At 49.4% G+C, this 55,863-nt stretch overlaps 1 protein-coding gene, 1 long non-coding RNA gene and 1 pseudogene across 3 annotated transcripts; 2 read left to right on the top strand and 1 right to left on the bottom strand.

The window, feature by feature from the left end:
• Positions 1 to 4,921: 4,921 nt before the first annotated feature.
• On the top strand, positions 4,922 to 7,838 carry LOC138415252 (uncharacterized). The gene is made up of 3 exons (XR_011247166.1): positions 4,922 to 5,195; positions 5,394 to 5,586; positions 7,158 to 7,838. It is a non-coding gene; the product is annotated as an uncharacterized lncRNA (long non-coding RNA).
• Positions 7,839 to 13,377: 5,539 nt separating this feature from the next.
• Positions 13,378 to 30,847, top strand: SLC4A1 (solute carrier family 4 member 1 (Diego blood group)). 2 transcript variants are annotated; one of them, XM_069543594.1, is made up of 20 exons: positions 13,378 to 13,730; positions 18,330 to 18,412; positions 18,526 to 18,643; positions 19,579 to 19,643; positions 20,494 to 20,674; positions 20,767 to 20,902; positions 21,322 to 21,445; positions 21,599 to 21,680; positions 21,850 to 22,046; positions 22,514 to 22,724; positions 22,934 to 23,140; positions 23,289 to 23,437; positions 23,552 to 23,746; positions 24,841 to 25,014; positions 25,461 to 25,550; positions 26,048 to 26,214; positions 26,704 to 26,957; positions 28,010 to 28,179; positions 28,271 to 28,447; positions 29,134 to 30,847. In XM_069543594.1, the coding sequence occupies exons 2-20, from the start codon at positions 18,398 to 18,400 to the stop codon at positions 29,212 to 29,214; spliced, it is 2,793 nt and encodes a 930-aa protein (XP_069399695.1). In that variant the 5' UTR covers positions 13,378 to 13,730; positions 18,330 to 18,397; the 3' UTR covers positions 29,215 to 30,847. The 2 variants fall into 2 exon arrangements, with proteins under 2 accessions (XP_069399695.1, XP_069399696.1); XM_069543595.1 differs by lacking the exon at positions 25,461 to 25,550.
• Positions 30,848 to 54,582: 23,735 nt separating this feature from the next.
• On the bottom strand, positions 54,583 to 54,900 carry LOC138415249 (small nuclear ribonucleoprotein F pseudogene; annotated as a pseudogene).
• Positions 54,901 to 55,863: the final 963 nt, after the last annotated feature.

The raw sequence follows: 55,863 nt of genomic DNA, 5'->3' as shown, positions 1-55,863 counted from the left end.
CAAATAAAAATAAACAACCAATCTCTCTGATAGTCACCCAAGCACAAATTAACACTTCGGAATTTGACAAATTAAATTTCTCCTAATATTTTAAACATGAATTACCAATACAATGATGATAAAAATTGGTAACACTGAATATTGTCTTTATTATGCCCAAAGCACTGTTTGACGTGCCTTACATATATTACTTCATTAATCCTCACAACAGCCCTTCAAGAAAGGTAAGTATGATGGCTCAGATGGTAAAGAATCTGCCTGCCATGCAGGAGACCCAGGTTCGATCCCTGGGTCGGGAAGATCCCCTGGAGAAGGGAATGGCTACCCACTGCAGTATTCTTGCCTGGAGAATTCCATGGACAGAGGAGCCTGATGGACTACAGTCCACAGGGTCGCAAAGAGTCAGATACGACTGAGCGACTAACTTGTTCTGTTTTGCAGCTGAGGCGACTGAAGCCCAGAGAGGTGAAGTCACTTGCCTGAGGTCACAGAGCTGGGAAGTGTTAGATTTGTACTCAGTCACTTGAGCTATAGAGGTGTTACTATTAATACAATTACATACTATAATGAAAACACGGCTGACTTCTCTGAACACTTAAACGATTCGCAAAACATGCACAAATATGATTATTTCCAAAAGTATTATGTCTGGTTATCAGGCAAATTGAGGGTTCTATTTGGAATGGTCATTTCCTGATGATCTAAACTCTGTGTTTTGTGGGGTTTGGGGGCTGCGCCATGTGGCTTGCAGGATTTTAGTTCCCTGACCGGGAATCAAACCCAGGTCCCTGAAGTAAAAGTGCAAAGTTCTAACCTAACCATTGGATTACCAGGGAAGTCCCTCAACTCTGTTTTTAAAGCACAAAATGAAGAGAGGGAACTTACAGTCAGCAGGTAGAGGCATCTTATGTCCGTGCTCATTTTTTTAACTTCATTTTCTGCCCCCTTTGGGCACAAGGAGGGCCATTTCTCCTGCACTGGCCTGTCCAGTGCCATAAGCACGTTTTGACCCGCAAGGCATCCTGTCTGCGGTGCCTTGCTGTGTCTTACACCTGGTTTATTTCAAGTTAGCCTAATTATATCTTTCTTTCTGATGCTCACCCTGTCCTTGCCCAACAGAAGTACTTCTCAGTACAGCCCCTTGACATCCTTGAAAGTTTTCTGGCTACCCCAGGACATGGAAGCCACTATCACCCTGGCAATCATATCTCCTTTGGTCAAAGAACTTAAGTGTGCTTGCCAGTGCAGGAGATGTAAGAGACTCAGGTTCAGTCTCTGGGCCAGGAAGATTTCCTGGAGAAGGAAATGGCAACCCACTCTAGTAGTCCTGCCTAGAAAATTCTGCAGACAGAGGAGCCTGGCAGGCTACAGTCCATAGGGTCCCAAAGAGTCGGACACGACTGAGCAACAGCACACACACAAACACTGAAGAGCTTAGTGGAGCCAAATCCAGGAGTTGGGCCACGTTTGGTCTGAGTGACATCTTCCAGCACCAGAGCCTGGGGTGTGAGAGGATGCCCTCTGGTCATGCAAGGCTTGGGATCTGTGGGCATATGAGGCAGAAGGATGAGGGTGCCCATGCACCGCAGGTACCTGCAGGCCTTCTTAGCAGCCACCCTTTAGGGCTTCCCAACTGAGATAAACAGATCCCACTCGCTGTGGGCTCATTCCTTCACAGACACACCTGCTATATTGCTTTGAGCGCATCTGTTTACCTCTCTGCTAAGCCACAAGAGGGAATCCCTGCTCCCTCCTGGGGTTTGCTGGCCAAAATGAAGTGATTTTTTTTACACAGGAAGCTCCCATGGGTTCTGGGCTGTTGCCATTGTCCGCACAGTCTCAGGACAGCAGTCTTTACTCTCCCCCAGACTCTGAGGTTACCAGGCCTGTCTGCCTGGCTTTCTGTATCCCCAAGCACCGAGCAGGGTTCCTGACACATTAATAGATGCAAAATAAATGCTGTGGACCTGCTTCTTAGATGAATAAGTAAACTAACTTCCTCATCTTCTCAAAGTTGAGGCTTAGAAAACCGCATCTCATCCAGTTATCCAAAGGAAAACTGAGGCACAGAGGCTTCCCTGGTGGTCCAGTGGCTAAAACTCTGCGTTCCCAGTCCACGGGGCCCAGGTTCAATCCCTGGTCAGGGAACTAGATCCCACATGCCACAACTAAGTGTTCACATGCCACAGCGCAAACTCCCACATGCCACAAATAAGAGCAGGCATAGCCAGATAAATTAAATAAAAACTAAGGCACAGACTGTAAACCCTTCCCCCATCCTTCTCTCCCCTCAAGTATCAGAGCCAGTGTTGTTTTCCTCCCAGACAAGATGAGTTAATGTGGGCCCCTCCCAAATCGCCCAGCTGACAACACTGGATCCTGAGATAGAGGCCCAGGCCTGTGCAGACACTGCTTTGTACTCCCCACCCTGCCCCACCCAGGACCCTTCAGCACTAACAGTCAGGCCCCACTTGAAATTAACCAGTGGAAGTGTAGAGCTGAGGCTCTGGTTCCTGATTGGCTGCTCCAGGTCTATTCAAAAAGAAACAAGGGGGGAGTTTGGGAGTTTTGGAGTTTGGGATGAACATATACAAACTACTGTATATAAAATAGATAATCAACAAGGAACTACTGTATAGCACAGGGAACTCAATATTCTGTAATAACCTGAATCAGAAGAAGAATGGATACGTGTATAGGTATAACTGGATTACTTTGCTGTACACTTGAAACTAACACAACAGTATAAATCAACTTGAATATAAAATAAAAATTAAAAAGTGCTGCTTAAAAAAAATTAAACAAAAAGCAGTTTGCACTTTGGGGCTCTCTGGCCTCATCCAGGCTCCCAGAGGGACAGTTGAGTTATTAAGCTGGGTCTGCTGGAGCTGGCTGGCTTCCCCTCAAGGAAAACCAGGGGCTCAAGGGAAGAACAGAGGTTTCCCTCCTGAGGTTTCCCCAGAGTTCAGCCTTCCTGCTGGGAGTGGGGGGTGGGCAGCTCAAGGTCCCCTGATAGGAATAGTTCCCGAAGGAGGAGAAGCAAGGATCAGGGTTTGGGTGACCCAGTGGCCTTGCTTTCCCCCTTCCCTATCGGCCAGGCCTTTGGGCATCTACCCTCACCTGCCAGGAGCATCAGACCTCAAGGTCCAACATATCGAAGGACTGTGGTGCTCACTGGGGTTTTCTCTTAACCACCAAACCTACCATTTAGCAGACCTTACTATGTGACTGCAGCTGTGCTAAGCGCTTCCTGGACCACATCTCATTCCACCTGCACAGCCTCTCCAGGAGACTGGATGTTATGGATGAAGAGTCTGAGACTTCAAAGACATCTGGAAACTTACTCAAGGTCACACAGCTAGCAAGAGGCTAGACCCAGCTGGTTTGACTCCAAAGCCATTGGTTTAACTACAACTCCTCCCACCACCACCCCCCCTGCCCACACACATACACACAGAGACACATACCCAGTGGGAGACACACCCATGAGCCCAGGCCCCCAGAGACAGACTCTGCCATCAGCTGTCAGGCAGAGGCCCCACACATCTGCTTCAGAAGATAGAAGGGGCCAACAAGGGGTGGAGCTGTTCGCTGAGGGAGGGGCAGTCCCCCAAGTCAGGCTGGGCTCTTTTCTGAAGAAGCCATCTGACCTCCTCCAGCAGGGATGGAGAGAGAAGCTTTCACAGACTGGGGTGCAGGCGAGGCCCAGACTGACAGGGAGACCCACCTGCCTGGAGGAGGGGTGGGTCTACCGTGGATCCCAAAGGATATAAGTGAGAGTCGGGCCAGGGGCTAGACAGAGGGAGGGTGGAAGCTCATACCCTCCCACCTTCTTCCTCTCCCCCAGGGTCCACCAACACCTGTCTTGTCACACAGACACTCACTAGTGAACACAGGCACGGCAGGCACAAATCCCACCCCCACCCCCCCGCCTCCCACCCCTTCCCACCTGGCAGAAGTGGCTGCTCTGTAGTTCTATTTCATTCCATTTTACTTTTTGAAATACACCACGTACCATGTGGGATCTTAGTTCCCCGACCAAGGATCGAACCCAGGCCCCCTGCATTGGAAGCACGTGAAGTCTTAACCAGTGGACCATCAGGGAAACCCCTGGTTCTGAGTATTCCAAAGGGTGAGAAAGAGGGAGGGCAGAGGCAGTTTCCAACTGGGTGGCTGGCAGCCTGGATAGCCGTGGTCAGTCCCTGCCACCCCTAGTCCTGAGCTCCTATTGGGTGCAGGCCCGCCCTGAAAGCAGAGGGTGACAATCACAGGGGGCCCCGCAGGGAGGGGAGGAGATCCCCGCAAGAGGACTGGCAGTCGTCTGTGCTGGGTCAACCGAAGGGTAGCTGCCTGGACAGGAGGAGGGACTGAGCTCAATTTTAACCTCTAACTAGTTCAAGGGAGAGCATGGAGGCTAGGATCAGTTGGGCAAGACCTGGGATCAGGCGCAAGTTCACAGACAGGAAGACCAGGCCAGGAGGTCAGAAGGAAGAATTTGGACTTTTATCCTTAGGAGCCAGGAGTGACTGGTTGCGGTGGCGGGGGTGGGGTGGGGTGGGGTGGGGAGGGTGGGTAGGCATGTGTGGTCAGCAGGTCCCTGGAGCATGTGGGAAGGAAGAGATGACCCTCTCTATAGGCTCTCTGCCCACACAGGGTTCCCCACTCCCGGATCCCTGCTCCCATGCACAGAGGCCGCAGGACGTGTTGTCTCCTCCGTGGAGGCCCCCTGCTCCCTGAACTCCAGCAGGTTCTCCCCCAGCCCTCAGGCTCTCTGCATCTCCCCGCAGGTCCTTTGGGTATAGAGCGCCCCACCCAGGCCTGTGTCTGGGGTCACCTGGGCCCCCAGTGGTGAGAGTAGGGTGTTGAGCCTCTCCCAGGGGATCCAAGGAACTCTGGCCCGCCCGCCCTGCAGGCCTGGGTCAGTCTAGAGGGCTGCAGTTTCCAGTCTGTTGTAGCCCCGCCCCTGCCCTGCTCCTGGGCCCTGGCCTGCATGGCCTTGAACTCTCACTGACCCAGAAGAGCCATTTCCTTGAGAGGTTTCCCTCCCTGTCCCCATCCCAAGCTGTGGACCTCGGCTGTCTGTGAGCGAATCCTGCTCCGGGTGGCTGCTGATGAGCTGTGTGACCTCTGGTTACATGACCTCTCTGTGTCCTCCCTTTCCTCCAGTTTTGTGAGGATCAACAGTTGCACAGCCGGTGAGTAACGATAGCTGACCTTAGGAAAGGTGGTCTTTATGCCCTGCAATCAAATATTGCTGTCTGGATGAGGAAGCAGAGGGTCAGGGGTTGCTACTTAATGGGAAAAAGATGAGGTGGAGAGATTTCAGTGTCCCACCCTGGGCTGGGGCTTATTCTAAGACTAAACTCTTCCTTTTTTTTTTTTTTTCTTTAAAGATTTATAAAAATGTAGACCTGATACTGGGAAAGACTGAAGGCAAAAGGAGAAGAGGGCGGCAGAGGATGAAATGGGTAGATGGCATCACAGACTCAATGGACGTGAATTTGAGGAAACTCTGGGAGATACTGAAGGACAGGAAAGGTTGGCGTACTACAGTCCATGAGGTTGCAAAGAGTCAGATATGACTTAGTGAGTGAAAACAACAGCAATTTTTAGTCTTTTTTTTAAAAGTCTTTATTGAATTTATTACAATATTGCTTCTGTTTTGTTTTGGGTTTTTTGGGGAGGTGGCTGTGAGGCATGTGGGATCTTAGCTCCCCAACCAGGGATCGAACCCATACCTCCTGCATTGGAAGGCAAAGTTCTAACTGCTGGACTGCCAGGAAGTCCCCAGCTCTTCCTCATTTCAAAGCCCTGTGGTTTCTGGGGATGTGTGAGCACCCTAGAGCTGCTGTCTCCACTTGTGGTTTGTGCTTTTGTGCTTTCACCCCTGGGGCTAGATGGTGGGATTAGAGATGGATGAGATAGTCCTGGCAAGGCTGGGAAGATGCAGGCTCCTGTGGACTAGGTTGGAAAAAGGTAGTGGCCTCAGGGGTCAGCACACAGGGAACAGAGATAATTTGGTCAAATGTTCTACACTAGAGTACCACCTTTCAAGATGCCTCTTCCTTGGGAATTCCCTGGCCATCCAGTGGTTAAGACTCTGTGCTTTCAGTGACGAGGCCCCAGGTTTGACCCTTGGTCTGGGAACTAAGATCCCACAAGCTGGACAACACAAAGGGCTGGGGGTGGGGAGGAATGCTTCCTCCTTGAAGCCTTCCCTGACCGCTTCATTCTCTTACTAAAGAGTTCTTGGGGCCTAAGAAGCTGCAGCTTAGCCTCAGTGAGCTGTGTTCCGTGTTTCTGCATACAGTAGGGGCCGACCATCTAGTGACCACGGAGTCTTTTTCAAAGAGCTTTCCCATGTGTTATCTCATTTAATCCTCCTAACAGCCCTGGGAAGGAAGGATGAAATGTGCCTAATTCAAGGAGGCATTTATCTCATGGATCCTATGTAACAGCCTCACCTAGTGAGTAGCAGAAAGGTTACAGAAACTTATCCCAATCATTTTTTGTGTTTATCCCATTGAGGCTAAAGGCAGCGTAAATGAGAGTTTGAGACAGAATTTCCTAGGGAAATGGCATTGACAGACTCCAGGTATTTGTGTCCTGGCTTCTAACTAATTCAGGGTGGAGCTGCAGGATCAGGGAAGCCAGCATGTCACCATCTGTAAAATGGGAATGAGAATGCATCCTTCATCTAATATTGTGAAGAGCCTTTCAATCTTTCATTTAATAAAAATTCAGAGCCTACCCTGTGCTAGGTACAGTGATGGACAAGCCTAGCAAAGAATTTGTCTTCAACAAGCTACTCTGTATAAAATAAACAGGCTACAAGGATATATTATACTCCACAGGGGATATAGCTAACATTTTATAATAACTATAAAGGGCATATAGTCTTTAAAAATTGTGAATTACTATGTTGTACACCCAAAACTTACATATTATTATAAGTCAACTATTACTACAGTAAGTTTTTAATAAGTATAAAAATAAAAAGAACTTATCTTCATGGAGTTCATGGTCTAGTGGAGAGAGAGAACAATAAATTGAATGGGAAATTATCACCTGATAGGAAAAAGCAGGTGATGTGATCCTGGCTGAGATTACTGGGTGTCCTCTCATTTTCATTCTCTCTCTTTTTTTTTAACTGCAAGATCTTGATTCCCCATCCAGGGAATGAACTGGACAATTCCACTCCTCCTTTTCCTGTGTAACTCTGGGCAGATGGCTGGCTCCCTTGAAGCTCAGTGTAGCCATGAGGTTAAGTCCTAACTAAAGGGATGTAAGCAGAAGCTACCGCTGGGAAATATCCTTAAAGAAAAGGGCATGTCTTCCAATTGGTGAGAATGCAGCAGTGATAGCTGAAGCTCACACAGCCATATTGGACCAGGAGAAGGAAAACACCCTCTGATAATGCCACAGATGGAAGATACCTGGGTAGGGTTCCTGATCCTATGGGGAACCAGCCTAGACCTCCTGCGCTGTGCTGTGCTGTCACTCAGTCGTGTTCTACTCTCTGCGACCCTGTGGACTATAGCCCACCGGGTTCCTCTGTCCATGGAATTCTCCAGGCAAGAATATTGGAGTGGATTGCTTTGCTTTCCTCCAGGGGATCTTCCCAACCCAGGGATCAAGCCCTGGTCTCCCGCATTGCAGGTGGATTCTTTACCACCTAAGCCACCAGGGAAGCCCAAGGACACTGGAACAGGTAGCCTATCCCTTCTCCAGGGCAACTTCCCAACCCAGGAATCGAACCAGGGAAGCCCCTAGACCTTCTACTTCCAGGCTTTCACATCAAAGAGAAATAAACTTTGGTCTTGCGTAAGCCAATACAATTTGAGACTTTCTCTCATACATGGCCCATCCTGATTTTCCTTGACGTGGGATAGAGTGGTTGGAGTTTTCTAAAAGATGTGGGGGTAACATTTGATTTGAGACCTGAATAGGCAGAGGGAGGTTGGGGAGGAGCATCCAGGCAGGGTGGGGAGACCCAGGCAGGAATGATGCTGCTGCCCAGACAGAGCAGAAAGGCAGCGGGGAGAGGAGGGCAGCAATAGCCCGGAGCAAGGAATGTGTGGGGGGAATTCATGAAGGATTTTACCCAGGGGAGTGATGTCTTCTGATTTCTGTTTCTCAAAGGTCACTCTGAATGCCAGGTGGCCCCTGCATTGTAAGGGCCCCCAGTGAATCCAGGAGGCCAGGTTCCAGGGTCCTGGGGTGATGGAGGAGCAGGACGGTGGACCTGGGGAGAAACAGTAGAGATGGAGAGAAGAGGATGGGACCGTGGAGGTGGAGCCAATAGAATGAGCTGTGGTTGGATGTGGGGTGAGGGAAAGAGAAGAATCAAGGAAGTGCCTCGATTTGGGGCATGAGGAACCAACCAAAGACTGGATGAGGCCAGACTTTGTTTCTTTACCTATTTGTGTTTAGAGGTAAAGGTTAGAATTAAACAATATTGTGAACACGTATCACCCATATGGTCTTTTTCAAATGGTAATTGTCTCGTCCATGCTTTCAGCTGTGGGCTAAGGGACTGATTTTTGATTGATTCCATTCAAAGTCAACACATATAAACTATCAACTTTGGGCAGAGCTGTGGGAAAGGTTTAATGGACTGAGCAATGGTCTCTGTCCTGAGGGCTTACAATCTGTGGAAGAGAAAGACAGGGCCATGCATGGATCATCCCAGTAGAGCCCAGACCAGCTGTGGCACAGGTGGGCTTGGGCTGAGCCATTTCAAGCTGCCAGGGGTGAGGAGTGTGGGAGGAGGGAGGCTTCACAGAGTCGGGGGTGCAAGAGCTGAGCCCTGAAGCTTCAGTTCAACAGATATAGAAAGGAAAGGAGCCTCAGGACAAGGGAACAGCATGTGTAAAGACCCAGAAGCCTAGGGAGTTCCCTGATGGCCTAGTGGTTAGGATTTCAGGCTTTCACTGCCATGGTCTGTGTTTAACCTCTGGTCATAGAACTGAGATCCTGCAAGCCAAGCCATGTGGCCAAAAAAAAAAAAAAAAGACCTAGAAACCTAGAGAACACAGAACCTTCTGAGAAGAGCAAGTGTCAAAACTCTGAGAGCTCACAGCCTCAACTTGAGGCCCCTTGAACAGATTCTATTCCCTGGGCCACCTCCCATGCCACCCCTTACCCCGTGATCTCTGGAGAGGCAAGTGAGCCTCCCAGCTCTCCAAGGCCCCCCTTTGACTTCCCTCCTCCTCCACTCTTGGAGAAACCCCACCCATCCTTCAAGACCCTGCTGGAACCCTCCTCCCCCTCTTCCTGGAGCACTCAGCTCTCAGGGGATCCTGTTGACTCCCAGTACATATCTCTGAGTGTCTTATATTTGCAAGATCTGACCTGGCTGCCCCCAGACAGACAGAAGCTTCCTTGCAGGATGCCTGCCCCCGCCCCAGGCCAGCCCAATGTGGGGGGGGATGCAAGTCAAGTGGTACAGGATTCCAGGAGAGGAGAGCTGGACCAGCTCACCTCGGAACACAACTTTCCAGTTCCAGTCCAATTCCCCTGCTTCCCCACCCCCTCACCCCTCACCCCTTTCTATAAGGATGACTGGTCCATTCACAGCCACAAAGATTACTGCTCCACTTCCATTCACCCGACACTGCTCTCATCCTCAACCCGTGCCGTACCTTATAGCTCTGTTCCCCCCACCTGAGAAGGCTTGCTTCCATTTCTCTTGATGGATTTTTCTTTAAAACTTTATTTTTTTCAGATTATTCTATTATTCTGATTGTTATTTTACCCATTTCAATCTTTTTGGCTGTGTCGTGAGGCATGAGGGAGCTTAATTCCCTGACCAGGAATTGAACCCGTGCCAGCTGCTGTGGAAGAGCGGGTTCTTAACCACTGGGCCACCAGGGTAAGTCTCATGGACTTTCCTAAGACTAAGCTCAGAGGACCCCTTGGAGACATCTTCACTTCCTAAATTACTCCTCTTCGGGGCCCCCATTCTTTGTCCACACCCCTTGTTGTCGTCACACTCTGGTTATGTGCTAACACCCGCTGTCTCTATTGAACTCCTTGAGGATGGATGCTGTGTGGCCCTGGTCACCTGAGCCACAGGAGACCTTCAATCTCCATGGCTCATTTTCCCCATTCACGACTCAGACCCTTACCTGCATCCAGAGCAGATTATGTTCTCAAGCCCCTTTCCATCTGTTATCCCATTTGGTCCACACAATGGCCCAGAGTGAAAACCAACACGGGAGAGAGGAGGTAGTCAGCTCAAGGTCACTTAACCAAGAGCAGAACCACCTGCCGCAGCAGTTCCCACTGAACCTAAATGTCCTCCTAGCCATAGGGCATGTGCCTTTAGGGCAAAATCCTAGCGGTCTGAGTCCCCAGTCCGAGAAGGCACAGGAAGTCATGTCTTCACTAGGCAATACCCATGAGTCCAGGTCATCTGGTCAGAACTTGTCCCCTCCGCCAGTCCCCTTCAGTGGTCACCCCATGCTATCTGGACATCCACTCACCTTAGCTGCCACTGCTCATCATGGCTGCTTTGCTCTGGACTTGGGCCCAGACCCTCCCTTCTGTTCCCACAGAGGAACTGTCCAGCAAGGCTTTCTTTGCTGGGTTTCTGGGGAGAGCATTGGAGGATTACCTGCTGGGGACTGAAGAATAGGTGTGAGATTACTAGGTGGGTCTACCTTTAGTGGTCACTGGCCCACCTAACACCTTGCTGCCACGCCCATTGTAGGGGGCAGGTCACCTAACCACCATGACCCCACCCCACCCCCTCTCAGAGTCTCAGCCTCTTGTTTCTTCAGGCCAAGAGAAAGGAAGCAGCCTTCCCTTCCTCAGTACCCTGCCAAATCCTCACTTCTCACTGAGGACTGACCGTGTCCCAAGCTGACTGAAAATAAGAAGGACTCCTCCCTTCAGGAGAATGTCACAGTCAGTCCACAGGGCCTCCCTCGGGGACAACCTGTCCCAACACATGGATCTTTACTGCGTGGTCTGGAATAACATCGGATGGGTCTGCAACCAAGTCTCCAGGCGACTTCCGCAGACCTGGCTAGGGGCTTCACCCTCAGTTCACCTCACTCCTGCCACATTTGACCTTGACACTGACTTTGATGAGCCCAAACTTTGACAAAGGCATCCACGGACCTTGGAGAGGGACCAGGTAAGTGCTTCCCTTCATGCTGTAGAAAATGGTGGGGTTGGGATGGCAAAAGGGGCTGTAAGTGATGAGGATGAGGGGGTTGTGGGGTGGACTGATCCAATGTCCTCTCAAGACGTCCTGGAGCTCTGCTCAGTTCCCCAGAGTCCAGGCCTCTGATTATCTCCATCCAGCCCAGGGGTATGGCGAGGGGAAGGGAGCCTCTCTCTTGTCTTATCTCCCCAGTGCCTGAATTGAACTGACCCGAGTCCAAACTGGAATAAAATGAGTGAGAAGAGCCATCACTTCTTCCTGGAAAATCTTTAAAACAAGAGAAATGTGATGTTGGGCAGATTTGGGGGGAACATCCGCCAAAGTCAAGGTGACAAGAATGATCAAGAGTACGTGGTGTGAGGAGGAAGGACCAGAGGCCCATCTGCTCTGAGGCTGCCTGGGTGATTTTTGGGCTGCGAGGGGCTGGTACCTGCAGAACAGCTGGGAAGATTCTCCTCCTAAGCCAGATATTCCCATGTCATCCCGCCATCTCCTTGCCTCCCACCTAGCTAGCTGCTGGTCCTTTCTGGCCCTGGGAGAGGTGCTCTCTGGCTGCCTCCTTCACTTGGCTGCCTCTCAGCTTCAGAGATAGGCAGAGGGCTAGGTGCCTGGGCCCTCTGGGCTGTGCAGGGAAGGCAGGGCCTACATCTGGCGTTCATTCACTGCCATGCACCACAGGAAACAGCCCAGTCTGGACCGGGCCTTGGGACACATGCCACCAGCTGGGAAACTGAGCACCAACGTGGAGCACTGGGAGGCCTCCCTTTACCAGGACCTCTGCTTCTACTGGCATCAAGGCCAAGGGTGGCAGGAGGGAGCCCAGGGCTTGGCATCAGGCAGAACACCAGTGGAGGGGCCTGGGGGAATTCGTCCACCTCTCCACCCAGCTTCCCCATTTGTAAGAGGGAAAGAGCAATAATAAACAGCGCCTTCCTCAGAGGGGCTTGCAGAGCTCAGAGAGAGATGTGTGTGAAGCCCCAGGCACAGAAACCTGAACAGAGCAGATGTCCATTCATTGGTTGTTCTTTCTTTTTTTTGACTGAGTGGTGTGACATGTGGGATCAGACCCATGACCCCTGCCTTGGGAGTGCAGAGTCTTAACCACTGAATCACCAGGGAAGTCCCGTCATGGGTTATTCTTTTTACTGGGAAGCCACTTTACCTCTCTGTCAAATGGGGGGTTGTGGGGGGGGCGCGGCTGTAAGGATTAAATGTGACCACCAGGTGAAGGCCCGCAGGGCAGTGCCTGGAGCAGATTCCTCAGCAAACAGGATTCCCTTTCTCCCTCTGCCAGGGCTGGGCACGTGCGGGCTAGTGGTGAGACCCAGGAAATGGCTGTGGAATTGCTGGGTATGCCACCTCTCTGACCTGGTCTCTGGGTTGCTATTGTTCGAATCTCAAGCAGGAAATCCCCAGGCTGGTGGCCGCAGAACCGGCATTCTCCCTTTATAGATGAGGTCACAGAAGCCCAGAGAGGGACAGGCACTTGTCCCACGTCCCACAATCAGGCTGGTTCCAACGGGGCTGGGACAGTTTCCTCCCTCTCTGCAGTGTCCACAAAATCCCCTTTCTGTCTGCTTTCAAACCTCTGTTCATCCTTGCCGATCTGAACTCATCTTTCAGCCCAGGAACAGGTGACCAGCTCCAGCAACACCCTCACTCCCCAAGAGCAGAGACTGCCCTGCTGGGGGGTGAGGGGAGGGCCACAGCGGGGGCCGAGAATGTGGCTGCTCTGGTCCGGGGGCCTGGGCCGGGCTCCCGACAGAGGAGCCAGTGTGCCCAGACATTGGGGCTTTGTGAGCTCAGTGCACCGTGTGGGGACGTTGTTTGTATTGACCTGAGATTGTTTCAGGTTGACGGAGGGGCAGCGTCTTAGCGTCCAGGTGCCAGTTCTTCAGAGCCAGTTGCATTCTTGAGGAGAGGGTGGCTGGGTTGCCCTAGCCTGAGGCAAGAAGGGGAAGGGGCTGTTTGAGCTGGTTCCGCTGGGGGTGGAGGGGATGGCTACAGAGGAAGAGTGAGTGAGCCCCTGAGGGAGGGCACCAGAACAGAGGGAGGAGAAAGCAAGCACCGTGCAGCTTGGGGCCTGAGCAGAGGGGTCTGGCCAGAGTCAGGATGGACAGAGGCAGGACAGGTGCATCCAAGGTTGGGGCTGACCTGCCAGGAGGCTGGGTGCTCCAAGAACTAGCCGTCAAAGGCTAGTCCGTGAAGGAAGACCCAGGAGAATCGTAGGGGCCAGGAGGGCCTTGGGAGGCCTTGGGGGCTGGCCAGTGGGGTTGGGTGGAGTGGGCCAGCCTCACAGCTGTCCAGATGTAGGTGAGAGATAGCTCTGTTTACCAGGCGCCCAGTGGCAGCGGGGCAGGGGGGGTGGAAGGGGCTCCCAGGGCCCGTGGGGCGGGCAGATTAGGAGGCGGGGGCATGAGTCAGGGGTTTGGGAGCTGCCCCCGGGGCGCGGGAGCCGGGACCTATTGCCAGCTGGAGCAGGTGTGAGCTCATCTGGGCGCAGAGGCCACTGGTGGCTGCAGGAGCTTGCCGAGGGACCCCCGAGGCTTGTGAGCAGGTGAGCAGGGCAGGGAGGGGCTGGGGTGGTCCTGAGACGCCTGTCCTGAAGGTTTCTGCAGGTGCCCAACCTGAATCTGGGCCCAGGCGGGCATGGGCACCGGCCCTCCAAGGGGTACCGGTGGTGGGGTGAGAATGTTACCATGTGTGTTGTTACCCCTCAGGGCACAGGCCCATTGGCACCTGCAGCTGGGAAGAGTGGGGCGGCAGGTGTTAGGGGAAAAAAGGCTGGCACGTGGCAGCAGAGGTGTGTGAGTGTGTGTGTGGAGGGGCGAACCTGATTTCCCTCCAGGTGTGGGTCCTTGTCAGGCTCCTGTTTACCAGCCCCTTGAATCACACAGGCTGGGGTCTCCCAGCCACCCAGCCCACTCTTTCCTCCATGTACGGGGATCCCCAAGCCACTCTGTCTCCTGCCTAGGAGGAAAATTGTCAGCTGACGCTGCTCATTTTGAAACATTTCCAGGGACTCTAGCCAAGGAGACCTGGCGCTGTCCCCATCTTTGGGGGTGCTGGGAGGGAAAGGAGGAGTCCCGCATCACCTGAAGGTCTCCAAACACAGGTTAATTCCATGGGAACTGAAGGAAAATCAGAAGGGAATGAAGACAGCAAGTCTGCCTTCCATCTCTAGGAGCAGAGCTAATGATAGCAAACATTCAAAGACAGCTCTTTATGTGCCAGGCACTACTCTTTTTTCGTTTTAACTTTTTATTTTATATGGAGATATAGCTGATTAACAATATTGTGACAGTTTCAAGCGAACAGCAAAGGGACTCAGCCATATATATACATGTATCCATTTTCCTCCAAGTTCCCTTCCCATCCAGGCTGGCCAGGCACTATTTTGAGTGCTTTATATGCATGAACTTTCTTAATGCTGCAACAGGTCTACGGGGTAGATAGCATTATGGTGGTGGTGGTTTAATCGCTAGGAAGTGTCCTACTCTTGTGACCCCATGGACTGTAGCCTGCCAGGCTCCTCTGTCTATGGGACTCTCCAGGCAAGAATATTGGAGTGGGTTGCCATTTCCTTCTCCAGAGGATCTTCCCAACTGAGGAATTGAACCCGGGTCTCCTGCATTGCAGGCAGATTCTCTACCAGCTGAGCTATGAGGTAGCATTATGATTACCCCCATTTTACAGATGAGAAAACTGAGGCTCAGAGAGGTTGAGTTACTTGCCCAAGGTCACACAGTGAGTGGCAGGGCTGGGATTGTGGCAGCCTGACTGCAGAACCCATACTCTTAGTCACTAATACTAAACCAGCTAATAGATATTTTATCTTCTGGGAGGCAACTCAGCACCATGGTTAGAGCGGTAGCTGGAGCAAGATAGGCCAGGGCTTAATGCTGCCTCTGCTATCTACCTGCTAGGGAACCAGGGCACGTAAGCCTCTCTGAACCTCAGCTTTCTCATCTGTAAAGTGTGGCTAATGACACTACCCACTTCACAGAGTGGTTTGCGGATCATCAGAGATAAGACAGCACAGCTATGTATGGTGTCGGGGTGATTACACAGAGGTGGTGTCCTGTGCTTCCAGGGAGCCTTCCCCGTCATCTGGTACCCGCCCTCCACTCTCTTCCAGCTGTGTTCCACCTCCTGGGCCCCAGATGCCCTGCTCCCCTTTATCTGCCTGGCCCTGGTTGGTGGGCTGGCCAGGTGTTTGGTGTACTTCCAGACACAAGTCAGCCATTGGGGTCCAGGCTCTTGTCAGTGCCCGCAGAGCAAGGCCTGCAGCTGGGGAGTGGCTGGGCCTGGGGCAGGCAGCAATCTGGGTCATGGGTGCGCCCTCTAAGGCCCCAGAGGAGCTCAAGGCATCTACGTTCTCCCCTCTTCTCTCACTGATGCCTCAGGACCCCAGCAGAAGGGCCTTCCATTGTACAGATGGGGTGACTGAGCCCTAGAGAGTCTGGGAGCTGCCAGTCCATGGCAGAGAGGCAGCCTGGATGTGTCTGGGTGCTCTGGCTCTGGAGGGACCCTCTTCCCCTCTTCCTCAGATGGGAAACTAAGACCACAGTGCCTGCCCGAGGAGGGCGGTGTTTAGCACCTCAGGGTCGACAAGGTGGAAGCAGCTAGAGACCTGAGGCCCAGGTGGCGACAAGACCAGAGAAGGAAGAGAGAGGTTAAAGATGGGAGAAGAGGAAGGAGAAGGGGACAGGGAAGGAGAGAAGAGGGAGAGAAAAAAGGTGCATAAGGACTTCCCTGATAATCCGGTGGCTAAGACACTGTGCTCCCAATGCCGGGGGCCCTGGTTTGATCCCTGGTCAGGGAGCTAGAATTCACATGCCACAACTAAGACCCAGTGCAGCCAAATAAATAAATATTTTTATAATAATAATAAAACATAATTTAAAAAAAAGTTTTCTCTGCAATACCAGAGACCTCGAAAGCCAAGTCTCCTGCAGTAGGGACACTCCATCCTCAGACTTTAGAACTCCCCGCCATGGCCATCACTTGCCCTACAACCACCCCAAGGCAGGGACCCTTCCTCGCCTTCCTCAGTTTGGGTCAGGGGCTCACTCATGCCCCTTCTCTATCTGTAAGGACTTCAGGACTATCCATTCCTCAGAAACAGAGCTCTGTGTACAGTTCTTTCTGTACATACTCCCTGTCCTGTTCCCTTCCACAGTGCCCAGCCTTCTCTGGCATGGTCTTCTCTCTGCCTCTTGCCACCATTCCTAACACCTGGACTAGCCCTTCCCATCTCTCAGCCCTTCAAATCCCACCAGTGCTCTGGGGCAAGCACCAGTGTCCCCTCCTTCAGGGACACTCTGCCCCCTACCCCATCAGCAAGTCCTACTCTCCTTCCTGCCACAAACATCCTTGGCAGCCAGTACAGTCTGCTCACTGCTTGCGTTTGTTTGGGACACGTGTTTTCTCCTGAACCTCTTCACCTGTCACGTGTTCCTGGCTGGTCTCCCCAGCCAGGGCTGTGTGCTTCCGGAGAGCTGAACAGCGTCTTGTTCATCTCAGCTTCCCAGGCTCTATGCCAGGCTTGGAGGGGCACAGTTGTCAATTTGACTCAAATCCATGTCGCTACAACATGCTATGAGCCTGCCGTGGGTGAAGGGGAGAAGGATGTCCCTCCACACCCAGTCTGGGCCATAGCAGGGCACCCCTGTGTTCCCTTGGGCTGGTCCTCACATTCCCGAGTGGGTGTCCTTCCTTTCCACTAGAGACACAACTGAGAAAACGGAGGTGCAGGATTCCATGGCCTCCTGGCCTCCTAGTCATCCTGGCTGCCCAGCCCCAGAGCCCCAAGCCTGCAAGGGGGAGCCATTCTTCCGCTCTTTTAAAAAATAAATTTTTATTATAATTGCTTTACCACGTTGCATTAATTTCTGATTTACAGCAAAGTGAATCAGTTATACGTATACATATAGCCTCTCTCTTAAATTCCCTTCCCATTTAGGTCACCTCAGATCATTGAGTAGAGTCCGCTGTGCTATACAATAGGTTCTCAGTAGTTATCTATTTTATACACAGTAATCAACACGTGTTTATTGAGCGCCTACTATGTGGCAACCACTCTGCTAGGAGTGGTGGATCTGGTGGGGATTGAGACGTGCAGGGTCTCAGTGCTCATGTGGCTTCCCTTTTAGAGGCATCCTCAGACCATACATGGGCTTTCCCGGTGGCTTAGACAGTGAAGAATTCACCTGCAGTGCAGGAGACCTGAGTCGGGAAGATCCCCTGGAGAAGGGGCTGGCTACACACTCCAGTCTTCCTGCCTAGAACTCTATGGACAGAGGAACTGGTGGGCTACAGTCCATGGGGTCGCAAAGAGAATGACATACTAAACGACTAATAGTCACTCAACTCCGACCATATATACGCAAATGAATCAAGAAACCAGAAAATGACAGCCTGCGTTAGTGATTGTTAGGGTGGTCAGGAAGGGAATCTGAAGAGCTGGCGTGTGAGCTGAGGAGTGGGAAGGGCTGAAGTCGGGGGAGGGACATCCAGGACATGGACAAAGCAGGTGCCAAGGCCCTGGGGCAGGAAAGGGCTTGGTAAGCAGGCCAGTGGAATAGGTGGTGAGAGAACAAGAGAGATGGAGTTCAAGATGGAGTAGGGCAGAGGAGCAAAGCCGCATCATCCAGGGCCTGTGAGCCCCTCCTAAGGATACCGCAGCCCTGTGCCCAGCAGGAAGCAGCCATTTCTGAAAGAAGACAGTGTTTTGTGGAGACTCTCAGCTAAGCTCCCTGAAAGAGGGACAGGTCATCTCCTGAAGTTAGCTGATTCCTGGGGAGGGGCAGAAAAGGAAGTCGGGTGAGGACTGGTGGATGGAGGAAGGAGTTCATTTGAAGAACAACCCCCATCCTCCCAAACACCCTTAGGTTGATGTCAGCCAAGTTTCATCTCCCCTGCACAGCACTGTCCGCGGCCCCTGCACACCTGCCCTCACTCCTGCAAACCCAGCTCCTCCCCTCAACCCCCCACTTACACTTTCCTCTGACCCTCCCTTGTCTCCTAACACTCAGGATCCCACTTTGATCAAATGCAGCCCCCTGGGGGGTCCCCTTGGGGGACGAAGGGAAGGGGAGACCCCAGGTTGCCCCATGCCTCACCCAGCCTGTACCTTCCCCCCAATCCACCACAGGAACTCCGAGCGTGGGTTATGCTGGGGGCTCAGATCACCACAGACAATTGAGCAATCAGGACAGCACCATGGGGGATCCAGAGGTGAGTCTTTGGTGGTGTCTGCAGGGCTCCCACCTGGGGGCTCTGGGAACCCAGCCCTGGACTCCCACCTTCAGAGCCCCCCGCAGCCCAGCCCTGATGGCAGCTTCTCACAGGAGTATGAAGATCAACTGGGGAAGACTCTAGAGCTAAAGGAATCTGAAGACCCTGAATCCGTCAGCATCCAAATGGAAGGGGAAGAAGATGACACAGTTCAGGAGGAGGAGGCAGAAGGTGAGCCCATCTCCCGCTCTCCTGTTGGGATGAGCTGCTGAACCCTATCATTGACAGGTGGGGAGTTTGTCTTTGCCTTCTTCCCCCTCTCCACCAGCCCAGCCCCAGGGCCAGTTCTCCCACAATCCTGGCTGATTGAAGGATAAACAGAGTTTTGTTTGAAATGATCACAGGAGGTGACTAGGGGCAATGGAGGGGGCAGAACCAGTCACCCATTACTGTGCCCCGTAGATTTGTCAGCCCTGTCTGGAACAAGGACATGAGCCCCCATGCCATTTGTGCCCATCCAGCTTCCGGGCCAGGTGCTGGGCCTGTTCTGAGAACATTGTTCTGTTTGGAAGTCCAGAAGTCCTGAGAAATGGGGGGCTGCAGGGACCCTCAGGGCAGAGAGACCTGAGGAAACCTTCCTGGGCTTGTCCAAGGTCTTGGTTGGGGAGCCCTGGGAGGGGACCTGTTTACTGTCAACTGGACTTAAGTGCTGACAATTGATATAGCAGATAAGAGGCCCCTCTGGGAAATGAGGGCTAGGGGGTGTGGGGGCCAATATAAAGGCAGCCCCACCCTGGCTCCCAGAGCTCCGCTTGGAGGTGGTGAGAAGCTGCTGGGCCAGTGAGATTGTTGAGGCAGGTGGGAAAAAAGAAGGGAATCTGGTCCCAGAAGGTAGCAGGAGAGGGAAGAGAACCGCTGTTTAGGACTCCCCAATCCCCTTGGAGATGACCCTCCTGTCAGTGCAGGGGGATGAGCCCCAGGGGTCCTCCACAGGGCTCAGATGGCGAGTGACAGCGCCAGTCTGGGCCAGGAACAGGCGTAGGGCAGGGTCCCAGCCAGGGAGAGAGGCGTCATCCTGTGCAGTCTCTGCATCTCGTGGGGATGGGGCAGGAGGGTCTTGGGGGGGATTGTCTGGGGGCATCGCTAACTGGCTTTGGGGTTTTCAGCTCAGGTCACCCAGCTGACAGACACAGACTACCACACAGCATCGCAACACCCAGAAACCCACAAGGTGAGCACCCCAGCCTCCCCCAACCTTCTTTCCTGTGCTGCCCTTGGGACCCATCATTCTCCCAGGGGAGGGGAGGAACGGAGGGAGAGCTACAGCTTTGGGATGGGGAGACGCCACAAACAGAAGGAACGGGCATCCTGGGAAACAGGTAGACGAGGACATCTCCCAGTGAGGGGGGAGCCCTGGGCCTCCTTGCACTCATGGGGAGCTCCCTGGACAGAGGTAAACTGGCCACTGGAGGTCTGAGCCCCCAGGTCCGCTGGCCCGGGCCGGACTGTCAGGTGCCGCCTGGAGAAGCACGGAATTACATGCATGCTCTCCTCCACCCAGCTTTCCCTCCCCAGGCCCCCATGTCATTGCTGGGCACCAGACTGTGTAGCCAGTTAGGAAATTGGGTCTGCCCTCAGCTAGGCCCCTGAGAGTGGGCCCCTGGCCTCATGGAAACCCAAGGGCACGCCGAGCCCACGCAGAAATCTTAGCGGCAAGAGACAGACCCAGTGGCTCCCAAGGCTTTCCTCTCCTCTCCCGTGCCCACTCTAGCACCCCTTTTGTGTATCTTCAAATGCCTCTGAAATGGGGGGAAGGGCCTGGTCAGGAAGTTGGGGAACAGAGGCAGAGGTGGGGGACCCTCAAGCATCTCCCCACGTGTCACAACTCACTCTACACCCCCAGGTTGTAGCCCCTGATGGTCCCCTCTAAGCTCAGCCTCTGTCCTGAGTGCCCCAGGACCCTGGGCCTCTGACAGACACCCCTCAGGGCCTGCCAAGTGCCCACCATGCCCTGGGCTTCCAGTCCCCCCCACAGCCCTGCCCTGGGCCTGAGGAACTAATTCAAGCCTGTGGGGCCGCAGGTGTGCGTGGAACTGCGGGAACTGGTGATGGATGAAAAGAACCAAGAGATACAATGGATGGAAACAGCACGCTGGGTGGGGCTGGAGGAGAACCTGGGCAAAGATGGGATCTGGGGCCGCCCCCACCTGCCTTACCTCAACTTCTGGAGCCTCTTGGAGCTTCAGAAAGCCTTTGCCAAGGGTGGGTGAACCCTCTGCAGCCCTGCATGTAAAGCCTGCTGGGGGGAGGGGGCGGGGGCAGGGCCAGCAACCTCACCCCTCCACTACCTGCAGGTACTGTCCTTTTGGATCTGCCAGGGAAATCCCTGGCTGAAGTGGCCAACCAGCTGCTGGACAGGTTTATCTTCGAGGGGCAGATCCAGCCAGACGACCAAGAAAATCTGCTCCGGGTCCTGCTGCTGAAACACAGGTGCCCGTGCCTGCTGGGCCCTGGACCCCACGCCCACAGGGCCTACCTCCCCAGCCCGCCTGCCCCAAGCTCTCCCCGGGAGCCCCTCCCCACCAGGCTGGGTCCTACTTGTCTTGCACCATGTCTCCTGTCTCCGACACCTTTCAGGCGGTAACCGTGTCTCCATGCTCAGTTTTGGGGGCCACTGGTCCCCAGGAGGACAGACTCTCAAAGTCCCTCCCTCCATCCATTTTTCTGGCTCTACCTAGTCAGTCCAGACTGAGGACACCCGCTCACAACCACAGCATCCTTTGGAGGAGGCCGATTCTCCTTCCATCCCTGGGCCTCTCTAGTCTGACGTTAGCGAGCCCCAGTCTCCACTCTGCTAAGAGCCCGGCCTGAGCAGCCTACTCAGCCCATGTCCACTGTGTGCCCTGCAGCCACGCCAGCGACATGGAGGCCCTGGAGGGCGTGAAGCCTGTGGTCGTGACACGTTCTGGGGAAGCTTTGGAGCCTCTGCTCCCACAGCGTCCATCACTGGAGACAGAGCTCTTCTGTGCACAGGTGAGGCTGTGCCGAGGCCGTGTGAGGAGAGCCGGAAGGCCCTCAGCCTGAACGTGGTTCTAAATGAGAACGAGTGGGGGAAAGGGGGTGGGACACTCGGATGTCGAGGGTCCGCTGTGGCCGAGGACTCCCCTCACCACCTCCTCCCAACAGGGAGAGGGTAGCACACGAGGGCATGCATCTGAAATTCTGGGAAAGAGTCCCCAGGACTGGGAGGCCACCCTGGTGCTAGTGGGTAAGTGGCCAGTGGGCTCCTTCCCTCATCCCTGCATACTCCCTGCTTCTGCCTCCTGCCCTGGCACTGCCCCTCCATAAGCCTGGACCCCGCCAGCACTGCTCACACCCTGCCCCGTGCCCCTCACCTCCCCAACGAGCCTCAGCACCTCATTTCATCCACTTGCCAGGCCGTGCCAACTTCCTGAAGCGGCCAGTGCTGGGCTTTGTGAGGCTAAAGGAGCCGATGGAGCCGGAGCCAAAGCCAGAGGGGTCAGAGGAGCCGGCAGTGCCTGTGCGCTTCCTCATTGTGTTGCTGGGACCCGAGGGCCCCAACATCGACTACACCCAGCTGGGCCGAGCTGCCGCCACCCTCATGTCAGAGAGGGTGAGGAGGGGCCGGCGAGGGCCAGGGGAGCCGGGGGCCCTGGATGGCAGGGGAGGCCTGGCTTACTCTAACGTCGCTAGTTTGGCCCGTTCCATTGGATCTATCCTGTCTGCTCAGCAGGGTCCAGGCCCGTGTTCTGGCCTAGCCCTGCCTGATCAGGCCTGGTTTAGTCTGGCCCACTCTGTCTTGGTTCTACCTGGTTAGGGCTGGCCTGGTCTGCTCTCGTTCCATCTGGTCTGCTACAAGCCACTTGGTTCCCTTTAGTTCTTTCTGCTTTCCCCACTCAGGGTCCTGTCTGCCCTTTCTCAGTAGAGAGTGGATGGGTGGAGGGACAGGGCAGGAAAAGCAGATCCTAGCTGGCAGGAGCTGGCTGAAAGGATTCTGATCCCCAGAGGCCTTGGCTGTGGACTCCTGGGTCATTTTATCCAGCAGGTCCTAGCGGCTCCAACCTTCTCTCCTGCCCCCAGGTGTTCTGGAATGAGGCATACCTGGCCCAGAGCAAGGAGACGCTGGTCCAGTCGCTGGAGGGCTTTCTTGGCTGCAGCCTGGTGCTGCCTCCCTTGGACGCCCCCTCTGAGAAGGCCCTGCTCAGTCTGGTACCTGTGCAGAAAGAGCTGCTGAGAAGACGCTACCTGCCCAGCCCTGCCAAGCCCGACCCCAGTATCTTCAAGGACCTAGGTACCTGCCCTGCTCTGCCCAGCCCAAGTCTTTTTGAGCCCCCAGACGCCCAGCACGGCCCTGTGACCCCCTGGCTCCCCTCTCGCTGTCCTCATCCCTCCCAGCCTCCCCGATGACCCCATTCCCATCAGGCATCTCCTCCTCGATTCCCCTCTCCCCTCACTTCCCCCTTCAATCCTCTGTGACCGTGGTCCTGCCCTCCACTACAGATGTGAAGAAAGGTCCAGGGGACACCCCAGAAGACCCTCTGCAGCGAACAGGCAGGCTCTTCGGGGGACTGGTGCGTGACATCCGGCGCCGCTACCCCCACTACATGAGTGACATCACAGATGCCTTGAGCCCCCAGGTCCTGTCTGCCATCATCTTCATCTACTTTGCCGCCCTGACCCCTGCCATCACTTTCGGCGGCCTCCTGGGTCAGTGTCTCCACGTGTCCCACTAACCCTCACCTCTGACCCTCTGGCCTACATATCAGCCCTGATTTTGCCCCGATCTGACACTCTGGACCCCTACATCAGCTTACCCGTGAAATGATCTTGACCTTGACCACACCTCCACCCACAGGAGACAAGACCCAGAACTTGATGGGAGTGTCGGAACTGCTCCTCTCCACCGCGTTGCAGGGCATCATCTTCTCCCTGCTGGGGGCTCAGCCCCTGCTCGTGTTGGGCTTCTCGGGACCCCTGCTTGTGTTTGAGGAAGCCTTCTACATGGTAACTCTATCCTGGCCCCACTGTGACCCTGTAACTGGCCCCCAGCCCCACCTGCTTAACGCATGGTGCCTGGGCCCCTGTATCTGACCCCAGCTCCCTCTGACCACCCTACAGTTCTGCCAGACTAACAACCTGGAGTACATTGTGGGCCGTGTGTGGATTGGCTTCTGGCTCATCCTGCTGGTGGTGCTGGTGGTGGCCTTCGAGGGCAGTTTTCTGGTCCGCTTCATCTCCCGCTACACCCAGGAGATTTTCGCCTTCCTCATCTCCCTCATCTTCATCTATGAGACCTTCTACAAGCTGGTCACGGTGAGGGCTGCAGGAGTGTTAGCGGCGTGCGCATCCGTGTGTGTGTGTGCCTGTGCATAAGCCATGTGATTGTGGGTGTCATTGCACTAGTGTCTGTTCGGCATTTATGCGGCCATGTTTTCACGGAATGTGACTGTGGCCACATCTATGTTGACACCAGCTGTCTGTGGGCCGGTATTCTCACCATGACTGTGCATGAGAGGGCCCTTCTGCGTGCAACGGCCCATGTGTATAATCACAGACAGTGACTAATGAGCTTCCCTGGTGGCTCAGATGGTAAAGAATTTGCCTGCAATGCGAGAGACCCAGGTTTGATTCCTGGGGTGGGAAGATCCCCTGGAGAAGGGAATGGCAACCCACTCCAGTATTCTTACCTAGAGAATTCCATGGACAGGGGAGCCTGGTGGTGGCTCCTTACAGTCCATGGGGTCACAAAGAGTTGGCCGCGACTTAGCACTTTCACTTACATGTGTGTGACACTGAATGTGGGAGCGAGTAGGCATGGCCTGGTGGCAGAGGTCCTGGGGGCTCTGAAGCCCCACCCCGCCAGTCCCTCTCCTGCTATTGCCCTTAAGAACCACAGGGCCTGCAGAGCATGTGCCCTGCCTCCTCAGCTATGTCACCTTGAACTATGCCTACTTCTGGGCCTGCATTTTATATGGAGGAAGGGTGAATACTGTACGTCTACCCCTGATTCTGCTGGTTGATGGGTATTTCTGTTTTCAAGTCTTTGGAGCCCAAGTCTTTTTAGAAACTTCCTTGGCACTTGTTTCCTGCCCTCTAGCCTTCTAATGGCTCCCAGGCCCTGCATGCACGTATACACACACGCAGAGACTCATTTCCTCCATGGTCTGCCCCACTCAAGCTTAGATTGGTCCTCAGTGCTGAAAACCAAGCTGTGGAATCCCATTGCCTCTCTGTTTCCATGACAATTGAGGAATAAGATAGGTAGATGGATGATGGATTGGTGAATGGATGCTGAATAGAGAGATAAATGGTGAATGCAGAGATGCATGGATGGATGATGGATAGATAAGTGATGGTTGGAGGTGGATGGATGGGAAGGAACAGGATGCCTTGCTTTTCTGCTGCAGATCTTCCAGGAACATCCACTGCAGAAGAACTATGACCACGATGTGCTGACGACACCCAAACCTCAGGCCGCCCTGCCCAACACAGCCCTCCTCTCTCTTGTGCTCATGGCTGGCACCTTCTTCCTTGCCATGATGCTGCGCAAGTTCAAGAACAGCTCCTTCTTCCCTGGCAAGGTCAGCACACCCTCCCCACCTGTCCTTGCCTTTACTGCCCCATCCAGCTCCAAGGCACTCGCCTCAGCTTTCCCAGTGCCATCATTTCCCCTTCTTACCCTAGACTCCCATTTCCAATTCCAAGCTCTGCTGGCCCCCTCATCACTTAGGATTTTACCCTTGAGACAATCCCTTTCTCAGCACATCCAGGCTGAGGACCCAAGTGGGGAGACAAGGATAGTTCTTTGAAGGCGGTAGAGAAGCTGTGGGGCCGGGGTGCAGCTGGGCCAGGGGGACAAGAAAGGAGGCAGGTATGTAGAGGCGCAGGACAGGTCGTTAGATGTTGACGGACCCCCTGAGAAGAGTGGGCGCCTCCTGGTGAAGATGGGGCATGAGTGGGGCCACGGGGAAGGTGGGAGGTGGGACGCCACTGGGCACTGACCACTGGCCCCTCCACCTGCCCTCAGCTGCGACGGATCATTGGGGATTTTGGGGTTCCTATCTCTATCCTGATCATGGTCATGGTGGATGCCCTCGTCCAGGACACCTACACCCAGGTGACCCTCTCTCCCCACCCTGCCACTTTATTTCATTCCCCCAGCAAGCCCCCTCCCCCAAACTGCCTCCCCATGCCTGAAACCAGCTAAAACTACCCCTCCCCCATCCCTGCCTCCCCTGGGAGCCCCGTGTTCTTGCCACAGCCCCTCAGGACCCCTCTGGCTGCAGCAAGGGCCTGGGTCAGGTGGCCTCCTTTTACTCCTTAATCCAGGGCGATAGGAAAGAATCTGCTTTGGAGCCTAGGCTGTCCTGAGTATGAATCTCAGATTTGCCACCAAATAGCTGTGCGATGCAGAGCCAGCTACATAATTTCTCTGATTCTGTTTCCTCATCCATAAAGTAAGGAATGAGAAAATGTATGTAAAGGGCCTAGTGCAGTTATGGAGTACCAAGTAGATGCTCAGTATAAGTAAGTTCCCAAGTGCCCAGGACCCTGGCTCCACCTTTCCCCATCCTCCTACCCCCAAGTGTTCTCACCAGCATTCTCCTCCCACAGAAACTCAATGTACCTGAAGGCCTCGCTGTATCTAACCCTACAGAGCGAGACTGGCTTATCCACCCACTAGGCATACATGTCGAATTTCCCATCTGGATGATGTTTGCCTCTGCCCTGCCTGCCCTGCTGGTCTTTATTCTCATCTTCCTTGAGTCCCAGATCACCACGTAAGAGCCAGGGTGGGATGGGGCCTGGGAGGGTCCGAGGCAGAGAAAGGGACAAGCTCCAAGCAGGCAAGGGACCAAGCGCTCAGAGGAATGATGGGTGGGCAGGGGCAGGTCCAGATTTTGTGGGACCTGATATGACATTATTTGAGGGGTGCTTTTTAAGAAAAAGAATATAAAATGAAAACTGTAAAATTAGGTGCTAGATCTTGGAAAGGGCCTGTACCGGTGAGGTTCTCTGAAGTGTACGCTTCTTCAGTTTCCGGGTAGGCCTGCTGGCGGGTGTTCTAGGTGATGATGAAGACATTTCTGCTCTTCGAGTCTCTACTGTCAAGGTGGGGTGGGGGTTGAGGGGCAGAGCATGGAACTCCAAGGGAGAAGGGCAAAGAAGGACAACCTAAAGTAGAGGGACCCAAGTCTGGGGAAGAAAAGAGGGGTGAAGGGAGGTTGGGGTGGAGAGCCCTGGTTACTCCTGACTTTCCACACCCCCAGGCTGATCATCAGCAAACCGGAGCGCAAGATGGTCAAGGGCTCTGGCTTCCACCTGGACCTGCTGCTGATCATGGGCATGGGTGGGGTGGCCGCCATCTTTGGGATGCCCTGGCTCAGCGCCACCACTGTGCGCACTGTGACCCATGCCAATGCCCTCACCGTCATGAGCAAGGACAGCACTCCAGGGGCTGCATCCCAGATTCAGGGAGTCAAGGAACAGCGGATCAGTGGACTTCTGGTCGCTGTGCTCGTGGGTGAGTGAAGACTGGCCACACTCTCCAACTTTCCACCACCCGCTGGCTCTGCCCCTTAGCATCCAGTGTCCCTCTAGCCCTGGCCCTGCAGCCAGGTCCCCCCAAACACCCACTGCCCACATCTTCCTAGAGTCAATTATTCACATGCGGGAATTCTGGAGGATAACTAGGCACTGAGATGGGCATCTGGGCAGGGCACATGGGTGGACCACTTGCTGGAACCTTCTCTAGACAAGACCCTGTAGTCAGAGCTTCTCCAACAGTTCAGTGAACTGGGATTCCACCCTGACTGGCTGCTAACCAGGCATCTCATCTCATCTCTGGGCCTCAAATTTCTCTGTCTGCACCAAGAGAGGATTCATTAGATGCCCAAGGTCTCCCCAGCTCAGCCCCTCTGTGACTGATACAAAGAGCAGGGCTCCTGGAGCAGGGGATGGGTGAGGTGAAGACAGAGGGTCAGGGATCTGAGTTCTGGAGCAGCCCAGAGTCCAATGGGCTCTGTGTGTGGGCAGCGCCACGGTCACTGTTGGAGAGGCCAGGGAAGCTTCCTGAAGGAGGCGAAGTTGATGTTAGCTGAAGGAGAACTGGGATTCGGGTAGGTGGAGGGTGATGGAGGCATTCTGGACTGGGCTAAGAGGAAAGGTGGGCTTCTCTGACCTCCGTAACTCCCTCGATTAAAGGAGTAGGCTATGACATCAGGCAGGCAGGAGTTTGACCCCCTGCTTTGCACTTACTAGCTGTGTAGCCTTAGGTAAGTTGCCTCCCCTCTCTGCATGTTTCCGCACCTGTAAAATGGGGATAACATCTATCAAGAGGATCCAGGGAGTTCCCTGGCCATCCAGTGATTAGGACTCGGCACTCTCACGGCTGTGGGCTCAGGCTCAAGTCCCTGGCAGAGGAACTGAGATGTCACAAGCCATGTAGCATGGCCAAAAAAAAAAAAGAGGATCCACAGAAGGAGTTTCATATAATCCCTGTGATTTCGCTCCTCAGCCCCTGCTGGTGCCAATCCTTGATCCTTGGGGGCTAAGAGTGCGTGGTTCTCCCCGCAGGCGTGTCCATCCTCATGGGACCCATCCTCCGCCACATCCCCCTGGCGGTGCTATTCGGCATCTTCCTCTACATGGGGGTTACATCCCTCAGTGGCATCCAGTTGTTCGACCGCATCTTGCTTTTGTTGAAGCCGCGCAAGTACTACCCAGACGTGCCCTACGCCACGAGGGTATGCAGCCGTCTCAGATGCCCAGGTCGGGGTGGGGTGGGGGTCTGGGTGCCTGGGCCGGGCAGGCGATGACCCCAGCCTCTGCCCGCAGGTGAAACCCTGGCGCATGCACATATTCACGATCATCCAGGTTGCCTGCCTGGTGCTGCTGTGGGTGGTGAGGAGCATCAAACAAATCTCGCTGGCCCTCCCCTTCGTCCTCATCCTCACAGTGCCCCTACGGCGCTACCTGCTGCCACTCATCTTCCGAGACATGGAGCTCAAGTTTGTGAGTCTCTGCTCCCACCTCTGTCCCCTTCACCCATTTCCTCTGACCAGAGGGCACAACTGCAGGGCAGGAGGCAGAGAGGGGTCATCAGTGGCTCTGGGAGAACGTGGGAGGGGGAGGGGTCTGGGAACTAAGGAAGGCAGAAGAGCGCCGTGACCAAGGCCTGGGTATCCTACCTGCCTCCTCATCCCAGCCCTGCCATGTCCTGGTGGGTGACCTGGAGCAAGTGGGCTCGTTGCTCTGTACCTCAGGTGTCCTCCCCTGGAAAGAGAGGAACAGTGACAGGGCTGGTGAGAGGGCTAAGAGGCTCGTGGGATGCGTTGCTTGTGGGTTGTCTTGACCACTGAGCAGCTAGCCCTTGGTCTTCCAAACGATCTAGAAAGTCACTCCTCCGACAGAATGCTTCCACGACACGACACAGGTCACTGCAGCACTGCCCACATGAAGGGGTCTCCTGCCTGCCTTCTGGAGGCCCTCTCCCACCAGGGACCAGATTCCTGGGCATTCCTAACCCTGAGGAAGCCCCTCGTCTAGACCATTCCTAGGGGATGAAGGGACAGGACGGGAGACTTGACCCAGGTTCAGAGAGAGACAGGCTCGGCTGACTCCAGAAGTGCCTCCGTGCAGTGGGGAGGGCTCACGTGGCCCCTCCGCTGCTCACCCTCTGTCTTTCCTTCTTCCCACAGCTGGATGCTGAGGATGTCAAAGTGAACTTAGATGAGCAGAACGGTCAGGATGAATATGATGAGGTGGTCATGCCTGTGTGAGGGGAGAGCCCGGGCCCCAGAGCCCCCTCCACCATTCCACTTCCCCGTTCTTCCAAGAAAAGCAGAAGTTCCTGGGCACCCCATGGACTCCCAGGTGCCCGCTGGGCAGCAGTCGAGGTCCCGGGGACATGGGTGGGGGAAGGAAGGGGTGTCTAGGTAGCTTTGCATGAAGGGTAGCCTGGCTTCTGGGTGGAAATGACCAGTGGGGCCCAAAGTAGAGGATTTGCTGTGGGCCACACTGCTACCTGAGGGTCCTGGCCTGGAAGACTGAAATCTAAGTCCTACCTCCTCAAGGCACAGACAGGGGCAGTAACAGCGTGGGAGTTGGTGGGGGGTGGGTGGGGGGTGGGGGGTGGAGATTCAAAATCCTGCTTGCTATATGACCTTGGGGAAGTCCCTGGATCTCTCCAGCCTCTGCTTCCTTATCTGTAAAGTGGGTATATTGATAATCCTACCCACATTACAGGACGGTCTCTGAGCACCAAAGATAAATGTGAGGAAAGGGCTCTGTAAAATCTGAACAGACTATTAGACAATAGTCATCACTCTTCAAGCCTGCCCAAGGTTACCCAGCTCTTGAGCCATGCAGCTGGAATTTGACCTCTGAGGCCAGAGTCTACTTCAGTCACCCACCTTTCCAGGCTTAGAGATGTGCCTGCTGGTCCCTCTCTTCCCCTTCTCTGCTCATACTGGGACCCTCTTCCTCTGGGCAGAGCAGGTATCCTGGAAACGGCAAGGATCAGGTGAGGACAAAGTCAGGGCTGGGACTCAGGCCTCCTAAGTGCTTGCTCTCTCTCCCGTGCTCTCATTCATTCACTCATTCATTCATTCCACAAACATGTACCAAAGGCCCTGGACCCAGTGGCCACAGAGGTTACTGAGACAAGACCTTGCCCTGGGGTTGGGGGTGGGGGCAGTGTACAGTCTTCTTGATTTGGAGGGGGTTGGAAAGAGGATGAGAAGATAGGGAGGAGATGGGAAGGGGAAGGGAGGGAGGTTTGTAATTTATACCTTGTATATTCTCAGAGCTTTCATTGTACTTCACCTACGCACATGCACACGCATACACGCATACCCTGATTAAAGACCCACTGTCCTCAACTCCACTTGAACCAAATCTTGGGGAGAATCCCAGTTCGACCAACTGGGGTAGGAGACAGTGGTAGCTGCAGAATATGGGCAAAATGTTTTTGTTTTTTGTTTTTTTACAAAAGAAAATTATAAAAAAGAGTTGAAAGAACTAGAAGCAGTGAGAGATGGTTGAAACTGGGGAGCGGGGTATGACAGAAAAGAAAGGAGGCTGAGAGAGGACCCTCGGGTACCTCTTGAAGGCTGACAGCTGCTTCCCACCACTTCACTGTTCTATGCCTCAGTTTTCTCATCTGTAAAGTGGTACCTACTTTGTAGGATCATTATAAGGATTAAAGAAGACAATGCCTGTAAAGTGATTACTTAGCGCAGACCCCTAAGCAAGAGTTTGGCAGAGTTAGCCACTGGTCTTGTTATTCTGAATGGGGTGTCCCTGTCCCCACCCTCTGCTCCTTGATCACTGCCAAGTGGAAAAAGTCACTCTGCTAGCATCCTTCCCCTTGATGGTGGGAAATAGGTTTTACTAATAAATGCATATATGGTAGAGTGAGGACTGTGCTAGAATTCCCCTCCCAGAGCTGGGGGGCTCCCAGGGGTCTGGGCTGGACAAGGAATGTATGGTGTGGAGCTGGGGCAGGGCTGCGGCCCTGGGAGGAGGGTGGAGAGGGGCAAGGTGGGCTGGCCTGGGGGAGGGGAGTGGCACTAGAGTTGGGGGAGAGGCGGGGCTGGTGGGGAGGGCCAGCACCCAGTGAGGGAGTGAGAGAGCAAAGTAAGACAAGCTTATGTCCTGATAGCCTGCCTCTGCAAAACAAGCAAGACCCATGGAGGTGGGGAGAGGAACTTCCCAGGGGCCTTTCCCTCTGTCCCTTGTACAGTGAACCCCAAGTCCCTTTGGGCCAATTAGCCTCCTAGCTGGGACTCATCAGGCTGGACAGCACCTCTAAGGGAAATTGCCGGAGAGGGACTTCCCTGGTGGCCCAGTGGCTAAGACTCCTCGCTCCTAATACAGGGGTTCTAGGTTTGATTCCTGCTCAAAGAACTAGATTCCGAATGTCACAACTGAGACCCAGAGCATCCAATAAATAAAAAGGAAAAGAATAGAAAAAAAAACTGCCAGAGAGAAAATGCAATTTGCCATGGGTCACAGAAGAACAGCATCTCTTGACCGCCTTCTCACCAGCCCCCGCCACTGTGATCCCCGTGGAGGCTCCCCTCCCCTCCCCCAGCCACTTCTAGCAATTCCAGGGGGCTGGTGGGTCGGGGGTTACCCATTCTGAGGAAGATGCCAGGACATAATCCCTCCCCACCCCCACCCCCACAGCCCTCCAACCTTCCCAAGAGAGGTCAGGGCAGGGTCAGCCTGGCTTCCTTCCCCGGATCTATATTTACATGCTGCCTATCCCCAGCTGACCCCTCCCAGGCTGGCCAGGGCAGCCGCCAAAAGGCCAGAGCGCTGCTGTGACCCCAGGGACAGTGGTCACAGGCACTCCTCTCCAACACACAGCAGCTTCAGGTCCCACAGGCCTGCCCAGTCCCTGGGGCTTGCCAGAGACCCACCCCCCCCCCACCCCCACAACATGAAGACCACAAAAATCAATCAGGATCCAACTTCCTGCCTGGCCTGAGACCTCACCCCCCCCAACCCCTACATTTCCTGCCTTCTCTCCTCACAGATGCCCTGCCCCCATGCCTGCACTTCCTCTCAGGAAAACTACCTCAACATGAAATAACTGCCATAATGAGGTCTACTGTGTGAACACAAACTAACCTAACCCTCACCCACTCCTGGTAAGGGTATAATGCCACAGAATCCAGAAGCTTTATACCCAAAAATATGCCTTGCAGGACTGTCAATGAAAGTAAAAATCTAGAAAGAGCCCAAATACTCAGCAATAGGAGGGCTGTTAGTGAATTACAGGGAGTTACATCAATATAATGGACTATTAGGCAGGCCCTAAAAATAATGGGCTTCCCTAGTGGCTCAGATGGTAAAGCGTCTGTCTGCAATGCCGGAGACCCGGGTTCCGTCCCTGGATTGAGAAGATCCCCTGGAGAAGGAAATGGCAGCCCGCTCCAGTACTCTTGCCTGGAAAATCCCATGGATGGAGGAGCCTGGTAGGCTACAATCCATGGGGTTTCAAAGAGTCCGACATGACTAAGTGACTTCACATTCATTCATTCAAAAATAATGATGATGATGAAGAATCGATTGGATCAGCTTAGTACAGGATCCTGAGACCAAGCTGTTTGAAATTTCAGCTAAGAACCACATTCCTGGGCTCAGTTTTCTGCATCTGTAAAATGGAGACCAGGACACAGAACTGACCTCACTCACAATGTTACTGAGAGGATGAATTGAAATCACACACCAGTGAGTCCTAGCTCAGTGCTGGCGCTCAGTAAGCAGAAGGGCATGGCTGTTTCTAAGGGAGGCATATGGTGATGTGGCCGTCATGGTGACAGCCAGGTGGAAAAGTAAGGTGGGCACAGGAAGGAAGGGGAGAGGCTTAGACAGAAATGGTTAAAATGCCATAGTGGTAGAGGTATATGAGGTATCAATTTCTTTCTGTTATTTTTTTTTAAATTATTTGTTTTTGCTGTGTTGGGTCTTCGTTGCTGTGTGCAGGCTTTCTCTAGTTGCAGCGAGTGGAGGGGCTATTCTCTAGTTGTGGTGCGAGGGATTCTCATTGTAGTCGCTTCTCTTGTTTCAGAGCAGGGGCTCTGAGACTCAGGGGCTGAGTTGCCCCGAGGCATGTGGGACCATCCCAGAAGGGGATCTAGCAGGCAGATTGTTAACCACTGGACTACCAGAAAAGTCCTCCCCCTTCTATTGGACTTTAGGTGCAAAAGGTTAATTATCCTCCTGAGGACAAATGGGATTTTCATTGATCACTCTTGTTTTCTTTCTTCTGTCCTTCCTTCCCCTTTGTCTTCATTTTCTACTTAAAAAAAAAAAAAAGGAAACCGTGGCAGTTTTTTTTAAATTAATAAATTTGTTTATTTTTATGGCTGTGTTGGGTTCTAGTTGCAGCACAAAGAATTTTCATTGCAGCATATGAACTCTCTACTTGTGTGTGCTCAGGCTTGGTTGCCTTGCTGCATGTGGGATCTTAGTTCCCTGACCAGGGATTAAAACTGCACCTCCTGCGCTGGAAGCGTAGCTTTGTAACCACTGAACCATCAAGGACTATGTGAACATAGTCTTGAAAATATGTATCAAAATTGATGCTATTTTGTTTTACTATGAAATTTTTAATACATGCACAAAAATAGAGACAATAGTACAACAACCCCCAATATATTCATCTCTCAGACTCAAAACGTATCAAGAGTTTACCTTAAAATCTTGCTTAAATCCCTGCCTACAACACATTTGTTTCATCTTTTTCCCCTCTGCTGAACCACTAGAAAGTAAATTCCATACATTGTGCCATTTTACCCCTATATTTTTCAGCTATGCATCCCCCCAACATCATACATTTTCTTGCTCAACAGCACCACCATAATCTCTGTCCAAGCCAGAACCAAATTTCTCAGAATGTCTGTTTTCAGTTGGTTTGGGGGGTGTGTGTGTGAGTGTGTTTGTGTATGTGTTAGGCTGCACCCTCAGTTCAGTTCAGTCGCTCAGCCATGTCCGACTCTTTGAGACCCATGAATTGCAGCACGCCAGGCCTCCCTGTCCATCACCAGCTCCCAGAGTTCACTCAAACTCATGTCCATCGGGTCGGTGATGCCATCCAGCCACCTCATCATCTGTCATCCCCTTCTCCTCCTGCCCCCAATCCCTCCCAGCATCGGGGTCTTTTCCAATGAGTCAACTCTTCGCATGAAATGGCCAAAGTATTGGAGTTTCAGCTTTAGCATCATTCCTTCCAAAGAATGCCCAGGACTGATCTCCTTTAGAATGGGCTGGTTGGATCTCCTTGCAGTCCATGGGACTCTCAAGTGTCTTCTCCAACACCACAGTTCAAAAGCATCAATTCTTCAGCTTTAGCGTTCAACTTTCTTCACAATCCAACTCTCACATCCATACATGACTACTGGAAAAACCATAGCCTTGACTAGACAGACCTTTGTTGGCAAAGTAATGTCTCTGCTTTTGAATATTCTATCTAGGATGGACATAACTTTCCTTCCAAGGAGTAAGCGTTTTTTAATTTCATGGCTGAAATCACCATCTGCAGTGATTCTGAAGCCCCCCAAAATAAAGTCTGCCACTGTTTCCACTGTTTCCCCATCTATTTCCCATGAAGTGATGGGACCGGATGCCATGATCTTTGTTTTCTGAATGTTGAGCTTTAAGCCAACTTTTTCACTCTCCTCTTTCACTTTCATCAAGAGGCTTTTGAGTTCCTCTTCACTTCCTGCCATAAGGGTGGTGTCATCTGCATATCTGAGGTTATTGATATTTCTCCCGGCAATCTTGATTCCAGCTTGTGTTTCTTCCAGTCCAGTGTTTCTCATGATGTACTCTGCATAGAAGTTAAATAAGCAGGGTGACAATATACAGCCTTGGTGTACTCCTTTTCCTATTTGGAACCAGTCTGTTGTTCCATGTCCAGTTCTAACTGTTGCTTCCTGACCTGCATGTAGGTTTCTCAAGAGGCAGGTCAGGTGGTCTGGTATTCCCATTGCTTTCAGAATTTTCCACAGTTTATTGTGATCCACACAAAGGCTTTGACATAGTCAATAAAGCAGAAACAGATGTTTTTCTGGAACTCTCTTGCTTTTCCGATGATCCAGCGGATGTTGGCAATTTGATCTCTGGTTCCTCTGCCTTTTCTAAAACCAGCTTGAACATCTGGAAGTTCACGGTTCACCTATTGCTGAAGCCTGGCTTGGAGAATTTTAAGTATTACTTTACTAGTGTGTGAGATGAGTGCAATTGTGCAGCAGTTTGAGCATTCTTTGGCATTGCCTTTCTTTGGGATTGGAATGAAAACTGACCTTTTCCAGTCCTATGGCCACTGCTGAGTTTTCCAAATTTGCTGGCATGTTGAAGGCAGCACTTTCACAGCATCATCTTTCAGGATTTGAAATAGCTGAACTGGAATACCATCACCTTCACTAGCTTTGTTCGTAGTGATGCTTTCTAAGGCCCACTTGACTTCACATTCCAGGATGTCTGGCTCTAGGTGAGTGATCACACCATGGTGATTATCTGGGTCATGAAGCTCTTTTTTGTACAGTTCTTCTGTGTATTCTTGCCACCTCTTCTTAATATCTTCTGCTTCTGTTGGGTCCATACCATTTCTGTCCTTTATCGAGCCCATCTTTGCATGAAATGTTCCCTTGGTATCTCTAATTTTCTTGAAGAGATCTCTAGTCTTTCCCATTCTGTTCTTTTCCTCTATTTCTTTGCATTGATCGCTGAGGAAGGCTTTCTTATCTCTCCTTGCTATTCTTTGGAACTCTGCATTCAGATGCTTATAACTTTTCCTTTTCTCCTTTGCTTTTTGCTTCTCTGGGCTACAAATGCTGTGCTTGCCGAGCTTCAAGTCTAAAGAAGGAGTCTGGAGTCAGCAATAGGCACATCAGTGGTTTAATGGATGGGGGAGCTTACACGCCTGAAGCAAAGTCCTAGAGCAACACCCTACCATGTATAGCGGACAGTAAGCAAGACTTGGCTGCAGTCTTTGTTCCGGTGGGGAAGAGGAGATTGCCAATTGTAGGGGGAATTGATATCTGGTTTGTCATTAGTTAAGGACTTCCCTGGTGGCTTAGATGGTAAAGCATCTTGCTTACAATGCAGGAGACCTGGGTTGAATCCCTGGATCGGGAAGATCCTCTGGAGAAGGAAATGGCAACACACTCCAGTACTCTTGCCTGGAAAATCCCATGGACGGGGAAGCGTGGTGGGCTACAGTCCATGGGGTGGCAAAGAGTTGGACACGACTGAGCGACTTTGCTTGTCATTAGTTACCAGGGAAACCAGCAGAGAGGCATGCCCCTTACCACCCGTTTAATAAGCTATCAGTAGCTGGACCCTGGGGCAAGTACGTAGGAAGGTCAATCATGTGAGTAGGGTGTAAGTGAAGCAGGCACTGGCTAGGCAGGGGGTGTACACAAGGCAAGAGAACAGCCATCTTGAGTGGCCTGACAAAACAGTGTGTGTTTCTCTATATATGTTACTGTTGATGGGGTTCTCAAGGCAAGAACACTGAAGTGGTTTGCCATTCCCTCCTCTAGCGGACCATTGCCATTCCCCTGACTCCAGTGGTGTCAGAACATTTTGTTAGAACTCTCCACCATGACCCGTCCGTCTTGGGTGGCCCTATATGGCATGGTTCATAGTTTCATTGAGTTAAACAAGGCTGTGATGGACAGGGAAGCCTAGTGTGCTGCAGTCCATGGGGTCGCAAAGAGGCGGACACGACTGAGCCACTGAACTGAACTGATCTCTATACATTACCAGCACTGTGTTCTAGGCCTTGTTCTGTTGGTCCTCCTTTCACCCAGCACTATGGTTTGAAGATCCAATCAGGTTGCCTGTGAACACTGAGGTGTTTTCATTGCTGTGGGGGCAACCCCCCCACTTTGGCCTCTCCACTATCTCAGAGAGGAACATCTGACTGCACCCAACTCCCCTCCAACAAGCCGCGCTGCAGTGCACACCCTCAGCCCTGTTCACCTATGGATTCAGTGAGAATCTCTCTGGGTTATATATGTAGAAGCTAGGAGTGGACTTGCTAGGTCATAAGCTGTAAATATATGTCTCCCTTTGACCAAGTACAGACATATTTTTCTCCTCAGTGTCTGCCCCAGTGCACACTCCCACACACGGAGCAGAAGGTTCCTATATTCCCATATGATTGATGTTATCCAGCTGTCTGGTTTTTCCTACACTGACTGAGGTATGATCTCATTGTTGTTTTATTTGCATTTGTCTGGTCACTCACTAAAGAGTTTGAGCATCTCTGCACTTGATGGTTAGTCTTTCACATTTCCTCCTACATAAACAGTCTTTTTATATCATTGTGTTATATTTCTATTGATGCCTTTTTGGAGGCTGATTTGCAGGAGATCTGAAAGAGTCTATCCTTTGTTAGTTTTGGATCTTGCAAATATATTTTCCCATTTTGTCATCTCTCTCTTAACTTTGTCCACCTCATTGAACAGTTCAGTTCAGTTCAGTTCAGTCGCTCAGTCGTGTCTGACTCTCTGCGACCCCATGAATCGCAGCATGCCAGGCCTCCCTGTCCATCACCATCTCCCGGAGTTCGCTCAGACTCACGTCCATCGAGTCCGTGATGCCATCAGCCATCTCATCCTCTGTCATCCCCTTCTCCTCCTGCACCCAATCCCTCCCAGCATCAGAGTTTTTTCCAATGAGTCAATTCTTCTCATGAGGTGGCCAAAGTACTGGAGTTTCAGCTTTAGCATCATTCCTTCCAAAGAAATCCCAGGGTTGATCTCCTTCAGAATGGACTGGTTGGATCTCCTTGCAGTCCAAGGGACTCTCAGGAGTCTTCTCCAACACCACAGTTCAAAAGCATCAATTCTTTGGCGCTCAGCCTTCTTCACAGTCCAACTCTCACATCCATACATGGCCACTGGAAAAACCATAGCCTTGACTAGACAGACAGACCTTAGTCGGCAAAGTAATGTCTCTGCTTTTGAATATGCTATCTAGGTTGGTCATAACTTTTCTTCCAAAGAGTAAGCGTTTTTTAATTTCATGGCTGCAGTCACCATCTGCAGTGATTTTGGAGCCCAAAAAAATAAAGTCTGACACTGTTTCCACTGTTTCCCCATCTATTTCCCATGAAGTGATGGGACCGGATGCCATGATCTTTGTTTTCTGAATGTTGAGCTTTAGGCCAACTTTTTCACTCTCCTCTTTCACTTTCATCAAGAGGCTTTTTAGTTCTCTTCACTTTCTGCCATAAGGGTGGTGTCATCTGCATATCTGAGGTTATTGATATTTCTCCCGGCAATCTTGATTCCAGCTTGTGTTTCTTCCAGTCCAGCGCTTCTCATGATGTACTCTGCATACAAGTTCAATAAGCAGGGTGACAATATACAGCCTTGACCTACTCCTTTTCCTATTTGGAACCAGTCTGTTGTTCCATGTCCAGTTCTAACTGTTGCTTCCAGACCTGCATACAGATTTCTCAAGAGGCAGGTTAGGTGCTCTGGTATTCCCATCTCTTTCAGAATTTTCCACAGTTTATTGTGATCCACACAGTCAAAGGCTTTGGCATAGTCAATAAAGCAGAAGTAGATGTTTTTCTGGAACGCTCTTGCTTTTTCCATGATCCAGTGGATGTTGGCAATTTGATCTCTGGTTCCTCTGCCTTTTCTAAATCCAGCTTGAACATCTGGAAGTTCACGGTTCACGTATTGCTGAAGCCTGGCTTGGAGAATTTTGAGCATTACTTTACTAGCATGTGAGATGAGTGCAATTGTGCGGTAGTTTGAGCATTCTTTGGCATTGCCTTTCTTTGGGATTGGAATGAAAACTGACCTTTTCCAGTACTGTGGCCACTGCTGAGTTTTCCAAATTTGCTGGCATATTGAGTGCAGCACTTTCACAGCATCATCTTTTAGGATTTGAAACAGCTCAACTGGAATTCCATCACCTCCACTAGCTTTGATTTAATTAAATATACACAAGAGGAAGAGTTTGGATTTGATTCAGTAGGCACTAGGGAGTCATTGCAGGTTCTAGAACTGGGGATGACATGATTAAAGTGATTTATTTGGAAGCTATATACAGGAGGAGTTGCCTGAAAAGAGGTACACTGGGAATCTTTCCAGGTAGATGAGTCAATAGCAGAGGCAGGTGGATGCCATCCCAACCCTCATAGGACTTCCAGTCCACATGGGAGTCAGGGTTCAAGAGTGATCTGCATCTACAGCAAGTGCTGGAAGCAGAGGAGACTGGAGTTTGGCAAGGCTACCTGGAAACATTTACTCTGACTCCTGAGGAAAAGTAAGAGCTGGGTCAGAGATGAGAGAGGGGAAATATCTTGAGAGAATAAGAGTCTGGAGAATGGAAAACATTGAGACATAATCTGAAGATAAAGTGGGTGAAATTTGCTCAACAAAATCAAGTCACATGATGGAAAGCCTGCTGGGCTGGCAGGCCACATGGTGACCTCAAAAAATTGTTTCTTTCCCAGGCACCTGGGCCCAAAGCCAGGTGACAGGAGGTGAGGAAGGAAGGGCTGATAAGTAAGAGAAGCAGGAGGTAGAAGCCACGGTCTGGGAGCTTGGCAGGATGGGACAGGCAGAGAGCTCCCTTTTTTCTGAGATAGACCACAGAATGCTTTGCAGGCTGGGAGGACACATTTGCGGGCACCTTTATATTTTCAAATTTCAAAACAATACAAGTGTTGCAGGAAGGGGGACCTCTTCCAGGCCCCAAAACTGGGCTCTTGTCCAACACTCGGAAATGAATTGTCCAAGGAGACACACGTGCTGACAAAGCAAGAGATTTCATTGGGAAAGGACATCCGGGTGGAGAGCAGTAGGGTAAGGGAACCCAGGAGAACAGCTGTCACATGGCTTGCAGTCTCGGGTTTTATGGTGATGGGACTAGTTTCCGGGTTGTCTTTAGCCAATCATTCTGACTCAGAGTCCTTCCTGGTGGTGCACGTCTTGTTCGGCCAAGATGAATGCCAGAGAGGATTCTGGGAGGTGGTCGGACATGTGGTGTCTCCTTTTGACCTTTCCCGAACTCTTCCAGTTGGTGGAGGCTTATTAGTTCTGTGTTCCTTACCAGGACCTCCTACAGTGAAACAGCTCATGCAAATGGTTACTATGGTGCCTGGCCAGGGTGGGCGGTTTCAATCAGTGTGCCTCCCCTAACACATGCATATCATAAAACACTTAAAATTACAGAACTATTTAACACTGAGAATAAAAGCCTCCAATACCCTCCTCCAGTAACCACTGTTAATAATTTAGACTATTTTCCTCCAGATTACTTATACATGAACACTAGTTTTGTTGTTATTCTTCAGTAGCTAAGTTCTGACTCCTTGTGACCTCAGAGACTGTAGCATGCTAGGCTCCTCTGTCCTTCATTATCTCCTGCAGTTTGCTTAAATTTATGTCCATTGAGTTGGTGATGCTACCTAATTATCACATCCTCTGTCGCCGCCCCCACCCCTCTCCTTTTGCCTTTAATCTTTCCCAGCATCAGGGTCTTTTCTAGTGAGTCAGCTCTTCCCAACTGGTAGCCAAAGTATTGGAGCTTCAGCTTCAGCAACAGACCTTCCAATGGATATTCTGGACTGATCTCCTTTTGGATTGACTGGTTTGATCTCCTTGCAGTCCAGGGTACTCTCAAGAGTCTTCTCCAACACCACAGTTCAAAAACATCAATTCTTCAGCCCTCAGTCTTCTTTATGGTCCAGCTCTCACATTCATAACATGACTACTGGAAAAACCATAGCTTTGACTAGACAGATGTTTGTCAGCAAGTGATATCTCTGCTTTGTAATATGCTGTCTAGGTTTGCCATAGCTCTCCTTCCAAGGAGCAAGCATCTTTTAATCTCATGGTTGCAATCACCATCTGCAATGATGTTGGAGCCCAAGAAAATAAAGTCTGTCACTGTTTCCATTGTTTCCCCATCTATTTGCCATGAAGTGATGGGACCGGACGTGAATCTGAGTGAACTCCGGGAATTGGTGACGGACAGGGAGGCCTGGCGTGCTGCGATTCATGGGGTCGCAGAGTCGGACACGACTGAGCGACTGAACTGAACTGATGGGACCGGATGCCATCATCTTCATTTTTGAATGTTGAGTTTCAAGCCAACTTTTTCACTCACCTCTTTCACCCTCATCAAGAGGCTCTTTAGATCCTCTTCACTTTCTATCATTAGAGTAGTATCATCTGCATATCTGAGGTTGTTGATATTTCTTCCAGCCATCTTGATTTCACCATCTTGTGATTCATCCAGCCCAGCATTTTGCATGTTGTACTCTGCATATAAGTTAAATAAGTGGGTGACAATATACAGCCTTGTACTCCTTTCCCAATTTTGAACCAGGCTGTTGTTTCACGTCTGGTTCTAACTGTTGCTTTTTGACGCACATACATACAGGTTTACATGCTTTTAAAAAAATCATAGAGGCTGAAAGCAGAATGGTGGTTGCCAGAAGCTGGAGGGAGGAGGAATGAGGAGTAATTATTGAATGGGTATAGAGTTTGTTTTACACAATGAAGAGTTATAAAGATGAATGGTAGTGATAGTAGTGTAATATTATAAATGTATTTAATATCACTAAAGTGCACACTTACAAATGATTAAGACAGTAAACTTTATGTTATACATATTGGGGAAAATAATGAATTAAATAGTGTAGAAAAGGAGAAAACAAAAGAACAACAAAAAGAAGTAGATGACTTCTGGTTTCTGGTCCAGCATGTAGAAAAGCTAGAAATCTTCATTTTTTCCTAAAAACAAGTAAAGAGAAGAACAAATGAAAAAACAACAATTCTTTGATCTGCCAGAGAAGTAAGGTCACAAGGCAAACCATTGTGGACCCCCCACCCCCCAAATTGGAAGGACAGACAGGCTGATACAGAGGATCGCAATTTACCTAAGCAGAAACCGGCACTGGAACCACTGTCAGCAGGAAAACCTGAACTGTGACTGACAAATTGCTGGAAGTTTAGTGTAGACATGCCCGGGAGTTGAACACTCCAAGGGAACCCAGTTCTAGTGGGACCCAAACTTTCGTGAGTTTATCCAAGTTTTATATCCAAGGGCTCTACCAGGTCCTCACAGAGAATATCAGAGAAAAATCCTCTCATGCTTCTGACACTGGGAGGGGAAAGGAACCATTCTGAAATATCCTAGAGCATTCCTTTCTTTTTAACAGGCTTGCCCTTAGGAGAAACTATTTTATGAGACCTAACCTGCTGGGAGAGGGGGAGGCAGTTGTTTTGTTTTGTTTTAAGTATTTATGTATTTGGGTACGGCTGGATCTTAGTTGCAACATGAGAACTCTGAATTTAGCATGTGGGATCTATTATAGTTCCCAGACCAGGGATGGGACCCTGGACACCCTGCATTTGGAGCAGAGTCTTAGCCCCTGGACCACCAGGGATGTCCCCCTGCTGGGATTTTACCGCAGACTAATTTAAGAGAGAATAGAACAATTCCAGCCCCCTGTAGTCATCCTGCCCCACCTGTGCGGAGAAAAACCTGAGAAGTACTGGTTAGGTTCACAATCTAATAGAACAGGCTCACCAAAAGAGAAGACCTAATCAGACCTACAGGATGCTTTCCCAAGTTCCCACCACATTATTAAAGGCCTGTTTTCCTTAATTCCTTTTACCTAGCACTTCATATCTGCCTTGCAGCAAATAACTACAAGGCACACTAAAAGACAACACAGTTTGACAAGGCAGAACAAACCAGAGTCCAGTATGGCATGAACTTTAGAATTAACAGTTTAGGATTTTAAAAAATTATGATTAATATGCTGATGCAAAGAGCTGACTCATTTGAAAAGATCCTGATACTGGGAAAGATTGAAGGCAGGAGGAGAAGAAGATGACAGAGGATGAGATGGTTGGATGGCATCACGGATTCAATGGACATGAGTTTGAGAACTCCAGAAGTTGGTGATGGACAGGGAGGTCTGGTATGCTGCAATCCATGGGGTCGCAAAGAGTTGGACATGACTGAGCTACTGAACCGAACTGAACTGATGCTGAGAATTTAATAGAAAAAGCAGGTGCCATGCAAGAAAGATGGATAATATAAGCAGAGGGATGGAGAGTCTAAAAAATAATAAAAAAGAAATGCTGGAGATCAAAGACATTGTAACAGAACTATAGAATGCATTTGATGGGCTCCTTCGTAGACTGGACAGGGCTGGGGACAATCTCTGAGCTTGAGAATATGACAACAGAAATTTCTGAAACTGAAAAGCAAAGAGAAAGATGAGTAAAACAAAGAACAGGATATCCAAGAATTGAGTTTAACTACAAAAGGTGCAATATACACACAGTGAGAATACCAGGAGAAGAAAGAGAGAAAGAAACAATATTTGAAGCGATAATGATTAAGAATTCAGACTTCCCTGGTGGTCCAGTGGTTAAGAATCTGCCTTGCAATACAAAGGGCTGCAGATTTGAGGGTTTGATCCCACCCACCAAGAGGCAACTAAAGCGTGTGCTCTGGAGCTTAACAAAAGATCCCACATGACAAAGATCCTGCATGCCGCAACTAAGACCCAGTACAGCTGCGACCAGATAGTAAATATATACATGCATACGTACAGACTGAGATTTTCCCCAAATCAATGTCAGGCAACAAGTCTCAGATCCAGGAAACTCAGAGAACATCAAGCAAGATGTTGATGTTGCCAAAAAACAAACCCAACAAAACACACATACACATAAAAGAACCCTGCAATAGGAACAGGTATATCTTATTCAAACTTCAGAAAATTAAAGCTAAAGAAAAAAATCTTGAAAGAAGCCAGAGGGGGAAACAACTCCCGATCTATCTATAGAGGAACAAAGGTAAGTTACATTTGGCTTCTCAGAAGCCATGCAAGCAAGAAGAGTGTTTAAAAGTGTTGAGAGGGAAAAAATACCACCTAGAATACTGTATTCTGCAAAATTACCCTTTAAAAGTGAACAAGTGGGCTTCCCTGGTGGTAAAGAATTCGCCTGCCAATGCAGGAGACACGGGTTCAATCCCTGATCCAAAAATATGCTCCATGCCAAGGAGCAACTAAGCCTGTGCACCGCTACTATTGAGCCTGCGCTCTAGAGCCCGGGAACCGCAACTACTGAGCCCGTGCGCCCTAGCGTCTGGGCTCTGCAACAAGAGAAGCCACTGCAATGAGAAGCCAGCACACTGCAACCAGAGAGTAGCCCCAACTCCCCAACTACAGAAACACCTGAGCAGCAATGAAGACCCAGCACAGCCAAAAATAAATAAACACAATTATTCTTTAAAAGCGAACAAGAAATAAAGATTTTCTCAGACAAACAAAAATGAGGGGAATTTGTTGTTAGCAGACCTATCCTGAAAAAAGTGTTAAAGAAGTTCAGCAGAGAAAAGGAAAATGGTAACTCAGAGATTCAGATCTATATAAAGAAAGGAAGAGTACTAGAGAAGAAAAAAGTGAATGTAAAAGGAAAACATTTATTTTTCTTACTTTTTTAGAAAAATAATTTTTATCATTCTTAAATAACCTAACATAACAGTTTGTTCAAAATAATAATAGAAACAATGTATTTGACTATGTATGCTTGTGGGTGTGTGTTAGTCCCTAAGTCCTGTCTGACTCTTTGCAACTCCATGGACAGTAGCCCGCCAGGCTTCTCTGGCTGTGGAATTCTCTAGGCAAGAACACTGGTGTGGGTTGCCATTCCCTCCTTCAAGGGATCTTCCCGACCTGGGGATTGAACCCAGGTCGTATGCTTATATACATATATATGTATGCCTATATATCACTGAAATGAATGACAACTATAACAGGAGGAATGGGAGGAGGGAGGGAGGAATTAGGAATATTTTGTTATAAAGTATTTGTACAACCCATGAAGTGGTATAGTGTTTTTGAAAGTTGTAAATATATATTGCAAAGTGCAGGGCAACCAACTAAAAAACATAGGGGCAGAAAAGCATAATGATATGCCAAGAAAGGGGAGAAAATGAATTCATATAAAGTACTTAAACCCACAACAGGCAGAAAATGTGTGGAAGAAACAAAGGAACAGAGAACAAAGGGAGCAAATAGAAGATAGCAACAAATATGAATGCAACTATGTCAATAATCACCTTAAACATGTATGGTCCAAATACACTAATTAAAAGATAAAGATGGTCAGAAAGGGTAAAAAAACAAGACCCAATTATGTATTATCTACAAGAATCTCGTTTTAAATATTGTAAGTACACATATAGATTCACAGCAAATGGATGGAGAAGGATGTACCATGCTAACACTAATCAACAAAAACGTGGAGGGAGTTCCCTGGTGGTCTAGCAGGATTCAGTGCTTTCCCTTCTGTTGCCCAGGTTCAATCCCTGGTTGGGAAACTAAGATCCCACATACTGCAAAGCACGGCCAAAATAAAAAAGTGAGGATAGATATATTAACTTCAGACAAAGCCGACTTCAGAGCAAGCAAAGTTACCAGGGATAAAAAGGGCATTGCCAGTTAATAAAAAGGTCAATACCCCAAGAAGATGTACCAATCCTTTAAAAAAGAAAACTTATTTGGCTGTATCAGGTCTTAGTTGCCAAGTTGCCCCATGGCATATGGGATCTTAGTTCCCCGACCAGGGACTGAACCTATGTCCCCTGCATTGAAAGGTAGATTCTTAACCACTGGACCACCAGGGAAGTACCCAACCATCCTTCACTTATATGGGCCTAGCAACAGAGTGTCAAAATACATGTGCAAAAACTGATAGATCTGCAAGGAGAAATAGATGACTCCACTGTAACAGCTGGAGACTCTAACACTTCTCTATCAGAAATGGACAGATCCAGCAGGCAGAAAATCAGTAAGGACATGGTTGAACTCAACCACACTGTAAATAAACTGTATATGATTGACATCTATAGACTACTTATCCAACAACACATTGGTCTCAAACTCACACATGGAACAATCACCAAGGTATACCATATTCAGGGCCATAAAGCACACTTTAATAAGTTTAGAGGATTAGAAATCATACAATGTCTACCCTCAGACCACAATGGAAGGAAACTTGAAATCAACAACAGAAAGATAGCTGGAAAATTCCCACATACTTGGAGACAGAGCAGCATATTTCTAATAACACATGGGATAAAGGAGAAATTTCAAGAGAAATTTTAAAATATTTTGAAATAAATGAAAACAGAAACAACTTATCCAAATTTGTAGGATTTAGCAAAACCATTGCTCAAATTTATATCAACAAATGTAGATAGTATTAGAAAGAAGAAAGATCTAAAATCAATAATCTAAATTTCCACTTTAGGAAACAAGAGCAAAAAGAGCGAACTAAATCCAAATTCAACAAAAGAAAGGAAATAATAAAAAAGAATCATAGCCAAAAGCAATGAGGTTGAAAATAGGAAGTCAACAGAGAAAATCGACAAAACCAAAAGCTGGTTCTTTGAAAAGATCCATAAAATTGATAGACTTCTAGCCAGGGTAATTAAGAAAAAAAGAGAAGAGAAGACACAAATTACTAACATCAGGACTTGTCTGGTGGTACAGTGGATAGGAGTCTGCCTGCCAATGCAGGGGACATAGGGGCTTCAATCCCTGGTCTGGGAAGATTTCACATGCCACAGAGAAAATAAAGCCCGTGGGCCACAAATAGTGAGCCCACCTGCTGCAACTATGGAAGCCCCTGCACCTAGAGCCTGTGCTTTGAAACAAGAGAAGCCACCAAAATGAAAAACCCATGTACCGCCATCAAGAGTAACCCACACTCACCACAATCAGAGAAAAAGCCCACACGCAGCAATGAAGACGCCACCAAAAATAAATAATTTTTTAAAAACTGCTAATACCAGAAATGAAAGAGGGGACAACAGTACAGCTCCCATGAACATTAAAAGGATAATACAAGAATATCATAAATAGCTTTATGCCCACAAATTTGATAACCTAGATGAAATAGACCAATTCCTTAAAAGTTACAATCTGCCAAAATTCACACAAGAAGAAATCTGAATAGGTCTTTTATCTATTAACGAAATTGAATCAATAGTTAGTAACCTTCCAAAATAATAAGGCCCAGATGGGTTCATTGTTGATTTTTACCAAATGTTTAAAAAAGAAATTATAACAATTCTCTAGTCTCTTCGAGAAGATAGAAGTGGAGGGAATACAGTCAGCTCTCTGTATCCCCAGGTTCCACACCTACAGATTTCAATTAACTGTGAATTGAAAATAATCCAAAAAACAATTTCCCAGAAATCTCCAAAAATCAAAATTTGAATTTGCTGTGTGCCAGCAACTATTTCTGTAGCATTTACGATGCATTTTCAACCATTTCCGTATCATCTACATTGTATTAGGTATTATGAGCAATCTACAGGTGATTTAAAGTATGGTGGTGTTGTTGTTTAGTCACTAAGTCATGTCCCACTCTTTTGTGAACCCATGGGTTGTAGCCTGCCAGGCTCCTCTGTCCATGGGATTTCCCAGGCAAGAATACTGGAGTGGGTTGCCATTTCCTTCTCCAGGGCATCTTCCCCACTCAGGGACTGAATTCATGTCTCCTGCATTGGCAGGTGAATTCTTTACCACCAAGCCATCAGGGAAGCCCAATTTAAAGTACATGGGACGGTATATTCATACACAGGTTTTATACAAATACTAAGCCATTTTATATAAGCGACTTGAGCATCTGTGGATTTTTATATCTGTGGGGGTCTTGGAACCAATCCCCTGTGGATACCAAGGGACAACTGTACTTCCTAACTCAGTCTATGAGATCCTAATACCAAAACCAAAGGAAAGGAAAGGGAAAAAAAAAAACCCTACAGATCAATCTCTCTCATGAATATAGATGCAAAAATTCTCAACAAAATATTAGCTAATCAAATTCAACAATGTATAGGGCTTCTCTGGTGGTTCAGTGGTAAAGAATCCGTCTGCCAATGCAGGGGACACAGGTTCAATCCCTGCTCCAGGAAGATCCCACCACATGCTACAGGGCAACTAACCCTGTGCACCACAACCATTGAGACTGTCTGTGCTCTAGAGTTTGGGAGCCACAACTACTGAGCCCATGCTCTGCAACGGCTGAATCTCAAGAGCCCTAGGGCCTGTGCTCCACAACAAGAGAAGCCACCAACAACACGAAGCCTGCACACTGCAACTAGAGAATAGCCCTCCACTTGGCCCAACTAGAGAAAAGCCGGTTCAGCAACGAAGACCCAGCAGAGCCAAAAAAAAAAAAAAAAGAAGTCAGCAATGTATAAAAAGAACTATACACCACAACCAAGTAGGATTTATTGCAGATATGCAAGGATGGTTCAACATTTGAAAATCCATGTAATTCATCACATTAATGGGCAAAAATCACAAGATAACATCAATAGAGGCAGAAAAAGCATTTGACAAAAGTCAATACCTATTCATCATAAAAACTCTCAGCTTACTAGGAATAGAGTATGCTCCTTAATTTGATAAAGAACATCAACAAAAAAGGTACAGCTAACATACTTAATGGTGAGTATCTTGACACCTTCCCATTTAGATTAGGAACAAGGTAGGTATGTCCTTTCTCACTACTGCCTTTCAACATCACACTAGAAATCCTAAATAAGGAGAAGAGAAAAAGAAAAGGAAAAGAAAGATTAGGAAGTAAGAAACACAGATTAGGAGGAAGGAAATAAAACTATCTCTGTTTGCAGATGACACAATCATCTATGTAAACAATCTGAAAGAACCAACAAAAAACACTCCTGCAATTAATAAATGATTATAGAAAGGTCACAGGATACAAGGTTAATATACAGAAGTCAATTGCTTTCCTATTTACCAGTAATGAACAAGAAGAATTGTAAATAAAAATCAGTGTTATTTACATTAGCACTCAAAAAGAGTGAAATACATGAAGTATTCAGTATAAATCTAACAAAATATGTATAAGAACTATACGAGGAAAACTGCAAAACTCTGATGAAAGATACCAAAGAAGAATGAAATAATGGAGACATACCCATGTTCGTGAATAGGAAAACTTAATATTGTCTAGATATCAGTTCTTGCTATTTTGATCTATAGATTCAAAGCAATCCGAAGCATAATCCCCTCAAGTTATTTTGTGGATGTGTGTGTGTGTGTGTGTGTGTGTGTGCTGTGCTATGCTCAGTTGTGTTAGACCCTTTGGGACCCCATGGACTATAGCCTGCCATGCTCCTCTGTCCATGGAATTTTCCAGGCAAGAATAGTGGAGTGGGTTGCCATTTCCTACTCCAGGAGATCTTCCTGACCCAGGGATCGAACCATGTCTCTTTGGTCTCCTGCATTGGCAGGCAGATCTTTACCACGGCACCACCTGGGTCAACAAACTATTCTAAAGTTTATATGGAGAGACAAAAGACTCAGAATAACCCATACAATATTGAAGGAGAAGAATAAAGTTCAAGGACAGATAGTACTCCAGTTCAAGATGTATGTAAAGTTACTGTAATCAAGACAGTGTGGTGTGATTGAAAGAACAGACAAATAGATCAATGCAATATAATAGAGAGACCAGAAATAGATCCACATATATATAATCAATTGATTTTAGACAAAGAAGCAAGGAGATACAAAGTGGCAAAGATTGTCTTTTCAACAAATGGTGTGTGAAATTCCCTGGTGCTCCAGTGGGGGTTAGCCTGGGTGCTTTCATTGCTGTGGGCAGGGGTTCAATCCCTGATCCAGGGACTAAGATCCCACAAGCCTCATGGCAAAGCCTCTCCTGCAAAAAAATGCCACTGAAACAACTGGACATCAACATGCAAAAACTTCAAAAATCAATCTAGACATGGATCTTATATCCTTTACAAAAAAAAAAAAAAAAAACCCCAAATGGATCACAGACCTAAATCTAAATCACAAAACCACAAAACTATACATCTTCTATATGTACAAGATAACATAGAAAAAAAACCTAGGTGACCCTGGGTATACTGGTGGCTTTTTTGGTATTGTACAACACCAAGGGCATGAAAAGACATCATTAATAAACTGGAATTAAAATAAAAAACTTCTGTTCTGAGAAAGACAAGGTCAGAATGAGAAGACAAGCCACAAATTGGGAGAAAATACTTGCAAAAGACACATCTGATAAAGAACTGTTAGCCAAAATATATAAAGAACTCTTAAAACCTAACAATGAGAAAACAAACAGGGATTTCCCTGGCAGTTCAATCGCTGGTCAGGGAACTAAGGTCCTGCATGCTGTGTGGCACAGTCAAAAAATAAAATGAAAGGAAAACAACCTGACTTTAAAAGTGGGCAGAAGATCTGAACAGACATCTCACTAAAAAAAGGATATTCAGAGGGCAACTAGGCATATGAGAAGATACCAGACATCATGTCATTAAGGAGTTTCAAATTAAAACAATGAGATTAAAACAAAGAACACACTTCTTAAAATGATCAAAATCCAAAAATACTGACATTATTTGGCAGTATCTAATAATGTCCAATATATTTATACCCTATGATAAAGGAAATCTACTCCTAGAAATCTACAGGAAAAATGAATTCATATATCTACCAAAAGATATGCACAAGAACGTTTGAAACTTTTACTCAGTAGTCAAAGACTGGAAATAACCTGTATCCCCATGAAAATTAGAAAGAATAAGTTGTGGTATACTTACACAATGGAATGGGCTTCCCAGGTGGTGCTAAGGGTAAAGAATCCATCTTTAAATGCAGGTGACATAAGAGACAAGGGTCGGTCGGGAAGATCCCCTGGAGGAAGGCATAGCAACCCACTCCAGTATTCTTGCCTGGAGAATCCCATGGACAAAGGAGTTTGGTGGACCACAGCCCATGGGGTCACAAAGAATCAGACACGACAGAAGTGAGTTAGCACGCACATTTGCATACAATCCAATTTTCTGTTGACAGAGGGGGCTGTGTTCCCTCCCTGTTGTTTGCCCTGAGGCTAAACTATGGTGGAGGTAATGAAGATAATGGCAACCTCCTTCAAAAGGTTCCGTGCAGGCACTGCCGCATTCAGTGCCTCTGAGCTTGTAGAAGGCCGCCATCGACCCACGCCTCCGCTGGAGACTCCTGGACACTCACAGGCAAGTCTGGGTCAGCCTCTTGCGGGGTCACTGCTCCTTTCTCCTGAGTTCTGGAGCGTACAAGGTTCTGTTTGTGCCCTCCCAAGAGTCTTGTTTCCTCAGTCCTGTCTTAAGTTCTGGCAGCTCTATGGTGGGGTGACCTCCCCCAAGAGGGCTTATGCCATACCCAGGTCTGCTGCACCCAGAGCCCCTGCCCTTGCGCAGGCCACAGCTGACCAATACCTTCACAGGAGATACTCGAACACAGTTCTGGCTCAGTCTCTGTGGGGTCTCTGGGCCCTGGTGCGCAGGAGGTTTGTTTGAGCCCTCTGAGCATCTCTGGCCAGTAAGGGGTTTGATTCCAAACGTGATTTCACCCCTCCTTCCATCTTGCTGGGGCTTCTCCTTTGCCCTTGGATGTGAGGTATCTTTTTTTGGTGGGATCCAACATTCTGCAGTCGACGGTTGTTCAGCAGCGAGTTGTGGTTTTGGAATTCTTGCAGGAGAAAATGAACACACGTCCTCCTACTCCTCCATCTTATGCCACAAATGCACCTCATTATCAGAAGTCACCGTCTCCTTGCTCATCTTTCCCTCACTATGATCGGATCTGGAGACGGAGGAGCAACAGCAGGCAGAGGAACAGCAGCAGCACTGAGGGGCAGGAGGGGGAGTCACGGGGGCAGGGGCTCAGGGGCCTCACCATGTTGGATGCCTCACCTGGAATGGTGCCCCCCACAGCTGGAAACCCGGCTGAAACAAAATTCTCCAAGCCAGCCTTCAACAGTATGTGAATCGTGAACTTCCAGATGTTCAAGCTGGATTTAGAAAAGGCAGAGGAACTAGAGATCAAATTGCCAACATCCACTGGATCATTGAAAAAGCAAGAGAATTCCAGAAAAAAAAACATCTACTTCTGCTTTGTTGACTACACCAAAGCCTTTGACTGTGTGGATCACAACAAACCGTGGAAAATTCTTAAAGAGATGGGAATACCAGACCACCTGATCTGCCTCCTGAGAAATCTGTATGCAGGTCAAGAAGCAACAGTTAGAATTGGACATGGGACAACAGACTGGTTCCAAATCAGGAAAGGAGTACGTCAAGGCCGTATATTGTCACCTTGCTTATTGAACTTATATGCAGAGTACATTATGTGAAATGCCGGATTAGATGAAGTACAAGCTGGAATCAAGACTGCCGGGAGAAATATCAATAACCTCAGATATGCAGATGACACCACCCATATGGCAGAAAGCGAAGAACTAAAAAGCCTCTTGATGAAAGTGAGAGGAGAGTGAAAATGTTGGCTTAAAGCCCAACATTCAGAAAACTAAGATCATGGCATCCGGTCCCACCACTTCATTGCAAATAGATGGGGAGACGATGGAAACAATGACAGACTTTATTTTTTTGGGCTCCAACATCACTGCAGATGGTGAGTGCAGCCATGAAATTAAAAGATGCTTGCTCCTTGGAAGAAAGGCTATGACCAACCTAGACAGTATGTTAAAAAGCAGAGACATTACTTTGTCAACAAAGGTCCATCTAGTCAAATCTATGGTTTTTCCAGTAGTCATGTACAGATGTGAGAGTTGGACTATAAAGAAAGCTGAGTGCCAAAGAATTTATGCTTTTGAACTGCGGTTTTGGAGAAGACTCTTGAGAATCCGTTGAACTGCGAGGAGATCCAACCTAAAGAAAATCAGTCCTGAATATTCATTGGAAGGACTGATGCTGAAGCTGAAACTCCAATCCTCTGGCTACCTAATGCAAAGAACTGACTCATTGGAAAAGACCCTGATGCTGGGAAAGATTGAAGTTGGGAGGAGAAGGGGACGACAAAGGATGAGATAGTTGGATGGCATCACCAACTTGATGGACATGAGTTTGAGTAAGCTCTGGGAGTTGGTGATGGACAGGGAAGCCTGGCTCACTGCAGTCCATGGGGTTGCAAGGAGTGGGACATGACTTCGTGACTGAACTGACTAATGTCTACAATGGAATACTACTGTATGGCAATGAAAAGGCATTGAACCACTACTACGTGAAAGATCATAAATTAATCTCAGACACAATGGTGAGTGAAAGAGGCCAGATGTAAAAATGTATATACTGAATGATTCCATGTATATGAACTCCAAAAACAGTCTAAACTTATGGCAATAGCTCAGAATACTAGTGACATTTGGAGGGGAATACTGACTTTGAGTGAGCTTGCTCAATGCTGCTGCTGCTGCTAAGTCGCTTCAGTCATGTCCGACTCTGTGCATCCCATAGATAGCAGCCCACCAAGTTCCCCCGTCCCTGGGATTCTCCAGGCAAGAACACTGGAGTGGGTTTCCATTTCCTTCTCCAATGCATGGAAGTGAAAAGTGAAAGTGAAGTTGCTCAGTCGTGCCTGACTCTCAGCAACCCCAGGGACTGCAGCCTACCAGGCTCCTCCGTCCATGGGATTTTCCAGGCAAGAGTACTGGAGTGGGGTGCTATGCTCAATGCTAGAAATATTCAATATCTTGATCTGGGTGATAGTTACATTATATATATGTGTGCATGTATGTATATATATGTGTGTGTGTGTATACACGTTACATGTATACTATATATACATATGTAAAAACGCATCAAGTTGTATTCTTTTAGATGTGTGCAGTTTACTCTCTGAAAGTTATACCTCAATTAAAAAAGAAAAAAATAAAAGAGGGACACTCACCTCACACTCACACTCAAACAAGAAGCAGCAGCTTTATGTCACTATCTCAAAAAAAAACCAAAATAAAACAACATTTCCAACTACACATTATGATACATAACTTTGAAAACAGTATGTTCATCTGTACACCATCTAAAATTATTCCATGTACACTAGGAATTGAAGTGTCACACTTTGGTTAATGCATTCCAGGCACAGCAGGGATTTTATATGAACTAGTGCTGGGATACTGGCAACCCAGGGAAAGCCTGGGGCCAAGTGGAGAATGTGTAGCTAGGATTATGCCTTGTCACCAGCCTGGCTGGGATTGTGGAATGCTAAGGCTCTGCTTGGAGGCACAGGGCAGAAAACCGGGAGCAAGGGGGTAATAAATTGGAAGAGGGGGCGTAGGTAGGTTCCCTTATGCTCTGGGCCCATAGCCCATAGCTCTTGGGCCCATAGCCCAAGTCTAGACTCCTGACCTCACCACAGACACGGGAGATGTAAAACAAGCCAGTCAGTTTCCAAGTGGGAAGAGTGCCAGCCATGATTTTTGCTGCCCAAGGAACGAAAAATCAATAATAATCATTCTTATGATTCATGTTCACCCTGTTTTATTCCAAAGCACTTTACCGAAAGGCTCCTTGGCCCAGCCAAGAAGTTCAGGGCCAGGAGCTGGGACACCTGGACACTAGATCTGTGTGTGGAAGACTTGGAACTTTCTTGGGGTCTAAGTTTCTCCCATTGTAAATGTTGCAAGTGACATTGTGGAGTATTTTACAGTTTTACATACATCATCTTACGCAACCCTTCAACCCTGGTGAGAAAAGCAGAGAACATAGGACTGCTATTCTAATTTTTTTTTGAAAACCAAATTTTTATTGTCTACAAATATATATAAAAAAATTTCCCCCCAAAGATGCTATTCTCTCATTTACCCATCTTCTTCAACACCCCTGATATAAAGGACATTATTACACCTTAGTAAAACTTCACCCAGATGTCCAAACAATGCTCCATCTATGTATTCTTCTGTGTTTGCAAGCTGCATGTTCATATAGCAATCTACAGACACCAGGTAGCCTTTGTACTTCATTCCCCATTTAAGCTTTACCATTACTGGCCTTCCTGTTAATCCGCTGAGGAAAGGTTTGGGGTTGAGGGGCAAACTCATCGTGACTACCGCTGCAGTAGTGGGGAAATGCTGCAGGATACTCGCCGCCGATGCAATTGCCGAGCGACCCTCGGGACTGAAGTAACCACACAGCTGCTATTCTAATTTTATAGACAAGAAAACTGGGATCAGATGAAGTTAAGACATTTAACCAAACTCACACTGTTAAGGTGGGAAAGCCCAGAGGCTGGAAACCTGGGACTTCTGACTCCAAACCCTTTGATGTTTCGAAGTCAAAACAAGAAAGTCATTCCCTGCAGGTTCTAAGTTGGAGAAGGAAATGGCAACCCACTCCAGTATTCTTGCCTGGAGAATCCCAGAGTCGGAGGAGCCTGGTGGGCTGCCGTCTGTGGGGTCACGCAGAGTCGGACACGACTGAAGCGACTTAGCAGCAGCAGCAGCAGGTTCTAAGTACAGCGTGACATGGCTTGGTCCTTCACAAAATGCCCTCTGTAGGTTCCAAGGGCAGAACTGGGTTTGTGGGGAGGGGGAGGGGGGAGTAAAAAATAATACCAAATGATGAATCAAAAGTAAAGAGATAGCCTGCGATGAGGGGCCCTGAAGCTTAAGCTTCACTAGCATCAAGGTAAATTGGCCCCGCCTACCCACTAAAAAATTCGGACACACCAGATCTTGACAAGATTTTCCTCCCGGTTTGTGAAACGTGGCAGATGTGGGCTGTGGAAGTCCTGGGAAAGGACTCTCAGTTCTCCCAGGGGACAAGATAAATTACAGCAACAGCGAGGCCGTGGTGTGGGGATGGAGAAGGCTGTGTGACAGGGGAAGAGTCCAAAGGGGCCGGCGGCCCAGCTGGCAGTGCCGCTGTGGTAGGCTGGCATCCCTAGAGCCGGGGGCGATGGCGCCGCCCCGGAGCGATGGCCCAAACCGTAGGCTCGCCTGATGGAAGCAAGCGTTCTTCAGACCGTCTTCTGGCTTCCTGCGTCCAGATGAACCTTTCTCGGT

Source organism: Ovis canadensis, chromosome 11 (assembly GCF_042477335.2).
Source record: "Ovis canadensis isolate MfBH-ARS-UI-01 breed Bighorn chromosome 11, ARS-UI_OviCan_v2, whole genome shotgun sequence".
Classification (NCBI taxonomy): Eukaryota; Metazoa; Chordata; class Mammalia; order Artiodactyla; family Bovidae; genus Ovis; species Ovis canadensis.
This window is presented reverse-complemented; position numbering and strand designations above follow the sequence as displayed.

What these genes read in the sequence shown, in the direction of transcription:
- SLC4A1 (XM_069543594.1), top strand. An exon ending in CCACCCTCATGTCAGAGAGG is followed by an intron (nt 22,047 to 22,513) that starts GTGAGGAGGGGC and finishes TCCTGCCCCCAG; the next exon opens with GTGTTCTGGAATGAGGCATA. An exon ending in TTGAGGAAGCCTTCTACATG is followed by an intron (nt 23,438 to 23,551) that starts GTAACTCTATCC and finishes ACCACCCTACAG; the next exon opens with TTCTGCCAGACTAACAACCT.